Raw genomic sequence first — 70022 nt, 5'->3', positions numbered from 1 at the left:
CCTTATTAAGCACCTGATACCTACCGAATTTGCATATGATGATGAAATGAAGCATGGTGGATATTATTTGAACTGTCGTTGCGCTGAGCGCTTGGGTTTCTTGCATGCTTTGAGAAAGTAATCTTGACATATACTCTCTATTTTTTGTCACATGACATTATATATTCTCAACCGTGAGAGATAAGTATGGTGAAACCAAGTTGTGTGGCGGATAAATTATGTCACGCAATTGGTGTTACGAACCGTCAAATCCATCTTTACAATTAAAAAAAATCTAAGACAACCAAGATGTTTATTATGAGCATTTTTATACTTGTGAGATGTCATCTTTTAGTTCTATATATGTACACGTGAACATAATTAGCGAGACTTTAGAATAATAGTCTTTTAGTCCAAAAAAATATGTTGCATTGGGCATACTGAGGTATAATAACAAAATAAAGTCTAGCAATTCTGGCGATTATATAGAGAAAGTGATTTCTTATTTGCAAATATATGTGTATTTTATTTAAACGATTGACTTGTTACTAAGGCTATAATAATAATCTCTAATTTAACAAGGACTCCACTTCAGCTGGTTAATTAGTTCATTTAGAGTTGGAGCAAATAGAAGAACCGATAGTATGCAAGCTAATTTGCTGCAATATTCGTTCTGCCAGGCACATGCATGTACAATTTTGACATAATTTCACTAAATATTAATCAAATTGCATGTTAGGGTTTCTCACACGATCAACATATGAGGACGAGGCGACGAGCTGTCCAGCTCTGCCACTGCCAACATGTCTGTTGCGGCGCATTCCAGGATATAGTATGAGTTTGGCAACTTCCATTGACCATTTATGAGGGTTTTTTTTTAATCGGAGACACCCACGTGTCAGTTCCTCCTTGATCCCAACCACTTGGTTTCTTGGTTTGGGGCAGCAAAAACTTCCAAAAGCCAACACACCACATTGGGATCAGATCACGGGTTGATAGTGCCCACATGCAAAAAGCTTCTTTTCTTTACACATCCCCAAGAAGGCCAGAACACAACAGCGCAAGTGCAGAAGGCCAGCAGGCAGTGGCTGCATGCGCCTGTGCACCCACGCAGCCCACAGGTCACAGGGGAGCTGCGGGGACCCCGGCCGCTCACCGTTTCATGGCCCCAGGACGAATTAGTTTTATTATTAGATAATATTTAATATTTAATATTCCTAATTAGTGTGCAAGCATACGATGTGGCAGGGACTAAAGTTCAGTGCAGGGTATCCAAACATCCCCTTATAGTCTTTCTCATCAGCAAACTGCAGTCGGAGTGCCTGCATAGTTTAAGCATTTATGGTATCTTGTGCCAATTTTAATAATTTAAAATATACCCCCTCCATCGTAACTTGTAGGTCGTTTTGACATATTTAGATTCGTAATTTTTACTATGTGTTTAGATGTAGTATATATAGATATCAAAATCTATGAATCTAGAAATGTTAAAATGACCTACAATTTAGAACAGACGCTGTCGGATGAAGTAAATAAATATACGCTATGTATAGATACAATAGATGTAAATGATGGATTGATGGAAGTCTTGGACCCACATGTAAGATAGGCAGACAACTCGAGGATACCCATAGCGTTACCACAAAGTGCAGTGGGCATGGCAGATGATCTAAACCATTGGGGTGAAAAATGATGGCAACACATTTTTAGGTAAAAAGTTGAGGGACTGTATACAAAGTGCAAAATGATTGGAAAGACACGTTCAGGCGGCTACCCTACACACCGGGGAGGGGGGAGATTATGGGCCCGTTTGGTTCCTTTACTTATTTTTAAGCAAGTGTCACATCAATGTTTAGATACTAATTAGGAGTATTAAACGTAAACTATTTACAAAACTCATTACATAAGTGGAGGCTAAACAGCGAGACGAATCTATTAAGTCTAATTAATCCATCATTAGCAAATGTTTACTGTAGCAACACATTGTCAAATCATGAACTAATTAGGCTTAATAGATTCGTCTCGCCGTTTAGCCTCCACTTATGTAATCGGTTTTGTAAATAGTCTACGTTTAATACTCCTAATTGGTATCTAAACATTCGATGTGACGGATGCTTAAATTTAAGCAAGTGAACCAAACCAGGCCTATATCCAAATTCTGCTCTCCTTAAAGCAAATTCTTTTTCTTGCAGCATTTGCTCCAACTCATGACTTTTGTTCTCCATGACTTCAACCTCTTTTTCTTCTTCATCAAGTGCTTCCATCAAACCTTCAATTTCTGCAGAATACACACACAAAAGGAAGTATTAACAACCATAGGAACAAGTGTTTTCGACTTATTTAATTATGCGAAAAGCCGAAAACATGTAGCAGTGAACAAAACATAAGTAATCAAACCAAACTGAATCAAAATGTTCTGACAGCTCACCTTGGTCTTTTCTGCTTAGTTCATCAGTCAATTCCTTAATTCTTCCGTGCTGCTCACTTGCCACTGACAGGGGCGGATCCAAAATGGAGCTGCACCCCGGGCTAAGTTGCTGAATCAGCACCAAAACAGTCTAATCTTGCCTCATAAACCTCCTTTTGTTAGGCTAAATACCACATATGTTAAAGGGACTACATGGGCTCGCCCCGGGCTGCAGCCCGGGCAGCCCGGGCCCTAGATCCGCCCCTGGCCACTGACTCCATATTTTTAAGCTCATTGACTTGAGTCTCTAAAGCCTTGTTCTCATTATGCAACATATCAACTTGTTTCGCCAAATTGTGGACTTCCATTTTTGCACCTTCAAGCTCAACTGAGAGCTGCTTTGCAGAAGATTCAGCCGCCCTTAACTGATATGAAAGCTCTGAACTGATTGTGCTAATTTGAATATCTTTAGCTTGAAGCTCCTGCTGCAACTCAAGAACAGTAGCCTTCAGTTCCTTTGTGCTGCCTTCATTACTGTTCCGAGAAGTTTTTACAGCTAAAACTAACTGTTCAACTATTGATTTTATACGTTCATCTGCAGAATGATCAACAGAATAGCTCTTGTTACCAGGGTACGTATATATCAGTCATCCCTTCAATCTCAGCAACTGAACTAGTACCTGCTTCATATAGCAAGCTCATATTCCTGCGTTCAGATACAATCTCCTCGTCTCTTTCTTTATCTCTGACTATAGTTCAACAAATTTTGCTCTCAAAGATTCCAACTCATTATGCTGAGAAGTGAGTCTGTTAATTCCGCAAGTTGGACATTACATCAAACAGCTCTGTTGCTTTCTGTTCAACTGAAAAGCCATGCTCATCAATGCTTCTTTTGAGATCATTACAGTCTTTTACACACTCAGATAAAGCACGGCATGCTATAGCAAGATGATGCAAAATCTGCCTCTCATCGGTATCATCCAACTTAATTTCCTAAGGAGCATTTGGAATGAGCTTTCTGTAAAGAGCTCATATGTGTACTGCTTATTATTTCATATAGCAACAACATAAGTGCACTGCTTCAGCGCAGGAAAAAAATTAAAGGTGGTCTTCCAGTTAACTACTTCCTCCGTTCCAAATTGTAGGTCATTTTAGCTTTTCTAGATTCATAGATATTATTATGCACCTAAATATTTACCACAATCATGCTTTCATATAGATCCAGCAGCAAATCAGCACCCAAGTGGCAAGCATCAGTTCCAAAGTTTTCATTCAAACCGATTTAACATAGTACATCATAGTCCCATAATAAGTTTCCACCACCTTTCTACTAAGGCAACATCATAACACAGTGTACCATGCACATATTGTCTGAGTGTGTACTCTCAGAAACCATACCATAAATAGAGTGCTTTAACAGACCACTACGATTTACATGGATGGTACGGAAGCTTTCATCATCTTCAAGGTAAGCAACAGCACCTGCTACAGTTAACTCCAAAATGAAAGAACAAAATATCTCTAAAAACTATCGCTAAAATATCTCTAAAAATGACTCTAAAATATCTCTAAAAATATCTCTTAAATACAGCTTTATATATGAACTACTCCCTCCGTCCCAAATTACTATTCATTTTGACTTTTCTAGGAATATAACTTTTTATATGCACATAGGAGTAGATATATACTACGTCTAGATCAAAACAAATTGTAATTTGGGACGGAGGGAATAATTGATAAGCACATTCCCAGACTTGTTTTGCTAAGCACAAGAACACCCACCCAACAGTGGCAAAAGAGGAGAACATAGTGTCTCCACTCCAATATGACCTGTGGATCAAGCGCAACCAGTACGTGTAAATCCCAACGCACACTGCGCAAACATAACCCAACAACACCGGTTGAACTTGAACCCTACACCCTCAAGGTGGCCGGTCAAATACTCAAATCATAGCTCAAGCAATACATCTAGTTCAAAGGAAGAGACGATAATGAAATAAAGTCGTTAATAGATAATAAAGTATCTAAAATCATCAAATAAGTTCAAGGGGCACACCTATAAATAACCACCCTCAATGGCCTGATGGCAACCTCAATGTGCTGAAATGTTGTAACGAGCGACTATAAAAGATGCCAAATAAAATAAGAGGATGGAAGGAAATATTGTGAGCAGGCATATAATAAAGTATCTAAAATCATCAAACAAGTTGCTTTGAGTTCAAGAATTTTCCCTCACATCTCTCCAATTTTCAGTATTCGAAGATTATACAGAATCCAACATATACGGAACTTCAGATGGCTGCCAACCAAGGCCGCAGGTGCAATCAGAGCAAACTGTGCCATTCAACTTGCATTAGATGAATCGATATAGCAGTTTTAAACCACAAACGGAGGCTAAAAAGAAGCATTGAAAGGACAGCGGATTCCCAGGGACAATTTAACTATGTTCGACTCAAAACACCAACGAAGGTACCATCATGGAACCGCATCAGTCGAGAGAATTATTCAGAATCTCTCTCTCAAGAAATCTGAAGGTTCAGGGGACTCAACGCAGGAACAAAACAAGAAAGAGATGGTAACAACAGCAGTCTTTACCCATAGCAGGTTCAAGAAAGAGGTGGTAACAACAGCACTCTTACCCGATAGCAGGTTCAATCTTCATCTTCTTCATCGACCTTCTTCTTCCCTAGCCTCCTCCAAAAAGCTAGTGTATCCCAAGCGGTAGAAGCTCCATTGCCAATCTCCCCAACAATCCAAACAGTGCCGTTGCCGATCTTGCCGATTACCCATGCAGTCCCACTCTTCATCTTCTTGAGAATTTCACCAACCAGACTAATCTCTTCCAAGTAATTTCTCACCATATCCAGAAGGTTGTTGACAATTTCTCTGGTCTTCTCATCCTTGGATAGAACTACCAGCTTGTCATGAGCTTCCTCCACCGCGTACGATACACCACAGATTACAGCAACCATTGCCACAATTCCAATATGGACAATGTTGATGAAGCAGAAGGTAATCGTAAGAGTCGTGCGGCTGCTCTTTTCGCTCACCTTCTGCTGCTTGAGCTGCTTCTCGCTGCACGATGCGTGTTCAGGTTACAAACGCTAATGCATATATAGAAATAAAAAGAAGGCATGGAATCACCAAACGCTACCTGTGCTCTTCCCACACCTTCTTGATTTTACTCACTGTAACCTCTCTGTTGTGATCAGAGTAGGCTTTGAACGCACTGAGACAGTCACAGCATTTGCCCTCGCCGGCGCCGTCCTTCTCCCTGGCGTCGGAGATCTCGGGGGCGGTCTTGGTGGCGCGGGTAACAGCGACGTCCTCGGCGGCGGGCACTTCATCCTCGACGTGGATCCCGCCGGCACCCTCGACGTCGCTGGAGGAGCCGTGAGGGCGGACGTCCTCGACGGCGGGCACCTCGTCCTCCACGTGGATCCCGCCGGCACCCTCGACGTCGCTGGAGGTGGAGGAGCCGTCGTCGCCGTTGCAGGGGAGCTCGGCGGCGGCGCGCGTGGAGACATCCTTTGGCTTGGCGCGGCACACACTAGTAGAGAATTGGCTTTCCATACGCCCCCTTTTGTCCCGGTTTAAAGTTGGCCCGGGACAAAAGGTTCACCAACCGGGACTAAAACTCGGTCACTGGTGGGGGGCTCACCAACCGGAACCTTTTATCCCGGTTCCAAAGGCTAATGGGAAAAAAAGACTCTGAGAGGCCTTTTATCCCGGTTGGAAACACCAACCGGGATAAAAGACGGGATAAAAGGGTCCCCACGAGTTAATACAAAAGGATAGTATCCCCTACATAGTTAGATGTGGTGTGTAGGTGAGATGGCAAGGAAGCTACGCGCGAGGCTGGAGGTTGTGGGTTCGAATCCCACGAACCGCGCACGCGCATATTTCGCGTGAAAAATCGCGTGACTTGTGACTTGTGACTTGTGTGGGGGGCCTCCTGGGAGCTCGGGAATTTTTTTTTTTTGCAGCGTCAGCGCTCTCGACCCTTTTATCCCGGTTGGTATTACCAACCGGGATAAAAGGGGGTCTTTTGTCCCGGTTGAATGACCCGGGATAAAAGACCCCCCTTTTGTCCCGGTTGGTTTATCCCGGATGTATTTTCGGGATATTTGCACCCTACCAACCGGGATTAAAGCCCAATTCTCTACTAGTGACACGACGGCGGCGGGGTGGATCTCGGGGTCGCTCTTGGTGGCGGCGTGCCTGGACTTGTCGTCGTCGACGTGGCCGGCCTTGTCAGGCTCGACGCCTACCCCGTGGAGACCCCGGCACACGACGGTGGCGGGGAGGCGGAGGAGGCAAGGCACGCGCGCCCCAGCCCCGAGCCACAGCGGCCGCGCGCGCGGGCCGAGGAGAGCCGCCGCGCGAGGCGACCCGCCGCCCAGCGGAGGCGCGCGCGGGCCGAGGAGCGCCGGTGCGAGAGCGGGCCGGACGGTGCGTGTCGGAGGCGCGCGCGGGGCCTGGAGCGCCGCCGCGAGAGAGGGCGGGTCGGCGCCTAGCGGGGGCGCGCGGAGCACCGCCGCGACGTGCGGCCGGGACGCGGCGCCGGCACGGGTTTTGCCGGCGAGGGCCCGCGCGGCGGCCATTTTTGATTGGACGGGTGTGTGGATTGGGGACGGGCGGGGGCTTGTTGCTAGGGTTTTTGGCCAGAAGCTGGGAGAGGGAGCTGGGAGTGGGTGGGGTTGTTGCTAGGGTAGTAGGATTTTCTTTTTGAGGACGGAGCGGACAGGAGGGAGAGAGAGCCGGAGAGACAAGGAGCGACCGAGGGCCATCTGGCAGTCTCATCGAGAAGCAGCTGATAGGCCCTACCGCCCTACCAACTCCAGCTGATAGGCCCGGTGAAAGGCTGCTGCCTTGCTGTGGCCTCTCCGCTTTCTCCTCCTCATCTCCTGTTCAAACAGAAGCCATATTTTCCGGAAAACAACAGAAGCCAAACCAGCCGGTTTACCGCATTCTTGTTGGTGGTGGTGCACAATGCAGGCTGCAAATCTTTGAGGATGCTCTGTTCCGGTGCGGCCAACATGGCTGTTTTTTTTTCTTTTTTGATAAGGACTTAAGATGAAAACGAGATACAAAGATTTGGGAACCGATATCCTAAATTACAAGTGGTAGCTCCCTAGGTATAAAGAAAGAATCAACACAATGATTCATAACAAGATACTCATCAACATTGATACTCGTACATCTGCTGCTGCAATCATAGGTGATGTCCTAACGAGGGTGCCGGGCTGTAAGAGAGAAGTAGCCACGAGGAAATATTAGGGATCCTGTTCTCTGGTAGAACAGTCACATGTGTTTTTGAGAATTCGAAATTTTAAGGACCAGTTTGGTGGAGCTCCTGCCGACTCATGCTCCTCCTAACGATGCACTGTTTCGGTCCTGTAGCAACATTGTTCACGGATCCATTTTTCTCCCTCCTCTCCCTCCCTCTCATAGGCTAAGGAGGAGCTAACTCCGGCTCCGGCTCCTCTGACGCTACAGTAGCGTGTCAGTAGGAGGAGCCGGAGTAAGCTCCACCAAATTGGCTCTAAGTCACATATGTAAGGTGAGTTTCACCGGATTTAAGATATTAACGCCACTTCCATTAGTGTAAAAATGTGATATCAGTTTTAATTGTTGGAGTTATGGCAACATGTCTGTTGTTACTCTTTACGTACTCCAGGACATGTTATGAATTTGGCAGCTTCTAATATCGACCAAGCTTAGGACCATTCATGGAGGGGTCTTTTTTTTTTTGTTGGAGCCACCCACGTGTCAGCTCGAGCTCGAATGCTCGATCCGAACCACTCAGCTCTTGATTTGGGGGCAGCAAAAAGCCAAAAACTTGGAACTTATACCAATAGTAAAAGCAAATACCACCTTGGGATCGGATCATGGGTTCATCCTGCCCACATGCAAAAGGCCGGCCCCTTTTCTTTTTCCATCCCCAGAAGGCCAGAACAGAACGGCGCAAGTGCTGCTGCATGCGACTGTGCATGGCCACAGCCCACAGGTTGCCGAGGGGACCGACCCAACCTGCAAACCGCTTCTATATCGCCAACAACCCAAGGATTAGAGGAAATTAAGCATAATGTCCCAAAAAAGTGGAAATTAAGCTCATCACAGCTTGCACGGTTGCACCTTGGAACAGCTACCCCTTGTTCTCGCGATATGTTTGTCGTGGAGTGGTGTCACTACTAGTACCGGTTGAAATAATCGGTACTAAAGGATCCCCTCTGGTACCGAATTCCCAGTACCGGTTGCAGAACCGGTACTAGAGGGGGGTTCCCAACCGGTACTAGACATGGATTTCCTAGTAGTGCGTGCAGGGATGAGGAATGGGTGCATAGGGTGAAGGGTAGAATGTGTGTGAAGGGTGAAAATTACTCAGGCCTCGTACGAGTGGTATACATGCTCACTTGATTAATCCTTGTTGTTGGAAAAATGGCCCATGGAGAGGCCCATTTAATGGAATCCCAAAGCAAGAGTGCAATGACATTCAATAATCACATACTGCTAGTTTGGGTTGGTGGAAGCCAACTTAAATATGAGAGTTCTCTCACTTCTCTAAATACATAACTGAAGGAGAGAATGGGGCTTGGGTTACACAACACGCGCGGGTTACACAACACGCGCGCGCATATGCACGCTCCTTTTCGTGTAACCAATCGCATGACTTGTGATTTGGGACACAGCATGCAGCCAAGCCAAGTTGGTGTAACCTTTTGCTGTTGGCGTGTAATCTTTTGACAACAGTCATTAGAGGTGATAAACATGCAATCAATGCCTTAATCCTGAATTAACAGGGCGATTACTACTGCCAATTAGTGGGGCAATTTTATAGCAGAAACGGTCAGCAAAGGGTTGTCGTCTTCTCTACAAGAAGTCTTGGAGACGTCCAGGAACACACACGCGAAAACTCCCACAAACTCCTCTTCTGTCTCTTTTTCAATCTGGTGATTTGTGCTGTTTTTCCATCTGGTGATTTGTGCTGTGGTACTGAGCTGCCAGATCTCGCCGGCTCTTCTCCTTGGCGTGCACCGAGGAGGAGGGTGAGTGGTATCTCCAAGCCGCTGTCGTCGGGAAGCCTGCATGAGGGGCGACAATAAGGTTTCTGGGCAGCGCAACTGCACGACTGCTCGAATCAATCGACTACATTCTACACTGCCTCATCAACAATCTGCACTGCATCGAGTAACCCTGCATCCGTGTCTACATGAGGACGGAGCACTTAATCTGTAAGTCCATAGATTTGATCTGTTACAATATGGGTTACATCATGTGCAGGAAGGTTACGTGCTTAGAAGTTTTCGTTACATCTGCTTTGCTTAAGCTGCCTTTATATACCGTTTATATGAGTATGTTGCGGATTACGCCTATTTGTTTGAATCTAGAATTTGATTACATAGCAGTAGCAATGAGTTACGTAATATGCCTCATGTTTAAATCTGGTAGAATTAAACGCATATTTCCAACACTCGCTACACTCTCCAAGCAAACATCTTAGGTCTTAGCCCTTCCCACTCTTTTTCTTCAGCAAAATGCACAACACACCACCTACTGAAGCCACATCATCACGTTGCAGAGTTTAAGCAAAAATAAAATTGGCGAATGACAATTTGAGCAATTTACCCACATTTAAGCCACACAGACAACTTGAGGGTACCACAACCACACACGTTACGTCAAAGTGAAATGGTCAAATGGACATGGTAGAGGATCTAGACCATTGGTCTAAAAATAACAGCAAAAGACACTTTTTGAGGTTAAAGGTTGAGGTTAAAGCTGATTTGCCTTTGACAGATCAGCTGCAGCCACAGTTTCCAACTGTGCTGGGGAGTGAGGGTTCCATTGCCAGTAAATCCACTGAACTGTCTTGTCTAGGAACTAACCTGATTTGTGAGTTTTTTTAAAGATCCTGATTTTTCAGACCAATTTCCTCACCAAATGATGGTATGGTCCGGGCAAACAGTTTTATGCATTACAGCATTCTCGTCATCTGCTGTCATTCCTAGGTTAGCGAGGGATAGATGAAGAATGGAGCGACGACATGACATACACGCCAGAGGAAAGCCCTGTTCCCTTGTTGCCGCCTCATCCCACGAAACATGCATACACAGGACAGATGCTTCATCCATAATCATCAGAAAAGAAGTGACATTCAAGATGTTTCATGCAAATGATACGCAGTTGATATTGCTTCGAGCCATTAGGAGCTGGGCGCACAAAACCGCATGAAATTCATAGCATGATACACCAAGTGGAACAGATCCAACAAAATAATGGATCTATCAATATATATAATCAACATGTCATTATACTCAATTTGGCATGTGAGCATGTAAACATGCAACAGTCAATTATAAATAGGAGCAATCGAGGTCATTTTACCTCTTATTAATATGTCGTAAAATTCCTAGAATGATATGTTTTATGGGATGGAGGGAGTAGATCCTCTACCATGCCCGTTGCACTTTGTGGCAACAAACAGATCCAGCAACATTATTAGTCTGGATTCTCTGCCATGACATCACAAATATCACAACAAACTGCACACTCCTAATCTAACTTGCCCATTTGGATGAACAGACAAATATGCCTTCAAACATGTTACACGCTGCTTCTACGGAAAGAAAACAAGTCGACATTAACCACAACCATGCTTTCATAGTTCCATATAGATCCAGGGATAAATTTTACAAGAGCACCAAGCAGCGAGTCTCACAACTGATTCAGCATGGCACATCATTAGTCTTATAGTTTCCACCTTCATAACACAGCATGCAGTGAACAAATTGTCTGAGAGCATACTCTCCTAGAGTGCTTTAACACAATACTACAGGGTACTTAAATAGGCTGAGGTAGTCAAAACTCATTTCCTTCTGCGAACCTTTGGTAGTTGACCAGTTTCAAGTAAATAAAGAGTGTATTTCCCACTTATTCCCAGAATGCTAAAAGCAGCAACACCAGATCCGATTCTAATCATGTACTCCTTCCTTTGGAACCTCTTAAATTCCTCGCTGTCAAGCATTCAGAAAAAAGAAAGGGTCAAAGAGAAGGCATGGATGCATGCTAATTTTATGTTGACTTCGAAGAACAAGGATATAAGAACCATGGGGCTTGTACCTCCAATCATCTTTGGCTCCAATCCTTGAAGATGTTTTGCCGCAGTGCTCACACTACAAAGCCATAGGTAAAGAGAAGATCAGTTGCATTCATTCTCATTGTGTACTTGAACCTACCCTATAATGAATCCATGCTAGCCTGTATTGCAGCCCAACTAAACTTGCATGCGCAATTTAAGCCATTATATGCATCAGGTGCTAGCTATTTCACAAGTAAACACTGGCAAAAGAAATGAAAGACAGCACTGTTGATTCACACTCTGCAGTACCTTGTGTGGTCAGCAAAAATGTAAGGCATTCACATGGGAAAGTTTCACAAGTAGCTGAGTCATGACATACATGTGCATGTAGAAATAGGATTGATAATAGCATCTTTAGTTTGTTCTGCCCTTTCACCTTTGATGAATAAATAGTAGAAAGCGGCATAGCGCTGTGCATGCGTATCTGCAGCATAGTTTCATCTCCTATTCTACCGAACTTGACAGATTCTTTTCTATTTGACCAAAAGATCTCATCGCTAGACTAAGTGTGCATTTATATTTTCTAATTTTCTACTGAGGACAAAACCCAAACTTTGAGGTACCGAACTCATGGAGAAGTGCTGGAAAATAGCTTGATGCACTAGAATGCTCCATTATCAAAGAATTAACGATAGCACATAACATCTGGGATTTTGCAAAAAAAAACACACAAATTCTGCCACAATACACTTGAAATGCGTGGTTCTTGCTGAAAGAGTAAAAAAAACCACAATCTTTGCTCCTACACACTAAAAAGGTGTATATAGGCCAGGACACATTTAGTATCAGGAACACATTTTTTAAAAAAAAATAATGCTGCAGGGCATTAAATCAAATCTAGCTATGAATATACACCAATATCTGCATTAATGTGTTGAAGAAATGCCTCTTCTTCTAAACTAAGAATCCAGTTTGAAATATTAACAATAATACAAGTACAAATGCAACAAAGTATCACCAAAGCAGTATGCGAAAGTATCAGACGATCATGCGCTTGAAGGAGGATTACGCATACACCATAATCTTTAGTAGGTTTGTCCTAGGGTTCGACTGATTCAAGTGTAAATTTGTAACAGTATGGCGAATTAAATTACTGGAATAGGAGATTTCGAATATGACATCCCCAGCCGAGAGGAATTGAGGCGAATCCCCACCCAGCCAGACAAGCCGTAAGGAATAGAGAAAATTGGTACCAGGCAAACCAAAAAAATAGATCTTTGGCCTGATTCCACAGGACGGTGATTCAAACATGAGATTGATGAATTAATGATTGACTCACGCAGAACAGCAGACACGTCGTGCGAGACGATGATTACAACCGAGAGGGGGAGACTGCGGACGAACCTTGTGGGAGAAGGCGCGAGAGGCCGCCACCAAAGCAGGGGGGATCCTCAGCTTGCCGACGAGAGAACGCAGCGCCATGGTGCCGACGGATCGGCCGGATCTGAGGGAGGACGGCGTGGGGGGCGAGACGTGCGCCGGCGGCTAGGGTTTAATTTGCGTTCGTCTGGCTTCTTTCTTGGCGAGGGGGATGGTCAGGTGCTTTGCCTCTGCTATTCCCTTTGTTTTATCCCAGCACAAAAGCAACCGCGGGCCGTGGCTCGAGTAACCTGGGTCCTGAGCCGGCGCGCCCACACAGGCATGGCGCATGGCTGAGCTCGGTCCAGCACACCGCTGCTAGTCTGGTATCCTGTCAGGTAATTTATTAAACGCCAAGGAATGAAAATTGTTGGATTTTTTTATCCAATCATCTTGGTGCATAAGAGCAGCTTCAAGAGTTTACCAAAAAATATCTCCTAAAATTATCTATTGAGGGCTCTACTAAAAATTTATTCTCCCAAAATTATGTCATCCCACAGTAGATTCCTAATAATAAACTCCTCAATACTTCAAAACTGACCACATCAGCACGTAGACCCCTCTGTTGGGCTCCAGCAGCTTTGACTGATTGCAACGTTGCACTGTAGAATCCGGAGAAAATTCGAGTTGATATGGTGAGTTTCGTAGCCAAAATACTGAACTCAGTTCAGTTCCACCCATCACCCTGACCGCTTCATAGCAACGTCGCCGACGATGTCAGCTGCAACTGCAAGCAAGGAAGCGAAAGCGTCGGGGTTCGGGGAACCACGCGAGGGGTTACCTCTCCGACGTTGCTACTAGCGGCCGCGTGAGCTGGCGTGGTCGAGGCGCGCCCAGAGCACCTGCATCTCCACCTCCATACGCTCCATGCGCGCGCACCACTCCTAGCGCAGGTGCTCGTCCCTCCTCCTCACGTACTCCTCGTACCTCCGGCCCCTCCCGGCCACCGCATCGTCCCCGCCACGGCACTCCTCCTCAGCGTCCTCGGCGCGGCCACCGGCAACCTCGGCGGCGGCCTGCGCCCTCCTCTCGACGAGCCGAGGCTTGTACCCAGCGAAGTTCGGCTCCAACTCGGCCGCCTTCGCCCACAGGTGGTCGGCGCTCTTCGTCGTGCCTGTGTCTCTAGACCTCCCAAGCTCCGCCACTGACCCACCTCCGACGAGTTCCGGCGACTGGACCGCCAGGAATCGCGGAAGTTTTTTTATTTTTTCTAAAATAAGATTTTGAGGCAATTTTAAGTTTTGGAGTTACTCTAAGTCTCCACCCTACCATGATCGTCAGGTACACCTACTTTATACCCGGTTCCGATCCCACGGTACTACATATGAGTTTGAGGGATACCCTGTTCAACCAATCTAATCTCATCATTAGTCTAAAACACTACTCAATTTAGACACTGAATGGATTGGAAGAGAAGTTCAGAGATGCCCTTTTGGTAGAGGTGAAGCTTTTGTTAGAATGGGTAGGCCATCGGACAGAGATGCTCTCATTGCTAGAAGCCCCCTTTTCCACAATGGTCTTAGCTTCACTTTTGTACAACACAATCGTGCATCCAATGCCCGTAGGGTCAACTTTAACAGAGAATGTTGGCTTATGCTTATTGGGTTTCCTATTGACAGCCGCTCCTCTCATGAAATCGAGGATTCCATCAGATCTTTTGGCAGGATGATTCTTTGGCAGAAAGATGATGTTCTGGCTAGAGTTATTATAAAGGCACGGGTCACGGATCTTGTGGATATCCCACATTATCTCATTCTGTCAGAAGGAGATGACTTTGAGGGTGTTTCATATACTGTTCAGTGTGAAATTTTACAACAGAACATGCTGGGGGCCCAATTGCAGGATGAGGACATACCACCAGGAGGACCAGATGGGGAATTCGTCTTCCCAGGTTTTCAGTTAAATGATCAGCAGCAACAAAACCAACCACATAACCACAATATAGATCTGGATGGTCCTGGGGGTCAGCTCCCGGATTTGAATGGCAACCCAGCTCAGGACAACATGGCTAATGAACAAGAGGAAGAAGAGGAAGGAATGAATGAGGAAGACTTCCTGGACATACTTATTGAGGAGGCCCAGGCACTCCATGAGGAAGAAGAGGAACCCTAGGTCATTTTGGACCTGGATCTTAACTTATCACCACCACCACCTTCCTCGAGCTCTTCTGATCTGAGCAATGACCCACTCCCAATAGTTATTTACACGGGAGGGATCCCTCAGGCAATTGCTTTCAATCAAGTTGATCAACTTCATGAGCAGGTGCCGATCCCCCCAATGGGTCAGTATATGGATATTCATGCACAGCAGGCTGCCATGCAGGATGGACCCTTGATCCATCCGGAGATTGTTCTTGGGCTGCCTGCCAACAACCAGCAGGTTCAGATCATAGCTGCCAACCAGATAGCAAATGACCAGCCCATGGGGAACATCAATGTTAATCTCGCGCTGTTACCAGACTCCTAGTGGCATAGGGACCCAGTGCTGGCACAAAAGACCAACAAATGTGTGGTTCTTCCAGAGACGCTCTCCCCCACTTCGGAGTCAAACCCAAAGACATCTGGTGCTATTCAGAACCCCAACATCTTTAGACTTTGGGCCCAGCACTTTTTTCCAGCAGGCTGCCCTGAACAAGTCACATACATTCCAGCTGATTGGGCCTCCTTCTTCATCAATATGCTGCTCTCACCTCAGCACTTTGATTGGGCCAAAAAATTTCTTGCCTCCTCTGCTTGGAACTTCATGCTCAACTGTGTGGACAACCCGTCGATGATGGCCTTCAACATTCCCCTAGTTTGTCCCAGAACCAGCCCCTTGCCTTGCATCAGTCAAGAGGAAGAGGGTGGTATCTCTTCAACTTCCTCCGTTGAGAAGGTTGCTAAGACACCCACACTGAAGAAAGCAAGGGCAAGACTTGGGAGTTCGGTGGCTCCGGAGTGTGAATCTTCTGTTAGGAGGAGTAGCAGAATCAAGGCAAGAAATGAAGGCTTTCGTGTTGCTACCTGTCAAGACAGCTGTTGCTTGGCCTGCCACTCGAAAGCCCCCACCCTATCCTCAGTGCACATCCAGGGGTTGGGAGAAAAGGTATGCAACATTGATTCCTCAAAAATCTCCTCTGCTAGTTTGTCAGCCAAGACCAACCCCATGAAGGTGGTAGGAATCAAAGGAAATTCATCTTCCCAGGAGACGCTGAAGAAGGCCAAGAAGACCAAGCCTCAAGGACCGAACTCCGGAAGCTGAATGATTTCTGGATGTTATTTCTAGTTCCTGTCTGTCGGCAAACATGTATTATTGCAAGTTTTTTCTTATGGCAGTCACAAACTATAATCTGTCATTGACTAGGGGGATCTTTTGCTGGAACGTTGGTTTCGTTTCTATGGTATTCTTGCTTGTTGCTTCAATTCTTGGGATTAGCTTATCGGTTGTCTTGGATCGTTCTTTCTGGATTCTGAAGGTTTTTTCGGTCTGGTTCTCTATCCCCTTTGGATTAAGGGGCCCTTGGAAACGATGTTCTCTCTTTATTGATTATGAGTCGTAAATGTATTTGGAATATCCTATCTTGGAACGTGAGAGGAATTAATTCATCGGTCATATGGAATGCGGTTAGAAGTAAAATAGTGGAATCTAATGCAGACATCGTATGTTTGCAAGAAACCAAAAGGGAAGTTTTCACAGACACGTATCTCAGAAATTTCTGTCCCCCTGCTTTCACCCTTTTTGATTTCATACCGTCTATCGGCAATTCAGGAGGAGCTATTATGATATGGAATGCTAATAAGTTTCAGGGACAGCCAATTTTCCAAAATAGTTTTGCTCACTCCGTGAAGTTACAGTGTAAGATGTCAGGGGAAACATGGATCCTAACCAACATCTACGCCCCCATGCACCCCAGAAGGTAAAATAGAATTTCTGGATTGGTTCAAGCGAATTAGGATGCTGGATGATGAAAAATGGCTAGTCGTAGAGGATTTTAACCTGATAAGACGACCTTCAGACAGAAATAAACCTGGAGGTCATCCCCAAGAAATGATGCTGTTCAATGAAGCAATCAGCAGGTTAGGACTAACAGAGATTCAACTCAAATGAGGAAAATACACTTGTACAAATAAACAGAATAACCCGTTACTAGAGAGGTTGGATTGGTTCTTCTCATCTTCTGCCTGGATTTCAGTCTATCCAAACACATGGGCAACAACTCTGTCAAGAGACTCCTCTGATCACAATCCATGTGTCATTTCCATATCAAATCTAATGCCTTCTTCTCAAGTTTTTAGATTTGAAAACTATTGGATGCATCATGAACAATTCAATGACATTCTGCATAACGTCTGGACTTCTCCGGTTTCCTCCTCTGACAGAGCTAAAATCATTGGTGCAAAATTCAAAAATTTGAGAAGAGAACTCAGAATATGGAAAGCAGGGTTACCAAGTCTAGCAAAAACTATCCAAAACACAAAGGAGGTCATTCTTTTCCTAGATATTCTGGAAGAATATAAAGATCTATCTCTGCAAGAATGGAATTTAAGAGATATTATCATGAATCATCTCAAAAATCTTTTACAGCAACAGAAAACCTACGGGCAGCAAAGATGTTCTGTCAACTGGGCCAAAATGGGTGATGAGAGTACAAGGTTCTTTCATGCAAAGGCTTCCATAAGAAACAAGATTAACCACATTTCGACGCTGCAAGATCAGAATGGATAGAATGTCAAAGACCATGAAGATAAGGCAAACCTCATTTGGACGGAATACAAAAATAGAATGGGCAGGTCGGACTACCATCACATGTATATAGATCTAAGTGCTACTCTATTTCCATCAGAGGGTCTACAGGATTTAGAGGAGCCTTTCTCCAAAGAAGAAATTGATGGTATCATCAAGGATCTACCCACAAATAAATCTCCAGGTCCTGATGGTTTTAATGGAGAATTCCTCAAACGATGCTGGCATGAGTTTGCTGAAGATTTTTATGCTTTCTGTGAAGGTTTCCATAATGGGGAAGTTTGTGTGCGCAGCATCAACTCCTCTTTCATTACTCTTATCCCAAAAAAATCTGGCCCTTTGCATGTGAATGATTACAGGCCAATATCCCTGCTAAACTCATCAATAAAGCTCATTACAAAAATTTTAGCGTTGAGGCTACAAAAGGTCATCCCTAATCTCATTCATCAGAATCAATATGGATTTATCAAATCTAGGACCATTCAGGACTGCTTGGCTTGGGCTCTAGAATTTTTGCACTGTTGCAAATCTTCAAAGAAGGACATCATCATACTCAAATTGGACTTTGAAAAGTCTTTTGATCGTATTGAGCATAAGGTAATCTTAGAGATCCTGAAACATAAAGGCTTTGGGGAGAAATGGATAGGATGGATTAAGACCATTCTCAGATCAGGCACATCGTCAGTGCTTCTGAATGGTGTCCCAGGTAAAACATTTCACTGCAAAAGAGGGGTACGGCAGGGGGACCCACTATCACCTCTTCTTTTTGTGCTTGCTGCTGACTTGCTCCAATCCATAATTAACAAGTCTAAGGAGGAAGGACACATTTCCCTTCCAATTCCCTTGAGAGCCAGTAATGACTTCCCAATTGTTCAGTATGCAGATGACACTTTACTCTTCATGGAGGCTGACCAGAGTCAGTTAATACACTTAAAGAGCCTTCTGGATACTTTTGCAGAGTCTACTGGGTTAAAAGTAAATTACAACAAATCCATGATGGTCCCCATAAACACTCAGCAGGACAAGCTTGACCTTTTGGCTGGTATTCTAAACTGTCAAACAGGTACATTCCCTTTCACCTATCTGGGATTACCTCTGGGGTTACGTAAACCTAATATGCAAGACTTCCTCCCTTTGATCAAGAGAATAGAAGGGAAATTAGGCGGAATATCATCTATGCTTTCACAAGGAGGAAAGTTACAGTTGGTGAACTCTGTGTTAACATCATCAGCTATGTTTCAGATGGCCACTTTGAAACTACCTAAAGGGGTTATCCATCAGATTGATAAATTCCGAAAACATTGCCTCTGGAGAGGCTCAGATCTAACATCTACCAAACCATCCAAAGCAGCTTGGCCTTTAGTATGCTTGCCCAAAAGTCAAGGGGGATTAGGGGTGCTCAACATAATTACACAGAATGAGGCTCTTTTATTAAAGTTCTTACACAAATTTTTCTCCAAGGTTGATCTGCCTTGGGTACACTTGATATGGGATAAATTGTACAGCAATGGTACCCTCCCGGGTGTCCAGAAGAAGGGCTCCTTCTAGTGGAAGGATATCGTCAACTTGTTACATAAATACAAGGGATTTGCATCTGCTCGGGTTGCGGATGGAAGCACTGTTCTGCTTTGGCAAGACTCATGGAATGATCACTTCCTGCAATCTGAGCTTCCCCACCTCTTTTCTTTTGCCCGGAACAAAAACATCTCGTATCACAAAGCGATAAGCACGACAGATCTCAGTTTGTTGTTTCACTTGCCTTTATCCACAGAATCTCATTCGGAATTTCTTATGCTTCAGGAATTTATGCATAATATAGTCTCTCAGAATGATACTGATATTTGGTCTTATATCTGGGGATCCTCAACCTTCTCGGTCAGTAAAGCATACAAGGCCTTAACAGGACAAAGGGAAACACACCCAATCCATCGCTGGCTATGGAAATCGAAATGTCAGAAAAAGCACAAAGTATTCTTCTGGCTTCTGATTATAGACAGGCTAAACACAAAAGATGTTCTACAGAGAAGGGGGATGCATTGGGATTCCAACGTCTGCGAAATGTGTATCCGCCAAAAAAGGGAGACGGTGGCACATCTATTTCTAAGATGCAATTTTGCAAAAGCTTGTTGGAATTCGATTGGGATTTCCTTTGTATCCACAAGATCGTCAGTTCATATCTTCAATCAGATTAGAAGACATTTGAACACCTCCTTCTTCATGGAAATCATCATCCTCATGTCTTGGAGTATTTGGACTACAAGGAACGACTGGACATTTAACAATGTGGATCCGTTGATTTCAGGAACTCGATCTAAATTTCTATCTGAGCTCTCGTTGATAGCCTCGCACAGGATGAACTCTGTTTTAAGTCAGGAATGCTTAGATTGGATCCACTCCCTCTGATTTTCCTTCTTGTACTTTGTTTATTCTTTTTCACTTGTTTCTGTTTTGGTGTTGTTTGCTTTGTAACCTTTTCAGACCTTCTTTTTAATATATTTCAGTAGGGCTAGCCCCTCCTGTTTCTTTCAAAAAAAAGATTCATCTACTACCTTCATATGTTGTTCACCAGATCAAGAACAGAACACCTCTTCTTGAGAGGGTGAATTGCATCTACGTAAGTTCTCCATCAACTAGGAGTAAAAGGCTCCCGATCCGGTGAAGGTTAAGTTCTACTTCATCTACAACCTTGCTACTACCACAATAGAAGCATCCATGGCGATTAAAAGTTTTCCTTTTTCTAAGTCTCCGTACTAATTTGATTAGTGGTCATGATTAGGCATGTCAGTAAGTTAATGACATGTTTATGCCTGGATTAAGTTAAATCTAACAAAAATCACGCACCCCTGCTGTCACGCCCAGTAGACTGCACTCTCGTAGCTATTGTAGTTGTGACCAGTTTGGCATTTTGCATGAGACAATGCTTTCCATTGAAAAAAATGGACACATTACATTGCAAGAAGGATGGTAATGGCAACACATTTGTCACAGGGCTAGTTTGGCAGGGCTCCTCGCGAGGGGCTCCTCGTGCGGAGCCGGAGCCGCGGAGCCACTTTTTTGGGCTCCTCCATGCAGGCCTAAAACGGCTCTGGCTCCTCCCAAATGTGCCAAAAAATGACTCCGCGGTCAATGCCGTTTGGTACGGCTCCGGCTCCTCCGTGCTTCGGTAAGCGCACGGAGCCGGAGCCGGAGCCCTGCCAAACTGGCCCTAAACATTACGTGCCCCGTGTAAAATGTTGCATGTGATTAAATGTTTGACAGAAAAAGAGAGTGTTTTGGTGACAAAATTAGATACCGTGTGAAAATATTGCTGTCCCAGACTGTCGGCTCAATCTTTCGAACACAGCTCGTAGGGATAGGAACGCATGCACCTCTGGTGTGTTACTGTTACGCCAACCAGGCCACGCTGGAACTCCTCCTCCTTTGCGGGCCACGACAAAAAGATATAGCACGCTCGCGATTACTGGGCTTGTTGGTCGTCACATGGCCCAATGGGCCACTTCATCAAGAAAATGTCCATTAGGCACTCGGCCGGTGGTGCGTAGTTGCAATATCTGTGTTTCAAAATCGGAAGAGAAAAAAAACCTTATCTGGATTTTGAGCTGGTAATTTAGACTGGATCGGCGTCTAGTATGAACGTCCAGTGCGTGGCTTAAGGAGTCGATCCCACACCATGTTTTGAGCTGCAATTCTTGCAGTGGGTCACTAGTAGAGAATTGGGCTTTAGTCCCAGTTGGTAGGGTGCAAAGATCCCGAAAATGCATCCGGGATAAATCAACCGGGACAAAAGGGGAGGTCTTTTATCCCGGGTCACTCAACCGGGATAAAAGGGGTCACCCACGGCCGGCGCTGCAAAAAAAAAAATTCAGCCTCGCGCGTAACTTCCTTGCCATCCCACCTACACACCACATCTGACTATGTAGGGGATACTATCCTTTTGTATTAACTCGTGGGGGACCCTTTTATCCCGGTTGGTGTTACCAACCGGGATAAAAGGGGGGGTCTTTTATCCCGGTTGGTGTTTTAAACCGGGATAAAATGCCTCTCAGAGTCTTTTTTTCCCACTAGCCTTTGCAACCGGGATAAAAGGTCCCGGTTGGTGAGCCCCCCACCAGTGACCGAGTTTTAGTCCCGGTTGGTGAACCTTTTGTCCCGGGCCAACTTTAAACCGGGACAAAAGGGGACGTATGGAAAGTCAATTCTCTACTAGTGGGTGTTTCCTTCTTTTATCCGTGTGCGTACATACTTGATCAGTTATCGTTCTTTACCTCTTTGACCTTGCACACAGCGCACATACTTGTGCACTGCTAAGTGTGAGCATGTAAAGGAAGAACGAATTATTTACAAGCAAAGAATGGCAAAGGCAGATAAAGATCAAACAAAATTATTGTCCCTTCCCTCGTAGAGGTGTGGGGCCAGGCCTACACACATTAATTTCCAACGATTTTTTTTGTGCAATGAGTGGCCCTCAAATCAAGAGGCATTACTCGTCTATTAGACAGTGTCGTCTTTATTCATCATACATCCCCTAACTAACTTGCTAGCATGTGCCTTATTTGTATTTTGTATTTGAGATTCCACAGGAATGCATTGTTATGTCTGAGCCACTTGAAACAACAACATTATACTGCTTTTCTGTTTTTTTTAAAGAAAAAATGGCTGAAGAAAACGACATGGTGTCACGTTATAGTAAGTGTACAATATAGAAGAAAAAGGAATGGTTGGTTTATGTAGCAAAGCACAATAATCTTGAGATGTGATAGGCACGCCGTCCCTACATATGAAAGCTAGCAGGACACGATTAATTATTGTCATCTGCTGCCTTATTAGCTTGCTTTATTCTCCATAAAATCTTCTCCCGATGCAACTGGCCAACTTGCATGAAAGGAGAGTTGAGGATCATTAGCACTGCTTAACTGCTTTGCTTTGTTGATAAGGACGAAGCAAGGAAAATATCTCTCAGGAGGCATAGCTAAGCTAGCTCAAACACCAAACAACAAATAATTTTGGTATATCTGTTCCTTGTGTATGGCCAACTGAATTCAACACATGCATGTTCAAATATTCCCATGCTAACGGGTATGAATTCTAACCAATTTTGTGTAGCTGACTGTTGCTGATCAATGAACCCAAGTGCCTACACTGCAGGTTGCACAGACATTCACATACAAATATACAATGCAGAATGTGTTGGAGCGGTTTTCACATTTGTCGATATCATGACCAAATCGAAGGTACCATCAGCACTAAACCGTCCACGTTATTTACGATTCATGCGGATTTGTCTTTCGGGAAAAAAAAATCGATTCATCCGGATTCTGCAAACATTCTCTAGCTGCAAGGAGACTGTTTTGTTTAGTACTACTTGCTGTTCACTCATCTGTTTGCCCATCAGCAACGTGCTCGAGTGCTTGTGATCCTGCGGTTGCGTTGAAGAAGCAGCTATCATATCCTACTGGGCAAACAAAAGGCTGATGCCGCTCGTACCCATCGAATTGCTGGTGATCGATCAACCCTCTTTTAGGCCATGTTTAGTTCACTCTAAAATCCCAACTTTGACACTGTGCAAAAAGAAGATTCTCCATCACATCAAACTTGCGGTACATGTATGGAGTACTGAATGTAGACGAAATTAAAAACTAATTGCACAGTTTTGTTGTACTTTGCGAGATGAATCTTTTGAGTCTAATTAGTCAATATTTGGACAATAATTTACAAATACAAACGAAACACTACAGTGTTGCTACAGTAATTTGGACCCCCCAAAGTTGGACACTAAACCAGGCCTTAAATCCGGCCGGCTATTTTCACGGCCAGCCCCCAACTGGCAACTGCCACGGATGGGAACATCTCGGGGCGGGGTGCGCCACGTGGCGACCAGTGGGACGTGGAACGTGTCAGTGTACAAGCCACTGGCGAAGGGATTTATTTGGCAGGCAGTGTGGAATGGAAATAGCATTAGGTTTAATAAGATCGCATTTTAGTTTAATTTACCTTGACAGACAAGCCCATCATTTTTTTTATCTAAAAAATATCTTGACAAGCCCATGATGCGTTCTCTCTCCACTCTCTACTTTTCTTCTCTAGTAGATTATGAAGTGTTTATTCCTTTTCGTATATAAACCGTCTGGGGAGAGCACTGGCTTAGCTCCTCTGGTGATGCTGTCTCAGATGTAGTGGCACCAAACACCACGGCATATTCTGCTTGTACAAAAAAAACAAAAAACCTAGCACGTACAGCTCTGCAAGACGGTCTTAATTATGGTATAATTCACAAAAGTATGAAAAAGCCATTAAACTATTAAAGAGCATATGCACTATTTTTTTTTACCATTCATGGTGTTCTCTTGTGGAATATTTTCGTTCATTCACAATATCAAACAACAAAAAAACTTTTTTTCCCCTCGACCATTGATAAGTCAATACGATTTTACCCCTAGTCAACGGTTAAAACAGGGACAAATACACAAAGACCAAGGGTAAAATCACAATAACTTGTGAATAGTTGAGGCAAGGGTAAAATCACAAAGTTAAAAAAATAAAAATACAATTGTACTTCAAACTAGGAGCAAAATAAAAAACGTAACCTAAATCCTACTGGCATCTTGCTCGTGGACAAATCAGCACGTAGATCTCTCAGACCTGTCTGTTTTTTTTCCACGAAGAACACAGTGGTGATGACACGAAAACGATAGCAGCACAAGTTGACAAAAGGATCCGAAGCATGTCACGTTTGCCTCGGCTCCACGACGCCATCCCCATCGACGGCGACGGCCGACGGCGGCGCGCGCGTCCGCTGCGCGGTCACCGGTCACACACACCTGGCAAGCATCCGGCGTGGGCTCGGCCGCGGCCACAGCGCTGCTCCGCAGCGTGGAAACCGCTTCGCCCTCGTCGTCGTCGGCCGTGGTAACCGGAGGGAGAGACGGCCAGGCGGCCAGCGCAGAGACGCGTGGGGTGTCGGCAAGCGGGGCGCGTCCGCCCCCTCCACGTGGCCGTCTGGCGAAAGCGAAAGCGACCCTGGCCCACACGGCAGCGCCTTATCCACTCCCCTAGGCGTGGCCGATCTTTCTGCCCGGAAGGAAGATCGGTGGACGGAAATGCCCCCGCGGGGTCCTCGGGTGTCGGCCGGCGGGGCCCACCGGCGGCAGGCTGCCCCTGCACTCCTGCGCGGCGCGTGCCGCCCGGCGCGGCGCCACGTGGGCCGGTGCGTTGCGGCCTAGGAGTCTTCTGCCCCGCGGCTGCTGGTTCTCGCATTCTTTTCTGACGCCAAGCTTGGCCCCGAGCGAACGCGACAGCTTCTAGCTTTTTAAACAGAAGACATCTCATAATCTTTTTTGTTCACGACAAAGACAAGAGGGCACAGCAGTAGTGCAGGATTGCTGCATTGGTAAAGCCACGAGTCAACAGAATTGGGAGAAAAACTAGCTTAGCTTGATGATATTTGCAAGGAAAACATTTTCTTTTTGAAACGATAAGGAAAACGTTTATGACGGAAGTATTGAAATGGAGCCGAATTGTTTGAAAGAACCTTTTAATAATCACACAAAGGCTTGATAGGAGAAACGGCTGCAACACCAATGCTTTGTTGTGTTGTTTTTAGCGTTACGAATGTACGGAGTAGCAAATCTCGTAGGCCGGTTTAAGCGAGGAATTATAGGCCGACAAAAAACTTCCCATCATCATGTGTTCTACTAAAACAAAGATTTAAGCTTGGAAATAAAGGATTTCGTGTGATTCTTATTCCTACCCTTTTTCTCGTTAGAGTACAGGGTTTAAAACTGTTACTTCGCAAAATATGAAATAATTGTAACAAACTTTTCTTAATAATTGAAACATGGACCTTTTGGCTTCCCAAAGGAGGGATAAAATGGTCACTGGATTAATAAGAAGTCAAAAGGAGGATCCCAGCTCCTTTGTAAAGACAACAACAACTTTCTCTTTAAAAAAAAACTCAACGAAAAAAAAAACCGCCAGCAAGCTTTGAACTCGAGAAAAGAGGCCTTCACTCTCCAGGGGCAATCCGGACATTTCGCTCAACTCCCCCTTGCCCCTTCCTCTTCCTCTCTCCTTGCGCTTTGCCAGCTCCTCCACGGCTCACCACCACGGCACCACGGAGCATCCAATGCTTTCCCTCGCCGCCTCCCTCCCTCCTTAATTCCACCCTAATGCGCGTCAATAATCACGCCCGCCACCACTAAACCCCTTCCGGATCCCGCCGCTAAGCGCAATCTCCGGGGTTTAAATCCCGGGGAGCAGAGACGCTTCGAGAAACAGCAGAGCAGGAGCAGGGGGCGGCGGCGAGATGGACTTCGCGTCGTTCATTACGTCGGTGCTGACGTCGTTCGTCATCTTCGTGGTGCTGGTGCTGGTGTTCACGTGGCTGTCGCGCCGCCCCGGGAACGCGCCGGTGTACTACCCGAGCCTCCTGCTGCGGGGGCTCGACCCGTGGGAGGGCCGCCGCCGCGGGAGCCGCAGCCCCGTCGGGTGGATCCGCGAGGCCCTCTCCGCGTCGGAGACCGACGTCATCGCCGCCGGAGGGGTCGACGCCGCCGTATACCTCGTCTTCCTCTCCTCCGGTACGGCCAACCCGGCTGCTGCTCAGTTCTTTTTCTCTGTTTTTCTCCCCCTTTAAGAAACACTTTCTTCAGTGTGTGTGTGTGTGGGGGGGGGGGGGGGGGGGGGGGCGCTTTAATTTCGGTTAGTTGGCAGCTCCCCAGGTAGATGATTTGTAGGCTATGTGCAGTTGGCGTTTGTTTGGTGCTTCATTTGTTCAGAAGAAACTTTTTTTTGCAAGATTTTCTCGCGTTATTTCTTTTGTGTGGATTGTCTTATGACAGGTGCTCCAATAGCGTCGTCAAACTCCTTTTGTTTCAAAAATTCTGTTGCTTTTCACCAATTTTATAGTTGATTTTTTTTAAAAAAAATAGGAGCATATTTTTGTGGTTGTTTGCTGCCCTTGATGTATATAGGATTGCTGAACTGATGTTCTTTGCACGTTACAGGGTAGTTAAGTTTATTCTGCAGATTGTCCTTGAAAAGTCTATTTTGCATTAGTCGAGGGTGGTTAAAAATAAAGCTAGGATGCATTTTGGTGGGGTTGGGATTTGGTCAACATGTCAAGTACAGGCAATTAACAGTATTTGACCCTTGATGTTCCAGTATTGTCGATCTTGGTGTTCTCTGGGATTGTGCTGCTTCCGGTTCTCCTCCCCGTTGCCGGAACTGATCATGCCCTGGACCTTCATGCTGCTGCTGGCTTCAAGCCAAAAACTGATAACAAAGACGACTCAGCTCCAGACTTCCCACAGATGGAAAGACTAGCATTGGGCAATGTTCAAGTAAGCAATCAGTTTATGATTTGCCTTTGTTATCTCAAATATAAATCAATTGAAAAGGTTATATGATCATCTATAGCCAAAAACTATGTTTATGTAACATGAAAAAAAAATACTTTGATAACAGATAACCTTTTCTGTTAATAGTATATTTTTAAGATATCCTGGGTAAGGTTATCATTAGGTATCCTGAGCGTCATATATTCACACAGAGAACTGAAATCAGCATATTTTTACACTCTCTGCAGCCAAAAAGTATGAGGCTGTGGGCATTTCTGTTGTCAGTCTACTGGGTTTCATTTGTCACCTATTTTATCCTGTGGAAGTCATACAAGCATGTTTCAAATTTGAGAGCGACTGCAAGATCAACACCAGATGTTAAACCAGAGGAGTTTGCGGTGTTGGTGAGAGATGTCCCTAGACCCTCTCCAGACGAAACTATAAAGGACTCTGTAGATTCGTATTTCCGAGCACTTCACCCTAACACCTTCTACAGATCAATGGTTGTGACAGACCACGCAAAGGTACTTCTACACTTAAAAATGTTTAGAGAGGAATTATATCCCCTTCACCCACAAAAAAAAAAGGGAGAACTTACTTCTGTTATGATCACATTGCATTGCAGGCTGATAAAATGTACTTGGAGATTGAAGATCACAAGAAGAAAATTGCCCGCGCTGAAGTTGTCTATGCAAACTCGAAAACTGAAAGTAACCCTGAGGGCACTAAGCCTACTCATAGGACCGGATTCCTTGGTCTGATTGGTAAAAAGGTCGACACAATTGAATACTGTAGTGAGCAGATTAAGGAATTACTGCCCAAACTGGAGGTTGAACAGAAGGCTACCCTTCGTGACAAACAGCAGCGGGCTGCCATTGTCTTCTTCAATAGCAGATCTGCCGCAGCTTCTGCATCTCAAACTCTCCATGCTCAGGTGTTTGATAAATGGGCAGTTATGGAAGCTCCTGAACCACGTGAGATAATATGGCCCAATCTTTCGAGAAATATTTATGAGAGGCAAATCAGACAGGTTGTGGTCTATTTCATCGTCTTCCTCACGGTGGTTTTCTATACGGTTCCTATTACTGCTGTCTCTGCTGTTACAACTCTGGATAACCTGAGGAAGGTGCTGCCCTTTCTGAAGGTGGTAGTGGATCGTCCAGCGATCAAGACCATCTTGCAGGCTTACCTGCCACAGATTGCACTCATTGTGTTCCTAGCCCTGCTGCCTGCTTTTCTTATGTTTCTCTCAAAAGCAGAGGGGATCCCTTCTCAGAGCCATGTAGTCAGGGCATCAGCAGGAAAATATTTCTACTTTATTGTTTTCAATGTCTTCCTTATCTATACACTTGGGAAGTCATTAATCACCTCTTTGAAAACTATTTTAAATAACGCTAACATTACTGTGATCATAAATATGCTGGCCACCAGCCTGCCTGGAGGTGCAACATTCTTCCTCACATTCGTTGCCCTGAAGTAATTCCTTTATCTCACTTCTGCAATTACTTATTGTCCAGCTTTTGAAACCTAAACATGTTTAACTGCAGCTATCGAGTGTTAACTCTCTGATTGTTTATATTGTCAGATTCTTTGTTGGTTATGGTCTCGAGCTCTCTCGCGTGGTTCCTCTCGTCATTTTCCACCTGAAAAGGAAGTACCTATGCAAAACTGAGGATGACGTGAAAGCAGCATGGTATCCAGGAGACTTGGGATATAGCACCAGGGTTCCAAATGACATGCTCATCGCAACAGTAACGCTGTGCTACTCGGTCATGGCACCTTTGATTATTCCATTTGGTGTTGCATACTTTGCTCTTGGATGGCTTATAGCAAAAAACCAGGTGAGTTTGGTGTTCCATATATACAAAGATGAAAACTTAGTAGGCATTCTCATTTTTTTTCAAGATAATGTCATTGGTTACTGATTTATCCTACTTCTCTTCCAATGCAGGTTCTTAGAGTTTATGTTCCTAGCTACGAGAGTAATGGTCGAATGTGGCCACACATGCACACAAGGATCATCGCAGCTCTACTCCTTTACCAGGCCACCATGATTGGCGTCATTGGCCTGAAAAAGTTCTATTACTCACCTATCCTTGTGCCACTCCTCCCGATCAGCATCATCTTTGCCTACATCTGCCATATGCGCTTTTACCCAGCATTCGCCAACACCCCTCTGGAGGTGGCGCAGCACGAGCTGAAGGAAACGCCAAACATGGACGCCATCTACACTGCGTACATCCCTCAGTGCCTGAAGCCTGACAAGCTCGAGGATTTGGATGTCTTTGAAGACGCTCAGTCGCACACCACCTCCAGAGCCCCGTCCATTTAGTTTCGGATTCTCAATCCATCACAAGGGCGCTGAAGAAGAAGATCCAGACCCTTATTGTCAAATTTATGTAGGGTGCCTGATGAATTTCCACGCTTCCACTTGAACCCTCTGAACTTGTGTTTCGTGATATAGCAATCTGATGTGAAATGTACATACTTGGCTATAGTCTGCTGAACATGTGTGGGTTTATTGTAGGTAGCTCCTGTGGATATTTGGGGTTCTGAGTTTCTTCGTTTCTGTCCACGCGTGGTGTGTTGCTGTGTGATTACTGTAGAACATATGCAGTGTTGCCATGTAGCATGTCTGATTGTCTGTGAGTCGGCTTGCCTGATGCTCTAAGACTCCATTTAACAGAACTACTACTGTCTTATTGTTAATTGTTGATGAAATTTTATGCTGTCGAATGAACTGCCACTTGGTTTGGTACTTTGGCTGACTCCTTGATTCCAAATTTGCAGTACGGATGTCATGCTATTTAGTTTGCTGTTGGACTGTTGGTTGTATTGTATCATTCGAGCCAATGAGAAATTGAATTTGCATCACCAAAAAGCGGGCAATGTCAGCTAAAGTATTTGGTTGAATGCTGAAACATCGGCAAGCAAAATATTTCGCGCATCTCAACTGTTTTACTTGGCATTCTAGGTACTAGTATATTTTTCAAACCAAATTTGGTTATAATTTGATCAGCCAATATGGACTGCCTGCAGCAATTTGAAGTGCAAACTTCAAAACAAAACAACGCCTCGCGCCTTTCCCTGCGGAACTGCACCAGGCCGATCGGCGTGGCGCCACCCATCCCATGCTTGAGGCGGCCGGTGGCCGCACGCCGTCGACGCACCCGGCGCTGCGCCACTGCGTTGCGCTCCTCCGCCTCCACCTCGCCACCCCGTCCCTCGCCGCCGCCAAGCAGCTCCACGCGCGCGCCCTCCGCGCGGGCGTGCCGCCCTCCCACCCGCTCCTCGCCAAGCACCTCCTCTTCCACCTTGCCGCCCTCCGCGCACCTCCCCTGCGCTACGCCGTCGCCGTCCTCACCCGCATCCTCCCGGACCCGGACCCTTTCTCCCTCAACACCGTCCTCCGCATCGCCGCGTCCTCGCCGCGCCCGCGCCTGGCCCTCGCGCTCCACGCCCGCCGCCTCGCGCCGCCCGACACGCACACCTACCCGCCGCTGCTCCAGGCGTGCGCGCGCATCCTGTCCCTCCGCGACGGGGAGCGCATCCACGCCGAGGCCGCCAAGAACGGCCTCGACACGCTCGTCTTCGTCAAGAACTCGCTCGTCCATTTCTACGGCGCGTGCGGCCTGTTCGAGAGCGCGCACAGGGTGTTCGATGAAATACCCGTTCGCGAGCGTAACCTCGTCTCCTGGAACTCGATGCTCAACGGGTTCGCTGCCAATGGCCGCCCCAACGAGGTGCTCACCGTGTTCCGGGAGATGATGGACGTTGACTTCGCGCCGGATGGATTCACTATGGTGAGTGTACTGACGGCGTGTGCTGAGATTGGTGCGCTCGCTCTTGGGCGGAGGGTGCACGTGTATCTTGCAAAGGTTGGATTGGTGGGTAACTCGCATGTTGGCAACGCCCTGATTGATTTGTACGCCAAATGCGGAGGTGTTGATGATGCAAGGAGGGTGTTTGAGGAGATGGGGGCGGGGCGAACTGTTGTCTCGTGGACTTCATTGATTGTGGGCTTGGCAGTGAATGGTTTTGGGAAGGAAGCGCTGGAACTGTTCAGTGTGATGGAGAGGGAGAAGCTTGTGCCGACTGAAATAACGATGGTCGGAGTACTGTACGCTTGCAGCCACTGTGGGCTGGTTGATGATGGATTTATGTATTTTGATAGGATGAAAGAGGAATATGGCATCACACCAAGGATTGAGCATTTGGGATGTATGGTGGATCTGTTGGGAAGAGCTGGTAAGGTCGAGGAAGCTTATGATTATATAGTCACCATGCCATTGGAGCCCAATGCTGTCGTGTGGAGGACCTTGTTGGGTGCTTGTGCGATGCACAAGAAGTTGGAACTTGGGGAGGCTGCTTGGGCAAGGCTGATTGAGCTTGATCCAGGGCATAGTGGAGACTACGTTCTCCTCTCGAACCTTTATGCTGCTGTTGGGAGATGGGCAGATGTTCATGTGCTTAGGAAAACAATGGTCAAAGATGGAGTGAGGAAGAACCCTGGGCGCAGTCTTGTGGAGCTCCGCAACTCTGTGTATGAGTTTGTTATGGGTGATAGGTCTCATCCTGAGAGTGAACAGATATACAAAATGCTTTCTCAGATAGCCGAGAGACTCAGACGTGAAGGCCATGTCCCTCACACAAGCAATGTATTGGCAGATATAGAAGATGAAGAGAAAGAGACTGCCTTGAACTACCATAGTGAGAGGCTGGCCATTGCATTTGCCTTGCTGAAGTCTCTCCCTGGTACTCCCATCAGGATAGTGAAGAACTTAAGAGTGTGTGGTGATTGTCATATGGCAATTAAGCTAATATCAAAGATTTATGACCGGGAAATCATTGTTCGGGATCGCAGTAGGTTCCATCATTTCAAAGGGGGATCATGTTCATGTAAAGATTACTGGTAGTTGATTACTGAATTGACTGTCTTACTGGATTCTGATTGCACAAGCCAAGAAGTTCTATTTATATGGATTCAGACCCCGCATCAAGCTTTTGCTGCCCTGGAGCAGCAATTTTGAGGCAGCCTCATATATTATAGGTTGTATATCACATCCCTGCTCTTAAGTTTTCAAATGAAAGATGTTTCCAGACACAGTAAGAACTAGGTTGAGAACTGGATTTTTGCCATACCTTCCTACCTTGTAAAAATGGTAGACATTAAAGCAAATAATCTGTTTTATCCATTTCACTGAACAAATAAGTGTGGAATCTGGCTGTTCTAATCCTATCAAGTTTGATTCTGGTTATAAAGAGGTGTTTGCAAGCTTCCCTTATGTTCATGGGTAAATAAATAAAATGTTTGCTTTTCTGTCCACTGTCACGATACAGATCTGAATCCTGATAGTAGGTCTGCATGAAATGATCAGGCCATGCTTTCACGACTCTCTTTCCAACAACATCAATGCAAGACTGAAGACCCTTACAACCTTATAAAGCTTGTAGGGAGCAAGGTTAGAATATAACTGCTTTCTTCATGACATCATGCACCCAAGGCTAGCTTATGTTATACAGTCTCTTTAACCTTGTTTAATGGATGTTGCTTTATTTCAGTTGTTTCAGCTCATTAGGATTGCCACAGATGTTTTCTGCGCTGCTTTCATTTTTTCTCTTCTTCTTCAGTTTCTTCCTGGCATGTCATTATTCAGCATCCTTTGATTTTTAGAATTCCACTTTTGTTCTAGATGCATGCAGCTCAGTCAAAAGAAAATAAAAATGTAGCTTTTTCATTGTAATTCTGTTCACCGGACCACCTTTCTTGGGGTTCAGTCTTTGTAAAGTGAAGGCTCATCACTTACTGCAGCACTTTCCTATCTAGTATTATTTATGGAAGTTTCTCCCGCACCACCGACAGTTCATCATTTTTCATCCTCCAGTTTCAGAAATCCAGTTTAGTTCCCAGTGCTACAGAGGCAATTATTCTTAACTTTTCCCTTGTTCACGGAAGCCCCTTCGTTAGCTTCAGTTTTGGTAAAGTGAAGGTTCTTCCCTTAATACACAAGGAAAGCCCTTCCTCATTAAGCCCAACTTATTTACCATGAAACAACAAAGAAAAGGTATGAGAACATGCACTTGGCTCCTTCACATCTCCTGGAATCTAGTGGCCAAGTTTCCTTTTGTCCTGCTAGAAATCATGCCCATGCATGCATATCAACATAAGAATCCCATGGTTTCCTGGCCTTCAAGTCATTCCCCCTCAATATTCTATTGTTTTCATAAAGGTCCCTGTACTGGTTGTACAGTCTAAAAACTGAGCGAGATGATGATATAATCCTTTATAGCCTACTTTGCTTCAGGCATGTTGTAAGGACTGCAATACCACCTTAGCAAACAATCTGCATGCATGATTCTTAAGTAGTGATAAAGCTCAGTAATTTCTTTTATTCAATGGCATGAGCATCAATTCTTAGTAGTAAATTTTGTTAATTAGATCCAAGTTGGTCAAACTTAGACCAGCCTGAGGATCCAATAGACTGGGCCTCTGTTAGGTGCAAAATGCATCTCTCTCTGCACATTGGCCCTTTGTGCCTCTTTCCATGCCACCTCCCCTCCATAGCCATAAGCCCATAAATATACACCACGGCGAGCACCTGGGGGTGCTTTCCGTGTACACGCCTTGCTTAGTGATCCGAGTGAAACCTAGCCCTTTTCCCATGAATAGTGGCTGCTTTCCTGTCGACCCAGCTGCTCTTCACACATACTCTCGTTATATTCCCTAGACACACACACGGGGAGGAAGGCAGAGTGAAAAGCAGGAGCCGTTTCATAGTTCTGTAACTTCTGCTTCAGCCATGAAGAGGAAGGAGCTGATGATCATACACGGCCTTCTGGTTCTTGGATGGTTCATAGGTTGGTAAACATTGAGACTGCTTAATCACAGAGTCATCATTTCTCTGAATTCATATCATAATGAATCTGCCGTTTTCTGCGTGTTCAGCCTCTGCAGCCGGCCGCATCACGCCGCAGGAGAAGGCGGAGTCGGTGACGCCGATCCCGACACTGTCGCCGCCGGAAGGCAACATGACGTTCATCAACGGCGTGACGTGGTGCGTGGCGCGGCCGGGCGCTTCCCAGGAGGACCTCCAGAACGCGCTGGACTGGGCGTGCGGCCCCGGCGGCGCCGACTGCTCCCAGCTGCAGCCCGGCGGCCGGTGCTACCAGCCCAACACGCTCCTCACCCACGCCTCCTACGCCTTCAACATCTTCTACCAGCAGAACGGCAACTCCGACATCGCTTGCAACTTTGGCGGCGCCGGAGCACTCGTCAAGCGGGACCCAAGTAGGAAACGATCTGCACCTTGTGCTCCACCTTCGATCAGTGCTCGTTTTTGGTCACGGCATTGTTCAGTGATCTGATGTGATGTGTTCTTCTTCGCGTTCTTGGCAGGTTTCGGATCATGCAAGTTCCTGGCATCAGAGTAAGTGAAATCCACTGCAAATGTTTTCTTCGACCTCCGACTTGGGGTCATAATCCATGATTTGTGACCGGTGGTAAATTTTGTTGGGATTGTGCAGGACTTCTGCAGCTGCATCCTCGGCGATGTTGGGAAGGGCGTGGATGGCCATAGTCGCTGCATCTCTGATCGCGCTTCGGTTGATAATTTAGAAACTCGAGACCTCGTGATGTATGCTATGCATCGTCTGATCAAGCACTGGATGTGTAAAAAATGTGATGTGATGAAACATCAGTGGTTTCGTCATGTGGCTCTGTAAACAACGGTGCTACTTTTTCGTGTATAAATTTTGTTATTACGAATGTAATAGTCATGTTCTTTAGAAATAAACAATGGTGTTTTTTTCCTCGAACTATGCAGGAGAGCTGCTCGTCATTTTATTAAGGTAGAAGAAAAATAAAGAATGGTGTTCACAAGGGTTTGTCAGGATTTAATGAATAATAATAATAATAATACTTGTCTTATTTGTTTCAGGAAATTAAACTTTTACTTGTACAGTGTTAAAACAGCTAACGTTAGATCTAAAGACATCAAAAGGGGACCCAACAACACGGCTAGGTTAGGTAACTTAATACTAGAAGAAAGGTAATGAAATACGACGATGCAGAGGAGAAACAAAAATTAAGCTTTTGTTGTTCGGTTGAACTCAAGGCAAAATGTTAGGTCATAAGCTAAGCTCATCGAATGAAAAAGATTTGAAACACTTGCCATTAACATCATCCTTGACGGCTGAGCTAAGAGGGAATGTTAAATGTCAATGGTAGTCTTGACGGCTGGTGTTTGCCTATCACATCGGATGTTCGGATGCTAATTAGAAGGACTAAATATAGTTTAATTACAAAACTAATTGTACAGATGGAGTCTAATTCGTGAGACAAATCTATTAAGGCTAATCAATCCATCATTAGCAAATGGTTACTGTAGCACCACATTGTTAAATCATGGACTAATTAGGCTTAATAGATTCTTCTCACGAATTAGACTCCATCAGTGCAATTATTTTTATAATTAAACTATGTTTAATGCTCCTAATTAGTATCCAAACATCCGATATGACAGGTGATAAAGTTTAGCACGGGGTATCAAACACCCCCAACGCAAAGCCCAAACCACCCCAAAAACCTCTCCGCGAGCAGACGGGGTCGACGGAGTCCGGAGAGGCGGAGACTGCGCCGCCGATGGAGCTCCCCGGCGCTGCGGTCATCGGGAGCCCGACGCAACGCAAGGCTGGTGGTCCCGCCCGTTCGTCCCCATCTGGAGCCCTTGTTTGCGGAGACCGCGCCGCCGATGGGCCTCCACGGCGGCGCCGCCGTCGGGAGGCGGACTCTCGTAGGGAAGGCTGGTCTCGTACCCGTCCGTGCGTTCCGGTGTCGCTGCCGTTGCCTTCTCCGGCACCGCATTCACCGAGCGGCGGCCGGCGGCCGTGACGGCGCCGGCGTCGGAGGCCACCAGTGGCACCTCGGCCCCACCAGCCAGTGACGGTGCGCGGGGCCGTCCGTCCGATGCGCGCCACGTGTCCGCTCGCGCATCTCCAGGTACTCTCGTAATTTTGGCCCGTTTATTTCCCTCCCTCCCGCTGCTGCTCTTCTCTCGATAGCCTCTTCTCTTCTTTCTTCGTCCTCTTCCTCCCGGAATCCCCATCGACGATCAAGGCTGCGGAATACTCCCTGCATCCCCCCTTCTTCCTCTCCTCTCCCCAAGGCAAGAAAAGCTTCGCTTCTTACCAATGGACGACGCTTCTGTCCCTGGGGCGTCACAGGACGCCGGGGGAGATGGCCGCAACAAGGCCGGCGTGGACGGCTGCCGGGGTTCACCGGGGAGAAGCTCTCAAGGCGAGTACGGTGTTCCTGAAGAAAGGGGCTCGGGACTGAGGTTTCCAGGAGGGGGACCTGGAGCTGGACCTGCGGATGCCTCAGGTTGGCTCACTTCAATTCCTTGGGTTCAAGAATCCAAGAACCGGTCTTTATTGGAATCAAAATCAAGAACGTGTGTTAACAATCAAGAACTTGAATTCGGTATTGTATATGCTAAAGAACTGCGAATTTTACAGTCAAAATAATGCACCTCCTCCAATTTCTAGCTAGTTGGGGGGAGCCGGGGAGGATCCCATTCATATGGTTCAGAACAAGCACGATAGCTTATGAGATGGTAGAATAGCAGGATATGTAATTTTCAGTATCTGTTGTCGTGATCTTCAATGATATGAATATATAGAAGATGCTTGAAATCTAAAATTTATGTCACAAGGGTGTTGCTTATGTAGTACTGTGGATTGTCTGTATGTTATTTTATCTTTCTGTCATCTGCTACTGCTAGAACAATGAGTTTGTCAGGTTCTGTTGATATGATGTTGGAGCTCTGCTCTACAGTTCCAAATAATAAGTCAGAACCTAAATTCTATGGTTTTGACCCTCGTATTTCTCTAGGCACACTACCAGCAGAGCAAGGCAATGGTCACACTGATGGCCATCATGAACAGGGGGGAAGACATGAGGACCGTGTTTTCCAATTACAGAAGCCAAGAAAGATTGATACCAACACAGGCGTGAATGCCTCTACTAAAGGTAAAGACAATTCTTGTTTTGTGATAGGTTAAGATATTTGTCAGGTTCAAGAAACACGAACATAGCATGCACCGTAATTTTACCCTCCTAGTAATCTCTATGGCTTAAATCCAACAAGAAACTCAGCTCTTATTGTTTTATCATTGTTGCATTCCAAACATCAAAAAAAAACAATCTCTACTTTTGCTTTGTGGATTTTGATGAGTATATGTTAGATGAATGAAGTAGCCCAAGGCGCGTGCAGTACAAATATTGAATGTTTCCAATTCTGATGCTACACATTTGCCACACAAATTTTACTGCATGTTGTTCAGTGAGTATCTTTTCCGAGCAAGTGCTCAATGCATAGAGAGAAAGCAGGGGGAGACAGCTGGTCACAAAGATGTGTTGTACTGTAGAATGCATTATTTTATCTTTCTATCATCTGCTAGAACAATGTGTTGGTCAAGTTTTTGTTGATATGATACTGGAGCTCTGCCCTATACTTCCAATAAATAATTCTGGGCCTTACTTCTAGAGTTTTGGATCATATTTGTCTAGGTACACTGCCAGAAGAGGCGAACAATGGAAGTGCTGCTGTAGATATTGATGACCATAGTGAACAGCGGGATGATGTTTCCCGCACCTTGCAATTAAAGACGTCAAGAAAGGCTGACCCTGTTCTGAGGGATTTCGCTGGAGCAGATGAGAATATTGCGCTGATAAGTGGTAATGCTGGAGCTGCTGGTGGTCATGGGGGCACCAAGGCCTCTGCAGAAAGAGGTATTGTACCAGTCTTTTAGTTGGTTCTGAACTTCTGATATAAATGAAATGCGGTGATCGACCTACATTGGCAGATTGGCATCAATGTAAAGGCTTAAAGGGCTGTTTCTTGTTTAATGATATCTTCCCATACCCATATACAATTATATAATAGCTGACTTCTTAGAGCCTTATCATTTTCTTTTAAAAATCTGGTATTTGACACAGTATATGTGGAACTTATCATGCAGGACCCACCAACTCTGCCTACGAGTCAAATAGCACATCAATTTTTGTTTCTATTGGGAGTCATGAACTGCTTCCTTATGATGAGTCAATTGATTTGGCAAGAGAACAAACAGGTGTGGATCTTAATGCTTCATCATCAAATAGTATGCAGTCCTCTGAACCAAATACTAATGACCCTGTTCTGATGTCCTTTCAATCAGATACTAATGACAAAAGCTCTACTCCTTCAACAACTTCTGGAGAATCATCTGAGGGGTATTCAAGTAGTGATGATAGCACTGGAGATGACAAAAGTTCTGTGAATAGCAATGATGTGTCCAACACTGAGAAGCATAATCTGTCTATTCCTTGTGTTTCCCGAGAAATGGGTTGTGATTCTAAAAGTTCTGGAAGTGTGGAGACGGCATTGAGCCGGGTTGAAGGAAGTCAGTCCTTATCATCATCTTTGGTTCATGAGATCGAAGATCTCTTGGGTTTGCCAAATGAGCAGCCAGAAGTTAACTCAAAAGTTGCTATCCTTCATGCTGTCATCCCAAGTAAAGATGAAGATATAGTTGTGACTGGCTCACTTGATGGAACAACTGACAACTGCCACGGTCCTCTAGCTCAAGAAAACAAGGTCCTTGTCGGTTCACCTACTGAACCAGACGCCAATTCAGAATTTGGCCACCTTAATGATATTTGCCCATGTAATGATCAAGTGGTGCCTGAAGGTGCCCTGCTATATGATCCCCCTGCTTCAGATAGTGTTCCCAAAAGAATTACTTCTGCAAATGCGGACGACATACTCTGTCATGACATCGGGATTCTTCCTGCTGCAAAAACAGGCCCCGCAGAACTTGGCGATGCAGCTAATGATACTCCAAGATGCAAGAAACGTACTGGATCACCACATAGCTCAACTAATGGCCTTGCTTCTGATGCGATCAAGAAGTCTCGAGACATGTAGCTAGCTGAAGACTGGATGCCTGATTGCTGGCGTTTGCCTCTGTTTGGTGACTCTTGTAAACTGCTAATACACCGCTGAGGGCTGCTTGGAGCTAAATGTCTCGTTGTGAACTGGAACTTGGGGAAATGGAAGGCCTTCCCTTTGCCTTGTAAATGTTGTAAAGTGTTGATATTAGTTCTTATGGAAGGAACAGTTACTATTTCTTGTGCATTTATGTAGAATATATGCAGACTAAGAAGCACACATGACGTTGACATACTCTGTTTGGTAAACTGGCAAAGTGACAAGTGACATGTGTTGGGAGCAGTTGGTCTTGAGGTTGCTCAGGTAGCTGTGCAGTGTTGATTACTCATGCTCACCAATGTTGAATACTCAAAAAAACCAATGTTGAATACTCACTTTAACCATGTCTCTATGAGAAAAGATTGTATGATGTATTAGTTGAAGGTATGATGGTTGTATGTCTGTTATGCACTGATCAGAAGATACTATTGCGCTGTTTTTTTTTCTTGATATATGGATTATTGGTATAACCAGAATTTGATCCGGATGCCATTTAAAATGAAACAAAATGAATTCACTGCCAAAATGCCCACTTCCTCTGTTTTAAATATGTATGACATTTAGACTAAGCTAATTAGTTTATTTTAAACTATCAAATTGTCCTAAATTTCATATGTACCTTAAAACGGATGGAGATGGAGTATCTTTCGAGCTTCATTTATTGTATATTAAGTGCACAAAAAAAAATACCCATGCCGCTGTCGCCTGATGAGCACCTGTGACTCTGTGAGGAGGTATGATAATATTATGGTAGAAAAACGTTTTGTGACAATTTTTGCAGTCCAAAGTTTCAGACTCTAATTTTATAACACATCTCATTTGTAGTACAAATACTGACTCATATGATGGTAAACTTGACGGTAGAGGGGATCTTGGGCGCCAGATGCGTCCACAGAACGCCTCTTGCGTAGTAGCACCTCAAGGTGTCTTCCGTCTCCTCCCTCCTCCAGCACCTGACGCCATTGGATGGAACAGCATGCCGCCGGTGCGTGTCGATGGTCAGCCTCCTCATCGCCGGCGACCTCCACAGCAGGAAATCGACGAGCTCCATCAGCTCCGGCTCCCCGCTGAACCCGCCGATGACAATGCTCTTGAGCTTCTTCGGCAAGCAGCGGTTCGGCCATTGGATCCCCTGCTTGTTCGGCGGCGGCACCGGCAGGTGGCTGTAAGCCTCGACGCGCAGCTCCTTGACCAGCGGCGCGGCGGCGAGGAGGGACGCCACCGACGCCACGTGCTTCCTCCATGGTGTCTTGAAGAGCAGCACGATCTTGTTGAGGCCCTCGAATCTCCAGCCGTGTTGTAGGGCGTGTAGGGGCGAAGGGAACTGCAGGAAGAGCTGCCTGAGGTTTGGGAGGGCGGCGCCGCCGCCGCCAGTTGCCACGCAGTCGAGCGGGCACCCGTTGGTCACGTAGAGCACGAGCCTCACCATGGCTGGCGTGCGCCGGCAGACGATGTCGACCTTGTGGCCGGTGTACGCGAGCTCGAGCAGGGTGCTTGATGCGACGGCGACGCTCTTCAGGCCGCCGCAGCTCCGGACGCGTAGGACGAGGAGGCCGTCGTGCGATGCGGCCACGTGGACGAGCTGCCGGCACTTGCTGAGCTCGAGGACGGTGAGCGCGGCGCAGGCGGAGAGGACGCTCGCGACGCCGGCGTCGTCCACGGCGACGCGGGTGAGGCCGAGCCGCGTCAGACGCGCCAGGCCCTCGAAGCTCCGCTGCGCCGCCGGCGCCGCGGCGGCGAGGCTGACGTCGCACAGGAGGAGGCTCCGCAGCCGGCCGGCGGCGGCGAAGCGCCAGTGGGGAAAGTCGTAAGGCGGCGGGCCCCCCGAGGCGGGGTGCTCGCCGTTGTCGAGCGACAGGTGGAGCTCCTTAGTCCCGGCGGAGGCCGCGAACTCCATCGCCTGGTCCAGCACAGCGGCGTGGACGGACGGCGCGAGCGGGAGCGCGAGCACGAGCCTGTCGACTCCGGCGCCGTGGTGCTGGCGCAGGACGGAGCTCGCCGCGCCCGCGAGCCGCCGCGCGTCCCGTGATAAGGCCCCGGCGGCAGCGGCGGCGGCGGCGTCTCCTTCCCCTCCGGGAGGCAGGATGTGGCGCGGGCGGAGGCTGATCCTTGTGACCTGCTTCCACAGGTCCCGCCACCTCGCCGACACGGCGCCGGTGGCCACGGCGTCGCGGATCGTCAGCCGGGAGACTATTCCTATCAGGACGTCATCCGGCATCTTGCTGATGCAGTCGTGATCCTCCGCACGCGGTCTCTTCGCCGGCCGATCGCTGCTGCCGCCGCCGTCGATTAGGTCATCATCATCATGGCCACCGCCGTAGTGCAGCAGTGAGGGAGCACCTCCGTTGACGGAAGGCGGTGACGGTGGCGAAACGTTATTGCCGTAGTGCCTGCATCTTGCCATCGCAGGTCGCGACGAGCTTAGCTTACGTATGTAGGAGGAGCTCCGATCCTTGGCGCAATGTATAGACTAGTATGAGCCGGCACGGATCGGGATCGGGCAAAGAGAACGCGTAAACAGCGGCTAGCGAGCGCGAGGGGAACACGGATTCGGATTGCAAAGTTCCAGAGGCGCGTGAGCGTGGGAGAAGGTCGTCCCTGATCCTCGGGTACGGCGGTTGCGTGTTGATAATTGATGCGCAATTGCGCAAAAAATTTTACAATATATAGACACCTAATCTCTAAGGCCCCGTTTGGTATGAAGGAATTGGAAGTAGGCTAATTTATGTTGGAATGTGGCATTCCACAACTTTCCAAAGTTTATATATAAGCCTATCTTAAATTCATGGGGTGGGAGATGGAAATTGATTCTATAGATTATGGTTATTAGAATGGAATTCAATTCTTATAGCACGCTCTTAGACTCGCTTCTCTATAGTAGAAGTGCAGCATATAAGTATCTCTCCCATATCACCAACTATAATATACAACTATATTCCACATACAATTATATTAGCTTAATTAATTTGTGTCTAAATTATGATTATTATGATGGAATTCAATTCCAATGATCCAAACGGGGCCTTAAGCAAACAATGCAAATCTTGATTACAACAAACTCTACACCAGCCAAAGTATATCCCGTGGTCTACAAGAATCTGAATGCAAAACATGCCATATCTCTGACACGGATTGAATTCACGTAGTGATTGGTCTGTTCTATCGTGTCTGAACTCCCCATTCATGAATGAAATTGTTAAAGTTTTTCTACTTACAGTCTGTGTGCATCAAAGAAAGATTTCACGTACTTTATTTGCGCTTCGGAAAGCATGGTCGCGTAGTTGCAAAAAATCCCTCGCAGAAAAGAAAAAAGCCACGGAGAAGTACGGGCCATGGCCCAATACGAAGTACCGCGCAGCCCATGTCTATCGGTGGGGATGGGAGAACTGGCGGGCTCAACGACGCGGGGCAACAAGCCGAAGAATTAGTCCCACCTCGGCTGCTCACGAAGCGAAAGCACAGCTTATAAACCGAGGCGCTAGCACCGGGTTGTCTCTTCGGAGACATCCGATAAAATTGGAACGATACAGAGAAGATTAGCATGGCCCCTGCGCAAGGATGACACGCACAAATCGAGAAATGGTCCAAATTTTTTTGAGATTTTGCGCGCTGGTCCCTGGCGCTTGCTGCTTCTCTTGCAGATATGCCCTCGGGACTCTTTTTGGCCCTCCCGCTCTAGTTTCTCTTCACGATTCCATCCTCAAGCGAGCTCTGGCACTTTGGACCCAATTTTGTTCACGATCTCACGCTCAGATGCTTCCTAGGACTGCAATCATCTGCTGATACTTGCATCTGAGCCCTTGGGCACGAATTTTCCATCACAGTTATGCCCTCAAATGTTTGTTTTGACCCCTTGGCTAGCAATCATCATGTACCATTGGTATATCAGGTAAGGTGCTCATTGGACCTAGTTGAGTTCTGAAACGGCGCATCTGAGTTCTTGCCTGTGAGATGCCTACCGAAAATACTTTTTTTTGTTGTTTAGCCATTCCGTTACAGCAAAGTGGGTCGATTTTTTTTTCTGAAGTGCTGCCTACAAAACACACTCCAGGCTCTTTTCATTTTACCTTTTTTTTTCTAAAACAAAAAAGAATAGGGAATTATTTTCTCTAGCACGAATGAGCATGCGTCGCTTGGACGCTTCTCGCGGACACGCGTCAGCGGCGAAGGGCTGCCAGCTTTTCAGGGTTCGAGAGAGCACGACCACAGCCTGCCAGTAAAGACGGTGACTGCCAAACCACTCCAGCTACCAGAACGTGCGAAACGGACCCACCGGAAAAGCTTTGCCCGATGCTCATACATTGGAGGGTTCATCCTTTCATTCCTTCATCGAGAACTTCAGTGCAAGGGGAACGCAAGCTTGTGCTTTTTTCCGTTCAGTTTCAGTGTTCTTCTCTGCACGACGAGTAGTTCCTCCGTGATTTTTTCCCCTCTACCTCTCATGTGTTCGATTTCGTTGGTTCAATCTTGTGCCCTCTTTTTTTTGTTTTTTGTTTTTTTCCCCAAATGATGGCGATGATGATCTATCATGACCATATGACGCATGTACTAGTGCTGATTGACAGTGTCCAGATCTGATTGCTCCCTGTGACGCCATGCCCTGGACATGAATTTCTTTTCCCCCCATCTCCGTTCGTTGTTCTTCATCGACCAGCTGTTGTTCATGAGCAAGTTCATCCTGAGAGCTCGCAAAAATGACGCCGCCATTCCTTTTGTGCTCAGCGCAATCGTGCTGGTCGATCGCCTGGGGTTTGGTTTCGTGGCTATTATTGTTTGTCTTGCTAGTGATTGTTGTTGATGTTGAGATGCTTTAAAAAGAATTTTTTTTGACAAGGTTGAGATATTTTTGGGAGTGAAGAGAGGAGGGTGATGACAATCGCACTGACGCCCAGTCATACTGTCCGTGCCGATGGCGGATTGTTGTGGTGACTGTCAATCCAACTCTGACTCCTCGTCTGCTCCTTTCTGATTTTCATTGGAAAAAAATTAGCAGTGTTTGTTACATGTTTTGGTTGGTCTGCATCTTTTCTACACCCATTGGATTCTTTGATCCCTGTTTGGTGGCTGTTAAGTTGTTCTAATTAACTCGCAAAAAAAAAGGTTGTTCTAGCAAAATTTTCCGGCGGAAACTAGGGGATCAACAGAGGAAGGCTCTGTTTGGAAAATTGGAACTTGTGTATTTTCCCCGAATTATGTAGGTACTTTTAAGTCTTTCAAAAAAGATATGTAGAGATATTTTTGGGAGTGAAGAGAGGGGGATGATGACAATCGCACTGACGCCCAGTCATACTATCCGTGTCGATGGCGGATTGTTATGGTGACTGTCATTCCAATTCTGACTCCTATCGTTGCTCCTTTCGGATTTTCTTGATTTTTTTTTGCATTATTTGTTCTTTTGGTTCTTCAGCGTCTTTTCGACACTCTTTGGTTTCCTTTTTCTTCCCAGTGATGATCCCTTTTTGGTGGAAACAGAGAGACGGCTCTGTTTGGAACGTGCTTATTCTTCCCGAATTATGTAGGAACTTTAAGTCTTAAAAAAATACGTAGGAATTTGAACTCTCTTTGAAGTTTCTGAAGATTTGTTCCATGAAAAAAAGAAGTACGAACGACGTGGGTTACTGAAGCTGATAGGCTCTGGGGCCAAAAGCAGCAGCAAGCTATGTTCATTGGGACGAGACGATGCATGCGCGCACAACGAATGCACACGCACGCAGGTTACATAGGCGGCGGCGCGAGCGATAGGCAGCCAAACAAACACTTCAGCCGATGATCTGGTCGAGCGCGCCGGTGTTCTTGAGCCCGAGCACGATGCCGACGCCGATGATGTGGCCGACGGCGCCGCAGGCCAGCGTGTCGGCGAGCGTGAACCCGGCGGGGTCGCCGGTCTGCAGCCCGGAGTCGCGGGACTCCAGCTTCAGCCCCGCCGTCGCCTTCCGGTTCGCCGACGGCGCCAGCCCGAACCGCCCCGCGAACAGCATCAGTGTCGTCGACAGCACCATGATCTGCCACCATGCCCCATTGTTACCAACGAAATTTTATCTGTAGTTATAAATGAAAGCGAAGGCTCTGGGTCGGTTGCTTGGTACAGTACCTGGTTGGTGGCCGAGCCGATGTAGTCGCACCGGATGCCCTGCGCCCGCTTCCGGCCGCCGGCCCTCACCGGCGGCAGCGCCGCCACGGACCGGAGCGAGGCGTAGCCGTGGAACCGCGGCACGGCGGCGGACATGGACGCGGCGGCGGAGAGCTGGGAGGCCATGGCGACACCTGTTGTCTCTCGTCTGCGTGCTGCTGCTCTGTTCACCGAACTGAACGTGTGGGTATTTTCAGGGGGCGTGGCGGTTTATGGACGCTGCGTGTCTTAAAGCTTTGGACGTGGGAGAGGTGGGATGGGAGCCACAAGGGCGGCTTGTGGCCTGCAGCGGCCACTCGTGGATAGGTTCCGGATCCTCGGCGCTAACGTGGCGCGCCCTGGTTAGAGTAGGGGAGCTGCCACGTTGGATTGGATAAGATACTGCTCTCACAATTGCTTGCTGAATCCTGAGAGCTACTGCAGGTGCTGGTGAGTTGGTGGTTTACAAGCTTGGTGTAACAGGAAAAACACAAGGAAATTGATGGACCTGTAAAAAGTATACGGTCTCTTCTGACATTTCCATCCGCAGAAAATGAGCCTGGCTGTAGTAGAATGGATGAACGAATTCGCGTGATCGATGATTTTCTTCTCTTTTTTATCCTATATGATGAACAGATGAGTTCACATTACATTGGCAGCACATCACGCACGCGAGTACAGCTTCGTAGAGTACTACTCGCACAAGAAAAGTAGACATGCATTCGGAGTTCCGGACCAGCATTCGCCCAAGTAGCCGACGGCCAGTTGAAAAAAATAAGCAAAACTGCCTCATCAACATGCTTAATCTGAGAATGGCAGTTGACAAACACAGCCCCCAAGCAACACCACTCTATCTCACTCTGACACTCCTATTTACATTTCTATGACGAGTCAGAGGAACAACCAGCTGATGCTGCTCCTGATTTGAGAAATCAATTAGAAAAAGACCTGTAAAGCAACACGCATTGCCATCCCACGCCCATACACACAAGCTGCCACGCTACGAATCCTACTAAATTACACGCACACTAACCAGCAATTGCACTGTCAGGTGGAGCAGGTAGGTATGAGGTATCCCTATTCCTCATGCCTCGATCTTGAGAAGGGTATTGAGGGAGGTGCTGTTGAACTTCTGGGCAAGGCCTCTGATCGTGAGGATGACGACGTCTCGCATGTGCCGCGTCTGCACCATCAAGTCGACTTCGTTGTCACTGTCGACGACAATCTTGAAGCGGTGCTGATCGTTGCGATACAGCTCAACCTGAAAGGTTCGATTCATTGTTACCATCGTATCTGCATCTAATAGTCGAGCAAATATCTACATGTAATAGATGTAGTAACAGGATAACAGCAATTTCTATCTGCTGATTTCGCGGGAAGAACTCACATGGAAGGGTGGAGCATATGTTCCTCGTACTTCGGTAGATGGAAATGATGTCTTGGATCCAGGCTTTACTACTTTTATCCTCTTTCGATTCACTTCCAAAACTCTCCGTTCCAAATGTCCCATTACTTGTGCCTGTTGTATTTGCAAAAAGCAATTATCAGTTGTCATTGTATTATGCTGAGGAATTGTTAAACTCCAGGGTGAGCATGCCATACCTTTTTGGGTGTTCGATCCTTGTCACATAGAACCTGCTTAGGCAAAAACAAAGAATAAATTGCGTGGAAGATAATAAATACCATATAGCATTGTTGTTGAAATAACACAAATTGGGCAGTACTAGGCTTGAATATTGTTGCTTTTGAAAGAATTTGTCACTCTACTGTGGGATTTATCAGCACTTGGATTTGAAGGGAAAATAGCCTACTAAGAAACGCTCATTCTCAGCAACAGACAACAGCAGGGCAAGTAGCTCACTATGATTGGCTCTAAAATACCAGGAAATAAACCATTATAATTTAAATCAGTGTCACCTCAAATTTGACTGAACCATCATCCAGCTTCTGTTTCACTTCCTTGTAAATTTCAGGCTCTGCATAAGATGATAGAAGCAGTCGTGCTTAGTGCTTAAAACCAGATAAAATTGCAGGGATCAACGACAAATGAACATGAACAGGAAATGGGAAGGTAAGTGAATTGACTGTACCAACTGCAATCGGCTCTGTTGAAACTGAAATAGGTTGTCCCTCAACTCCATCCTCTCTCACAGGTGTATAAATTGCAACAAGTCTATACCCTACATCGTCAACATTAGCTTCATACATTCTTCCAATTTCGCCTGCACAAGAAGTTGGTTCAGTTATATTATAACTTCAAAGTACATGCATATTGCGTAGAAGCACCAAAAAATGAGCAAACATTCATGCACATTAAAAGTTAAACATTGCAATGTTGTTAAAGTGTATACACGTCACTAGTATTACAGATTTATAGCAAATCATACCAGGTATAGAGATAAGATCAGGGCTTCCAACCATCGATCTGAGCCACTGTATTTTACTCTTGCCTTCTTTGCCTCCGCTATAGGTACCCCGAACAGCATATAGGTTAGTGTGAAAACCTCTTCCTTCAATCTCCAGTTTTTCAATTTTAGGCCTTCCTGTTAAAACCAAATAGCAAACTGTTTAATGGTATTGCATATTCCATCATTCTTTGATAAAATGTATAGTGACACAGACACAACATTCGATTCAATTTGACTTTCAAGTCAGAGTTCAATATTGCATTAGACACTAAGCCAAGAGTGTTTTCTTTAGTGTGCAGTATGCACAAATTCATCCATAAAAATCCTGTCATCTTCACTGAACTTCTAGTTACTTGGGCTTTGTTTTGCACTTTGGTTTTTTGTTGGTTTAGCATATACATGCGATGACAGGATCAACAAATATTGTACTAACAAAAAGACGATGCACCCCAAACCCCAACAGGTAGTCAAAGGATGCAGTGGTATCAGCCTAAAGAACAGATCCGATTTTGCAGTCAGTAATACTTCTTTAGAATCCAAATCATACTGTCTAGAATAATGAAACTCTTTCTTTACAAAGGTAGAATGTTAGCTCATTACTGAAAATAACTTTCATGAATTGTAAAATGCTTTGCAAAGGTACAATGCTTGCTCGTTACAGAAAATAACTTTCAGGAATTGTAAAAATGCAAGCTCAATTGGCATTAAGAAAAGGAGGCATAGGTGGAAGTTGAAAGACCTGGCGCAATAGTAGTAGTCACAGCAGATACCAGCTCACTGGATCGTCCAAATACATCAGTGGCAAAGCATTCACATTTCAGGCAGCGACCAATATCCTCAAAGCGTACTTTGTATGAGCGAGAGCACTGGGTTGCCAATGGTTCAAAAGACTGATCCTCTCCTGATCCACTAGAGACAAACCTGCATCCAGAGATCCACATAAGTGCTATGTACAAATTGAACAAAGTTAAAGAGAGAGGAGAGATTCACTTTTCTTACCACTGATATTTCATCTCCTTCTTATAGTTATTCCATATATGTTGTTGGATCTCATTGCTTGGAATTTGTTCAACAACAGTTAGTGTCTCTCTCTCAACCTGGTTTCCCTTGAAAACAAGTGTCTCGATTTTGAGTGGTTCTGAAAGGAAAGTGATAAGGAATACATGTGGTTACACAAAAACTGCAAAGATGAGGGAGGACCTAGCGCCAGAGAAAGTTGGATTGGGGTATAGAGGTTAAGCATGATGGGGGTGACATAAAGCAAAATCTAATAGGTTCAGAGACTTGCCTGGCAAAATTACATCAGATGGTTCAGACAGCTTTTCTTCACCAGTTATCCCATCTGAACGAACAGGAGTATATCTGCCAATGACAAAATCTCTTATTAAGCCATCCAGTAAGAATGTTCTACTGTTTTTCGAACCAAATATTCATAATATAATAACTTCAAGTATATCTATAGTATACCATTGTAAAGTAATGCATATATTAATAGTTTTACCTTAATACTATGGAATAAAGCAATGCAACTGAGTCATATCACAAGTGTGTAAATACTATATCAACATAGACTAAAGTAGTTTACCCAAACAATAGATGGCAGCTGTAATCTGCATCTGTCACTTCATATGTGACTGAATTGGCACCATCTATACGAGTCCTGGTTCCATCACTAGATTCCCTGTACCACCTATACAAGCTTGATCCCTCGTATCCACCATAATAGATGCCCAGTCCACAATACACATCTGAACTTTTCTGCTCCAAGTGAACATCCAAAACAGATGGAAAAGCTGCAAGTATAATGAAAAGAGTAAGGATCTGGAGGCAATGAATGAACATACAAAAATGTCAAGCACGAATATCAAGGGGCAACCTGCCATGACTGGGTCATCAGTAATAGCCATCACCGGATCGCCAGTCTTTCCATCACATCGTGTAGGAACCCAATAAAGAACAAGGTAGGAACCAACATCATCCAATGAAAGCTTGTATTTTCTGTTAAAAAATCCATTTAAACAGATTAGTTCGTTATATGGATTACCCGACACTAAAAAATTTGATATAGCAAGCAAAAGAACGCACAAGGTTTCTCCAACAACTTCTGAAGATGCAGCAACAAGATCAAATTCCAAATTATCAGGTCTCTCTTTGCTTCGAAACCATTTATATTTCCCAGTGCCTTCCTTACCACCAAAGTAAGTTTTGATGGGAGAAATTTCATTGTCCTCAAAACACTCAGGTAGAATAAGATTGACACCCTTGGGCTCCCCTGCATGAAAGGACGGGTTAACATATAGTCAATACATAGACTGACACCCTTGTTTAATATCGTTTTTATTTTATATGCTTATATCATATAACCGCACAGCACAGAATTTGTATCTCTGCATCACATAAAATGGTTGCTTATGCCATAATCTTGTGGTGGTCCTACCGCAAGCAAAACAAGAAAAAGAAAAAGAAAGTACTAGTTGTAAAGCCTTTTGTAGCAAACAGTACAAAGTTACAAGCCATGTTTTAACTACAATAAGGCAATGTGTGAAGAAACACGAACCAGGTAAGATTGTATCTGAAATAACACTCCTGGGTGACCCCTGTAATCCGTCTTCTCGTACAGGTGTATGTATAAGTTCGATCCGGCAATCGACATCAGCTAGATCGAGATCTAGACAGTCTATTATGAGAAAACAATTAACAGTTAGTTCTGCAATGAGAAAAGGACAGCAAATATTGGAGTTGTGTGCGATAGCATATGTCCAAAAAAGACTATACGAACTGACCGCCGGCAGTCAACTTTTCCTTGCGACCATCGTCATGTAATCTGAACCATTCGTGGATGCAACTTCCCCTCAAACTAGAATGAGAAGGAAAGAGTTTAGCAAGTAACATTAATGATAACCTGGAACACCAGTAGTGTATATCTCACCCTCCAGTATACTCAGCATGGAAGGTCAAACGGCCACCTTCGACCATAGAGCCAGCTAGTTCAAGAGATCGGCATGTTGGTGGCCCTGTAAATAAGTAGATTACAAAGATATCGGTTCGTTTTGTAATTTCATCAACAAGTTGGAACAAATGCCCCCACACATGCAAGTGTGCACACACAAAGCAACACAGTAAAGAAAAATGTATATTTTCCAAAGAGGTAACAGTTGTCGATTTATCTACCTGGTATAATAGGACCAATCACTTCTGTCGACACCAAAGAACCCTGAACTCCATCATTTCTAACAGGCTTGCACAAGACAGATATGTAGAAGCCAATGTCATCGCATTTCAAGGTATACGATGAACTTGTTGCACCTTCAATTTCTTTCTCAGTTCCATCAGAACTTGCCTACAACAACAACAACAAAGCTTTCAGTCCAAAGTACCCTAAGAGTTGAAACCCAGCAAGAATTCATATGGGAGATGTAATTAGTTAAGGTATAATCTGGTTATTAGTACTTACGTACATTACCACGTAAAAAGGAAAAAAGTAGTACTTGATAACAGCAACCTACCAATATCCAGCGGAACATTGTGTCCCCTTCTTCTCCTCCCCAATATCTTTTGCTGGCAACCATAGTTGTTCCTTCAATGGCCTCACCAGTTACTTCAAGAGAAAGTAATGTTGGCATTCCTGTCAGCAATGCAAAGAAATTGAAACAAAGCTGTTATGTATGAAGAATTTTTCTTCAATCATAGTCATAGGTGTCTAGAACCTATCACAACAGCAACCAAGAAAGATAAATCGATTCATGTGTACAAAAAGAATAGCTAAAATTTCTTTTCTTGGACACAGAAAACAGAATGTAAGCAGAAAACTACAAAGAATTTAGCAGTGTGCAACAATTCTCATATTTCTTTTATTTTTCACATCTTTGAGTTCGTCATTTAATAGAGAATCCAGGTTCATTCACTAGTTAGTTTCTAAATATACATTTCCTGTCTAATTAGTTTATAAATATACATTTCCTGACATCCAGGCCAAGCAAGCAAATAAATAGATCTCTTTCATGACATAGAAATAATTTCTTCCATTTCAAAAAATTGTTCAAGGCAGAAATAGAAAAGAGAAGCACCTGGAGTAACTCTATCCTTTCCTATGAATACTCTTGCCTCGCCAACGATACCATCATCCCTGATAGGTGTGCACTTGAAAGAAACAAACTTTCCAATAGCTTCCTTTGAAACACGGTATTGTAGCAAACCAGATGCCTCCGACGCTGGAGTGCCTTCATCATCTTCAGTCTGTCAAATTTCATATAAGTGAAGTGGCCAAAGAACAAGCATTACTGCCCATAACTTAGTAGCAACCAAGAAAATACAATACATACCTCATGAAGATGCCAACTATATAAACTATTTCCTTCATGCCCCCCAATGTACCCGTATGATGCTGTTAATATCTGACCCTCAGAGAATTCACCAGTCACTGTTAAGAAGTTCAGGCTGGGTGGCAATGCTGCAACAAAGAAAGGTGATGCTGTTTAAATAGAAATGGCAGCACGACTGGCTAAATCACAAGTTTGTGCCTCCCCAAATGATGGTTTGACAGCTAAAAACAAAAGGACTACCCATCACTTCTACAGAAAGACGATTGCCAATTATTTGATCTATCTTCAAAGTTTCACTTATCCTATGTACTGCAAAACATGAATGTTAAAGTCTTGGTTTAATTTCAGTTCCAACGGTGCTACAGCCATATCCAAGGCAAATTTACTGGCACCTAAATTCATGGGAATACTCCACTAGAGGAATAAGCACTATCATTTCTCCCCTTCTAGGTCATTCGGATGAAATAATCCAGATAGTTGCCATTGAGTGTGGTCAGATGGTGAACCGGTGGGCAGAACTATGAATGGCTAAAATATTACACATAATTGCCAGAATGGACACTCAAAAGAAGCATTTTAGCACAAATAAGCCATTGAGTGTGGGCACATAATGGACAGGTGGGCTGAACTATGAATTGCCATGACATGTGAACATAATAATTAGAAATGCCAGAACGAACACTCAAAAGAAGCTTTTTAGCACAAATAATAAGGTCAACTAACATGTACTTACTTTCCACAACGCCATCTGATATAGCATACGCTGGTTCACCGATTTCACCGTCAGGTGCCACAGGTGTAAACTTTGCGACAATATAATATCCAACAGCACTGAGAGGAATGCGGAATGTCTAATGGAATCAAAAGAAGATTGAAATTCAGTTCTATCACATTAAACAAAATAAAACAAATAATAAAGCCTAAAGTATTGAGCAGTGCATCAATGACATTAGTAGAGAACACAACTGATCTTACTTTAGAAACTTTTGATGTACTAAGGGCTTCAAGCTCATGTTCATTCTTAAATTCGGAGGAAGATGCCTTGTACCATTGAACCCTACTGGACCCTTCAGTTCCACCTGTGACAGTAGCACTAGCAGATATCTTGCTTCCTTCCCTTGCTTCCCCAATAATCATTAAATTGAAGACTTTTGGAGGGGCTGACCAAACGAGGAGCGCAAAGCAAAGTAATCATACATATATTCAGTCTTATCCCGAAAGGAAAAATGTCACAATTGGCACAACTGCACAAATGTCAAACATTAGTACCTTTCTTAACTACATCTGTTAGTGCGCAAGCAGATTCACCTTCCTCGCCTGGAGAAATCATCAGTATATGTTAGTGTAAAATAACATTTGTGCCAACAAGCAGTAGACATGTTACAGCTAACGCCTGCCAGTTCAACAAACCTTCAAGGTTGACGGGGGTATATACAAATTTGAGGTGCCTGCCCACGTCCTCGTTAGTAAGTGTATACTCCATGCTGTCTGACAGCACAAGAAGAAATTCACTGCATACAAACAAATAATTTCCCATTAGCATAAAATATGTGTCCACAGCCATTCAACTTAGTTAAATGGAATTATGGATTACTTCTGGTTTTGCAATTGAGTTCATCCAGTTCTCTGGCAGTTTAGATTACATGACATGTTGTTTACTTGGTGTCCAGTCCACTTGTGCACATGGTGTTTTTTTCACTATTTAGTTTACAAGTATTCAGCAGATCCAAAGTTGACTTTTGTCAAAAGTTGCTCCTTAAAACCATATAGATAAAAAGGTTCAGTCGAGAGACTGCTTGATGTGTCTCCCAATCTATTTGAACAACTCCAACAATAGGTGCCACAGCAAGTAATCATTTCTAGTGAAATCATAAGAATGGCTCCTTTGTCCTTTCAATCATGAAGATGAAATGTTTTGGGCTTTTGGCAGCACAAAATTCTCAGGACATATCTCTATATTAAAAGTGTTAAGCGGCAATATTTTGTCCAAGTGTTCTTAGTTGTTATTTGTTAACATGTAATTATTCAACATTACAGACTTTCAAGAATTATGTAAAATATATAGGAAATACTTCAATGTGTAAGCAGAATCTATGCTTCAAGAAGCATGGAAACGTGTGCTATCAATGGCACACAACATGTTGTCCTAGTATATCATAATGCCAATGATTTTAAGAACTCTGATGCTAGCTAGATATGAAAAATCTATCTAACACCAGTTTTTCCTCAGTTCAAAACTTCGATATGGCAACTAGTGGCACATACCCATTTTCCTTCTCTCTAAACCACCGGATTTTGCTTAGTCCCTCTCGGCCACCAAAGTATTTTCCCTTTCCTATGATAACATTATCTTCAACAATATCTCCCAGAACATGTACATCGCTGACTGATGGTGTTGCTGAAACAATGTCATAGGCAAACAGCTATAAACATTAGAAAAGGAGATAAATGTTGGCACTGGTTCCCTAAGGCTTATGAACAGCTTCTTGAACTTTCAAATTGAGACTGACATGACTACTCAAATATAAAAAATACTTCAAATGTCAAAACAACCAAACAGTTCTATCAGGGTCTGTTTGGATAGAAGTCGACTGAAGTGGAATGGGAGGGATTGGAGGGAAAATTAGTTCATTTAAGACTCAATCCCCTTCATTCCACTCCAATACTCTTTTATCCAAACAAGCTCTCAAGAATTGAAAAATTAACAACTATAACCAGATGAACCATCATCAGTTACTTTTCAACTGCCAATACTGTATATACAGTTATACACAAATTCTTGAAAACATACTTTCTAGAGAATTTCCTAAGAAAAAGAAGATCCTAATTCTTCCATCAACAGGATTTCAAGCATATGTCACATGAAAAAATTTAAGAAACCCATTAATTTTGGGCTAATTTAAAATGCATTGCTACCCTTTTACAAACATGATGGAAGAGATGCTTTCAACCCAACCAAACATGTAGCGTGTATGTTTAGTTTAATAGAGGGGAAAATGGGAAATTCTAGAAAACTAAAAGAGTACGAGAGCATTAATAGGATAATTGCCGGGACAAAGTACTATACCAGCCTTTACAAAATCTGTCATTGTACATTGCGGCTCCCCCTTGACACCTGCATCTGTAGCAGGGGTGTACATAAAGACCAAACTTGAATTGATATCATTGACTGTCAGCTGATATTCCATCCCCTCCGCTCCATCGATTACTTCAGCATTGCCATTCCACCTTCGCCTTAACCAACTAGACTCGAAAGAGGATTAATAAAATCAGTGGCATTTCGTAGATAGGAAACTTTTAGAATTGAGCGCATTTAGAATGTTTTGAGCGCATTTAGAATTTTCATTTGGCCAAGATAGATACAGAATAAATAGGGTAAACAAACCTTGCAACACCTTTTCCTGGTGTTCCACCACACCAAGCAATTTCAGGAACTCCACTTAGTATGTTTCCTTCCACTAGTTCACCACTGACTGTCAAATTGATGACCTTTGGACATCCAGTACCTGGTGAACAAAAGCTGACTGAGTAGAGGAACATATAGCCCCACTTTACAGTTTTGATTTTAAGTAATTAGGTGCATCAATTACACTAAGTGATCTCGCTAGCAGCAGCCAGCAGGACAGTGAAACAATTACCACCCCATAAGAATGCCAAATCATCTCCCTAACAAGAACCCAAAATATTGTGGGACAGCAAATGAAGTGCCTGAGCACTTTTACTGAAAGGGTTTCATAATTTTACAACTGGAGTATTATACAACTATCTACAATGCAAACTTGGCCTCTATCAAACAGCTAGCTTGACAAATCTGGCTTAACAAATACTGCTGAACAAGATGAGCGTTTAAAGTACCTGGAGAAACAGGTAAAGATACAGCAAAGATGGGCGGAAATTCAGCACCATTCAGTATCGGAGTGCATTCAACTTTCAAACATCTTCCAACATCCTCGTGCTTCGGCCAGTACACCTTATGTTTACATATAGCAAGGGTTTAGAGCTTGCAAAAAGGTTGCATAACAGCAAAATGGTGCAACAATGATGGCAGGGACTTAAAATTTGCAGATAATATCAGTGCCATAAGAGGTACAAGTGTTTGTATTTGATATGACCAGGAAATGTCAATTAAACGAGATAAAATGTGTACTAGATCCTGAAGATTTTGTAAGATTAGTGTGGTCTCAATTTCATGTCATGAGAATTATGGTCTGAATCCTTTGTCCAAACAACATATAAACATATAATAGTAATAACCAATACAGTTAGGCACTTTTGGCAAACAAGAGATCAAACGACAGGTGTCACCTTACTGCTTGGGTCAATTGTCGTCCTTAACCATTTTAGAAAGTACTCACAATACCATTATACCAAGGTTATTTTGTCATTTCAACCTCATTCAAATGGTGCTGATCAAAATAGAGGAAGCAGACTGGAAGTGTGATGGGTACAACCATACATCAAATATAAACCACAAGTACTGCTTAGAGACTAGAGGAGGCATGGATCACTGTACAAAAGTCTAAAGCATGGTTTTGTCTGATGCAGATCACTTAAAGGAGTATCATACCTCGCTCAATGCTTCAGGAATAGGCTGAAAATCAGTTGGTGTTTTGCCACCCAGAAACCATTGGTATTTGAGGACCAGCTCACCCTCCCTACCAAGATTTGTGAAGCCAAAATGACAATGGCATGGATCCTCTTCAAATGGATGGTCAACATAAGCTTTATTCACCATGTAATCTTGAGGGAGCTTATCCTTCCATTGCTCGAGTAGGAAGGAAAATGTTGAATCTGTCCAGGCAACATAAATTCGCAATTAGAATTACCGAGGACACGTAGAAATAAGGTCGACATATATTTACAACTTTAATCCATGCAATGACCTTCAATATTTGACATGCAACAAATCTGTTTGATTTATGAAGGAAAAAAGTAAAGGAATACAACGATCAGTAACTTTAGAAAAAACAGCAAGCATGCCTGCTAATCTCTACATGAACATGAAGTTCTTATCTGCACAACACAATTGTTTTCATGCATTGAGATAAAAATTGGTTAAATACTGCCTGCCTCACATCATTTGTGTCAGAATGAAGATGGCTCGAACCAAAAACACAGTTTTGAAGTAATAAAATAGCAGGATCAATCTTGACATCTTGAAGATAAAAAGAAAATGTCAGCAAACAATCTTTCTTCTCCAGTAAAATCATACCAGCAGCAAGTTCAGGGGAGCAAAATTCCCAGCCATCACGAATGCAGATAGCTGTATGAGCAGGATATTGCTTTGCGACCTCAGCCTCGTTGGGGTTCAGATCTGCATCAGATGGCGATGCCCACTTCAGAATTATGAAATGTATCAAAGTATTTAGATATAACATTCGAGTTGCGCCAAACAACTTAGTGGGTGCCTCTATTAGAACATGTACCCATGTAGTATAATAGCAATTTTGATAGTTGGAGCTTTATAGTAGACATTTTATAGTAGACATTACTGATGCTCATGCTCATATATATGCAGATGAACCATTTAAATTGAGCTAACTCTTTTCTCAACTTTTTGAAAAATCACAATAATGATGTGCAACCTTTCTAACGCAAACATAAAGCTGGATTATCTGGATGTATAAAATAATGGAATATCTTAGTCATCATCTTTCATCCCCACTAGTTACCAATCTGAATGGATTGTATGCATAATAGCCCAGAGCTGTTTGGGCATCAAGATGAATATTTCTCACTACGAATTAAGGCAATACCTCGGTCATTGAACTTTTTCAAAGTAGGGCCTATAAGCAGAATAGAAGCAGCTTCCAAGTGTGGCATCTCAAGCAGTGGATTCTCCTCAACACGTAAATGCTGCAGTCAGTTCAACATCCTAGGTGAGTATACTGTTCCAGACGCATCCAGGTATATCAATAGTAATGATTCGATCACATAATTCTTGTACAGAAAATTAAGATTCAAAGTGTTTGAACCCCATAACAGACTGGTAACATGTGTTAATGGATAATTTGATTTGTTGCTTTCATGCATATAAGTTGTCCGTAGCATCATATTGCGCGAACAACCATTAACCATTTTAATTAGTGGACTGCCTAATATCCGTATTCAAAATTTCATGCATTGTTACACCACAATAGTAAGCTTTAGCCTTCATATGTCACCTTGCTACATAACAGTGGGATAAAGGGCCTGTAGTTAAAGGCCACCATCAAAGAGATTTCCATATTTGTGGAAGTAGTAGTTTGGTAACAGCACAAGGATGTAGATCGTTCATGACTACACAGACTAAAAGAGGAATTCAGACCTCCAGAAAAGGCAGATGTGGAAATCCCTTCAGAGTTGATATTTTGTTTCTGCTAGCCGCTAACACCTGTATAAAGAGAAACACCAGTTAAGGCCATCATGGACCATTCTAATATGTTCGAGGCAAAAGGGAGAAATTAAAAAACAATCAGCAAGCTCACTTGAAGTCGAGGTTGATGAGCCATACAGAGTGACTTTAGCCTGTTTTGAGCAACAGAAAGGAACTGGTGCAAAAAGAGAGATAAGTGGAAGGTGTTAATCTATGTCACAGTAAGTAAAGATTAACTGCTAAGATCAAGTCAGCAATAGTGGCATACCTCCAAGTTAGGAAGTTCGGGAAGGCTAGCAAGTGAAGTTATTTGATTTCCAGCAAGATAAAGTTGCTACATGGTATGGTATACATAAAAAAATAAGTGCATGTAAGCCATCTATAATCTCAATCAATATGATGGGGATAGCACAAACCTGGAGAACGATGCAATTCCTGAGAGGCTCGAACCCAGGGAGCTTAAAATCATTAAAGCTCAAATCAAGAACCTGCAAGTGTCATGACAGACATAAGCTAGTAGCCCAGAATCAAACGAGCGATTAGCCTATATATGGCACATCACATTGTGGAAAAACAATAAAAAGATGAAGTCAAGGCATACCTTGACCCCCTTGAGAATCTCAATGCCCTCCAAACTTGATAAAAGGTTGTCCCTCAGATACACAAACTAGAAACAAAAAAATAATAATAATGTTAGTCAGCAGATGTTCCTGCTATTTCGAATACATAGCTTATGCAGGTTGTCTACTTTGTGCATTCTTCATAGAATTTGCTACTTGGAATCTTGTATAAAATCAGCAGCCTCATGCTGTTCATTTATAACCAAGAACAGAAAGCTGAGAGAACTAGGAAACAGAAGAGAAGACATGAAGCTGGATAAGCTTACCTCAAGAGCAGGTGATAATCTCAACTGCTTCAGGCTACGAACCCTATGGCCTCTTGAATCCAGTCTCTACAGTAGGGGGAAGGTGATGAGCAGTCAAAATCGCCAAATCATGCTGTTATCTGGATTGTTCAGAAAAATGCAGAAGAACGGCACTAACCACTTCGTCACTAGCCTTCAAATCCACCTGTGGCAGCATCATGAACCTTGAGTCACGGCTATCTGCAGTTGAACTCTTCCTCCGACTAGGCACAGATGATGATGTCTGAGAACCTGATTTCTTTGTAGCGGTGCTTGTAACGGAACGTGGTGATTGCAGAGAAGCATTAGAGGCCACTCTCCTCGTGCTGCCACTGCTGCCATTGGAGCTCTCTGTCTTTGACTGGACCTTCTTCAGTGTTGAAGTTGGGGATGCCTTGACAGCAGGTCTCTTCACCAAATCTGCCTTTGCGCTCTCAGTCAAGGATGTTTTCTTTTCCACTGCGGGCTTTGAGCTCACAGTGGAGGCGGACACCGGCTTACTCTTCTTTGCTCCATCCAACAGCGTAGGACTAGCCTTCTTAGCAACAACTGAACTCCCATTGCCCTGTTGCTTCCCAACAGTTCCTGTGCTGCTTCTCCTCTGCACCGAACTGGCATTCACTGATGAAGTAGGCTTCATCATGGAAGACCGGGGCACGGCCACCTCCGCTGAAGCTGCACCATCAGCTCGCTTTTTAATTGACGAGGCAGTCCCCAACGCAAACCTGCCTGTGGGTGCCACTGGCCGTGGCTTCACCGGTTTACCATCCGCCACCTTCGAGGCCTCTGATGGAGCTTCCATTCCCCTCCAACAACAATGGAAACCTCAACAGATCCACCCAAATGCGTCCTAGTCAAGCCCGGAATCTCTCAATGATAGGAGCATAAGTGACCTGACTGCAAAAAAAAATTAAAAACAGATAGAACACCTGAGTTAGTGAGTTAGAGACGAATAATTGGCCATCCACGCAATAATTATGCAACAACCACAAGCTTGCAGCAATCAAACGCTTGTCTGTAACATGAAACTGCCCACGGAATCGTCAACGCCCCGATGGAAGTTATGGCCGATTGGACAGAACGATGGAGCCGTGCAGGCACGATGTCACGGGCCATAGCCCGTACAAAAACATGCGAAACATTAAAGTTTACCAGAAATAAGCACAAAAATCAATCTGTACACGGAGAAAAAAACAACAGTGCAGTGACCGTAACTTACGGTCGGAATTCAAAACGTAACCAAGCTAAACGAAACTTCGGCGTGGCCATTGATATCCCAAGCGAACTCGGGAGGCGTCGAATACAAGCTCAAATCATCCCCAAAAAAACCGAGACCGGCGCCTCCAAAACCCTAGACCTCCCACCAGCCGCATAAACCTCCGGCATTTCGCGGGAGCGGAACCGGAATCCCCGGCGGAGCCACCACGGCGAGAGCCCAAACCCGGAGAAATTCCGCGAAACCGACGCCGCAATCTCGCCGGGCACCAGCCGCTCAGCAAACGCGGCGCCAAAACCCAACCAGGAATAAAAACGCCGAAAATTCAGAACGGGAGAAGGGGGGGACACCCAACGAGACAGCACGACGACCACGGGGGATCTCTCGCAGGGACTCACCTCTCCGGAATCCGTTGGCGGCGGATCCCAGCTCCCGCCGGCTATCCCGCCTCCGCCTCCGCCTCCTCCGCAGGGAGCAGCAATGCAGGCGGCCACCGAGAGAGCGCGGGCAGCGTGAGGGAGGAGCAGCAGTCCAGAAGAGTGGGGAGCCAGCCGGGCAGACAGAAGAGAGCGGGGAGGAAAAGGGAAACGAAAACGCACGGGGAGAAGTACCCGAGGGGGCAAAGGGTGTGAACGTAAATATCTTGGTGTTCCAGGGGGGTGGGCGCATAAACGCGAAAAGACCGCCCATGAGGTCCCGCCCCCGCTTTCGCGGTTTGATTTGGGGCCCGCCGCCGCCCGCGCTTGGAGCGTGGTGTAAGTACGCCTTTGCCCCTAGCTCTCTCCAGGTGTCGTGTCGCTGGTAGGAATACCTTGTAAGGACTGTGCTGTATACGCTAATGTCTTAGAGTTCCAGTTTGTATCAGAATATCCTACATGAACTTGTACATTTTGTACTAACTATATAATGAAGGCAACGCAGTTGTGTTGGCTTGTGCCGTTCCATACCAACTCTTACACGGTATCAGCTAGCCTCCTTCTCCAATACATCTAGTTGTTGTCGAGAAAAACTTACAATCGGCAACATCGACACTGATGGCATCGTCAAGCTCCTCCGTGTCGGTTCTCTTCTCAATTCCCGTGTCTGAGAAACTCACACGGGATAATTTCCTGGTGTGGCGATGCAGACTCTCTGTCTCATTTGGATGTTGCCGCTGCTGCTAGGATTCGGAGTATCCTGAGGCAGATTTGGCTTCATCGCTACCGGCATGTCCAATTCCGACACCAGGTGATTTCCCGCCCGAATCGTCTATGCCTGCGCCTCAGCCGCTTGGATCTTCTACAGATATTATACGTGCTGCTTCTCCTGGTGCATCTAGGTCTGGACCCTCTACTGGACAACGACTTGCTCCCTAAGTCCGATGAGTTTAACTTGGCCAGTTCATGCTCCTATCCGTCCTCGCACTCGTCTGCAAGATAATATCCGCAAGCTAAAAACTTTTACTGATGGGATGGTTCGCTATGGTTTTCTAAATGAGATTCAGGAACCAAGATCTCTGCAAGAAAATCTCTCTTCTCAACAATGGAAGAGTGCTATGGATGCTGAATTTGATGCTCTCATGAAGAACAGAACATGGCATCTTGTTTCTCCTCAATCTGGTCAAAATATCATTGATTGCAAATGGGTTTACAAAGTTAAAAAGAAAGCATAAGGTACTATTGATCGCTAAAAAGCACACTTGGTCGCCAAAGGTTTTAAGCATGAACTATGAAGACACTTTCAATCCGGTTGTCAAAGCTACCACTATTCGCCTTGTTTTGTCTTTAGCAGTTTCTAACAATTGGAGTATCCGACAACTAGATGTTCATAATGCGTTTCTTCATAGTGTTCTGGAGGAGGATGTTTTCATGCGACAACCCCCTAGTTATGAAGATAAAAATTTACCTCAAGAAGTTTGCAAGCTTGATAAATCTTTTTATGGACTTAAACAAGCCCCTCAAGCTTGGTATTCTTGGTTGAGTGCTAAGTTACAGCAACTTGGATTTCATGCTTTGAAGGCTGATACATCTCTCCTTTTCTTTCGGCAAGGATATGTCATCATCTATTTTTTGGATCTATGTCGATGGCATCATCATTGTCAGCTCAAACCATGGTGCGGTTCAGCAGCTATTGGATAAACTTTGAGGGGATTTTGCTCTCAAAGATCTTGATCCTTTGCACTATTTGCACTATTTTTTGGGTATCGCGATCCCTCATTGTGATGATGGCCTACTGCTAACTCAAATGAAATATGCTCATGAATTGATTGCGAAGGCTGGATTAAAGGATCCCAAGCCAGTACCTACTCCTCTCTCTGTTTCAGAAAAGCTTACTGCTGGTGCTGGTGATTTGCTTGATAGCATAACTACTACACGATATAGGAGTCTTGTTGGAGGGTTGCAATATTTAGCTCCCACCTGTCATGATTTATCATTTGCTATCAATAAAGTATGTCAATATCTTCATGCTCCGACAACACTTCATTATACCGTCGTCAAAAGAATTCTTCGGTATGTTAGTGGCACTGCTAGTTATGGCTTGAAGCTTATGAAGTCGTCTTCTACTATTGTTAGCACCTTCTCTGATGCATATTGGGCTAGTTGTGCTGATGATTGACGGTCCACCGGTGGTTTTGCTATCTTTCTTGGCTCTAATCTTATATCCTGGAGTGCTCGCAAACAAGCTACGGTGTCTCAATCTAGTACAGAAGTGGAATATAAGGCTTTGGCTAATGCTACAGCCGAGGTTATTTGGGTACATACGTTACTTTCTGAGTTGGGAGTTTCGTAGCCACGTGCAGCTATTCTTTGGTGTGACAACATTAGTGCTACATATTTGTCTTCTAATCCAGTTTTTCATGCCCGGACGAAGCATATTGAGGTGGATTACCATTTTGTCCGTGAATGTGTTGCACGGAAACTTCTTGACATCAAGATAATTTCGATCAAGTGGCGGATGGTTTTACTAAAGCTCAACCAGTGCACAAGTTACATGAATTTTGTAACAATCTCAACTTGTGTAAGTTGTGATTGAGAGGATGTAGGAATACCTCTTGTACTAGGACTCTCCTGTTGTATATGCTCAGGCCTTGGAGTCCTACTCGGTTTGTACCAGGCTGTCCTACATGGACTTGTACACTTTGTACTGACTATATAATGAAGGCAAGGCAGCCGTATTGGCTTGTGCCGTTCCATACCAACTCTTACATCACTCTCGCTCCGGTGGAGCTCCAGCACCGGTGCACGGCCGAGGACGCCTTCGTCGTCACCCCCCCACGGGCGTCGACGACAAGACTGGACTGCCATCTGTGTCAACGACTTCTCGATTGCCACACTGCTTGGCGTCTCATCTAGTACCTTTTTCTCCTTATCCCTGCTAACTGACGTGCCAGTTGGGTACATGGCTTCATCATGGCCGTGATCAGTCTTTGTCCATTAAGAAAGATCTTTTTTTCTCGGTGAACTGTTCTAAAATTAGGGATGAAGAAAACTCAATGATATAGATATGTCACTAAGTTAAGGGTGTGCTTGATGACTATCTCAACTCTTCAGAGCTCGCCACACAAGTTTAGCCTCCTCTTTGGATCAGTTTCTAAACTTACCTTACATTCATCGTGCCACATGTTTCCGTTCATGTTTCCATGGCATTTGATGACAAAATGCCAAGCAAACAAATTGACCACCATAGTTTTGGCATGTCGTACCTACGGCATTGGCGAGTTGAGGAAGGCATTCAAACATCGCCTGGACCCCATTGAAGAACTAATGAGAGGCTTAGCTTATCGTAATGTAAGTTGGAGCGTCCTGTTGACTTGTTGCAAAGGCCTCTCCAACCGTTGCTAGTAGCATATATTTGCTATGTCACCGACAACTCATTCAATAGATAGTATAAAAGTAAAAAGATTTCAAGACTGCTCAACCAAAATAGTTGGTAAATAAAAAAAGGATGACAAGAGGAAATAAAACGCTGCCACCATTCACTGAAGATCATAAGGCATGCTACAAACAAGGTGACTCTTCGTGAAGAACTAGTTTTCCTACACTCTTTCTCCTTCCTCCGTATAGACTAAGTAGGGCTTCGAAGTACTCATTTCTAACACTACTAGGGATTTCGCTTTCAGTACCGATTCCAAACCTCCCTTTAGTACTAGTTGTACAACCGGTATTGCTACCGGGTCAAATAACCGGTACTAAAGGGATCAGTACCGGTTGGTGTTTTGCGCCAAAAAACAAAGCCTCGCATTGTGTGCGGTCCGTGGGATTCAAACCCACGACCTCAAACCTTGCGCGAACCTTCCTTGCCATCCCACCTACACATGTGATGGGCGTAGATATGCTTTTCTTTTGAAGTAACCCGTGGAGGATCTTTAGTATCGGGTCGTAACACCACTCAGTACTAAAAGTGCCCATTTAGTACCGGGTGGTGTTACGACCTGGTACTAAAAGGCCTCCGGGGAGGTCTCAAATTTGGACCCGGTACTAATGCTAATATTAGTACCGGGTCAAAATGTGACCGGTACTGAGGGAGTGAATGAAATGTCGTTTTTCTAGTATTGTAAATACTTTGACCAAAACACGTTTAAGTCAGAATGGAAAGATATATTTGGGGAACCGTGAAGTGCCAAGTATTTTGAAATAGATAAAGTGGTCGTACTGGTTATAAGTGACAAGTATTTGGAAACCGAGGTTGGTCGAAGTTGAAACAAAAATTGCACGAGATCGGTCACCAGTCGGTATGAGACCTACTTAAGTGGCTTTGTGGTTTAGGAACTGTTATCACGTATAAGCCTAGCAAACAAATTGATCGCTGCAATTTTGGCGTGGTGGTAACTACGGCTTTCGTGAGCCAAGGAAGGCATTCAAGCATCACCTAGATCCATTGAAGAATCAATGAGGCTTAGCTCATTATTTTGAGCGTCCTGTTGACTTGTTGCAAGGCTTCTCCAAAAGTTGCCAGTAGCTCTTATTTCCTATGCCACCGACAACTCATTTAATAGATAGTATAAAACTCTTTTTTTTCAAGGCTGCTCAACTAAAATGGGTGCTAAATAAAAGAAAGATGACCGAACGAGATGAAATTGTGCCACCATTCGCCAAAGATGACAAGGCATGCTACAAAGAAGTTGTCATCTCTTCATGAAGAGTTAGATGTTCTTTCTCTTCCTTTTTCTTTTTCCTTCGCATTATCGCATAGAGAAGGCTCGCAAGTAGAAGTTGAAATGGAAATTGCCGAGGGTGGATTGGTCCGGTCTGGATTAGGAACTCTTGTCACGTATATGTCCGTATATTTCCTGAAATTTTGCTGCCACATAAACGAAAACGTGACGTGGAGCTGCCGTAGCACCCTCCAATCGGCCGTTGCGTCTGCCCTTCCTAACCAACACATTTGCCTGCACTGTGCTTGTGCACTTGTGCTTGTGTTGTTGTTGCCATCGTGGAGGCCAGGCCAGCCGGCCGTCCCCTCCTTTTCAGGTCTGGCATGATGTCGGGGTTCCGTGTGAGCCGGAGGCTCTCGGTCCCGGGTTAAGCTTAACCCCCGGGCCACCACGGAAGGAAAAGTCCGAGCAGGACAAACGAGCAAGCCTGACGACGCGTGCGCTCGCACAGTCAGGGGCATCCACGAACCACGAAGGGCAAAGCCTCCTAGTTTCATGTGGGCCACGGCGGCCCACTCGGCAGTGAGATGAATGCTTGCACGCACGAGGGGCGAAGCCGATGGAGCAAGGAACCTTCTCTTTTGGCATTTTCTACCAGACTTGGTCAGTCTCTGAATCACTGCTGCACTGGCGCACTGCATCGGATGGCGTACGTTGTGTTAATGTTTTACTCACTCCATTTATCTCTTTTGATAATCCTATTTCATCTTGTCAAAATGACCAAGTGAAGATAATCCTGCTTATCATCCATTTAATCAAGTCATTAGTTATTCCTCGTAAACAAGCAATTCATTTAGGCTCAGACTTTTTGATATCCACGTAGCCAATTTCACGTGAAGGAATGAAGGGTCGCGCGTCAAGCTCAAGACATCTATTAAATGGATGGACAATTGGATTGAAATAAGACTATCAAAAGAGAATTTTTCAGATTTGGAAATAACCTTATCAAAAAAGAATGGAGGGAGTATTTTGCCATAGAGCAAATGTGTTAGTGTTTATTTTTTTTAAAAAAACATATGTCTAGGTGCAATCGTGTTAACTGTTAATGTCAACGGTTGGTTGCTGCGCGCTGTTTGCGCCTTTGCGGTTTCCATCGAATTCATCACTCATGTCGAGAGCAAGAAGAACCGGAGAGATAGACCCGACCCGACCCGACCCGACCGGCCGGCGGCGAACCCTCCTCCGCCCCGTACGGCGTACGTGCCAGCACGCCGCACGCTCCGAGCCCTTTGCAATCATGGACATCGTCGATGATCCGCAGCACGATGAGGGCACACTGATCGGCCCCGCTCGCGCGCCGTGTTCAATGACCACTGTCCATGCACGCATGGAGTGCATGGTACTTCCCGGGCATCTGCACGGCCTATGGCCATGGATTGTCTGCCGTTGGTTTACTGGCCGGCCGGCACCAAAAGATTGTTTGAGGCCCGCGAATTCAAGCTTTTCCGGAGGGTGCTTTGTGCAAGATGCCCAACGGCCGGAAATTATCCACGCTAATCGGTTGCTTAATCATGGGATTAATTAGAGGCACGGGGTGGTTGGTCGGTCGGTAAGACCAAGGGCCTTTCATTCAGCCAGCGACGTGCCGGCGGACGGGGCCCGCGCCAGCCACCCTTCCCTGCCCTCCCTCCGCCCGCATCAGCCAGCCGGTGGACGACACGTGGGCCCCGGGCCCGCGTGTCATCGGGGGCTGTGGCACGGCGAGCGGGTGGGAGTGGCCGAGTGGGAAAATCCGTGGGAAACGCCGCCGACGCGGCGCTGTGCTGCGCTGGATTTTCAGGATAAGGGTCTCCGTGGATCCATCAATCCAATCCTGTGCTGAATGACTACTATAATCAGATGTTGTTGCATGGGCTAATGTAATGGTCGGCCCTAATAATCATGCAGCGTCGCTGCTGGTAGTATTACTAGCAGAGCGACGATTTTCTCCGCTGTCTCGTGCCTCTAGCAAATCATGCTCTGGTACTTGCAGCTATGATTCGTCATCGTCCTCGTTTCGGCGGTTGGAGAGATATGGGAGGAGCTAGGACAATGATAGTGGCACGACGAAATGAAACGGTGGTTTTTGTCATCTGCAACCTCCCGTTGCGCTACCAACTATATACGTACACTCAGATTATTGATTAAGCGCTAGGGTACAAAAATCATCATATACTCCCATTTGAACTTCAGAACGAATATAAGAACGAATATAAGTAGCTAGGATTACTGCTTACTACTCCCTCCGTTTCAAATTATAAATCGTTTTGACTTTTTAGATTCATAGACTTTATTATATTTATATGTATAATAATAATTATGCATCTAGAAAAGTCAAAACGACCTATAATTTGGAACGGAGGGAGTAGTTGGAAGCTGCGTATCGCTCCAACTATCCAACTCATCTAGCCAAACTCGACAACTGGGGCGCGCATGTACTAGTCGTAGCAGGCATAGGGTGTCCAAATTATAATCATTGGTCGTTTTATATTTAACTAAAATTATAGAGATGATCACAAAATTAATGATACTTATTTGATATTATAAATATTAGTACTTTATTGTATAAATTTGGTTCTGTTTTGCCACTTAAGAAAGTCGGAATGACGCTACTGACCTACTGTACATAGAGAGAGCATCGCGTTCCCGCCGCGAGGCAGCTGGCTGCAAATCGATCTTCCGAGTACGGCCGAGGCAGCCGTCGGTGTCGTCACGACGTCGAGTGTCCAACGACAATCACAGGATGAGCTTGGAAATTAAACTCTCTGCTATCACTCCAGGCCTGCAGCTATGCTTGGAATCGAAACGACCGGCATGCCTTGTGACATGCAGAGACTGTGCCTGTGCAGTTTCAGGGCGGGGTCGAATTATTATCTTTGATAAATCGGACTAGGCAATGTCTCATGATGACAAAAAGGCTAAAGCTGCCCGTCAAGTGCAACTCTGAAAGAACCCACTGTCCACTGATCATCAGCCCAGAAAGGGCCCCTCCATCCACACAACACACACAAACAAATGCAGCAGCATCAAGAGGCATAAAAAAGGTAAAAAAAGGTAAAAAAAAAGGGGGGGGGGGGGGATCGGGGAGGGCCCAAAACAGAGGAGGAAAAGGAGTGAAGTCAAATAAATCTACTCACAAGATTTCCCTTTAAGAAAGATCGTGAGAGAGAGGGAATCCATCGAGAAGCAACAAGGAGGGAAGGAGGGAGAGAGAGAGAGAGAGAGAGAGAGAGAGAGAGAGAGAGCAAAAATAAAGTAGGCAAAGGTGATAGGGTGGTGCAAACTGCAAAGGCCGGCCGGTAGGACGCTGGTAACCATCAAGCGCAACACATCAATCAACTAGCTAGATAGTCGCTTCCTTCTCAGGGCCAGAAGATAAAGAGAGAGGTCAAATTCATTAGATATTTGTTTCTAGATGGGCCTCTTGATGAGTTGGACGTTGCAGCGACCGACCGTCCAACAATGTTCCAATCCATCCACCGTACGTGCACCAGCACAGTATTTTAGCTGCGAATTGAAATCTCTCTCCTTTTTCTTTTCATGTTTCTTTTGGTTTTTGTTTATATATAGGTGGCCAAACTCATGAGTTCATGCATGAACACCGTTCGTCATGCAAGTGGTGGTACACTGGTACCAGCATGTTGCAACTGACAAATCAAGGTGTGCTTCCTCTTTTTTTTTTTTGAAAAAAAAACTATATGAGTCGAGCCCCTCCTTTGTTCTCAAGTGGCTCGCCAACGAACAAGCGCCCCGGATCGGAAGAGGACCCTGCACCATTGCATTGCATGCATTGTTTTTTTTAAAAAAAAGTTAAAATACAAAAAAGAGAGAGAAAATACAAAGGCAACAGCACGTAACAACAGGAACAATAGCATCCAATTCGGCGAGTTGGGGCATCAGCAGGAGCCGAGCTAGGTGGAGGCCCAAAGTTGAAGCCTAAACACGAATCGCACAATGAAGAAGGCCCGTGGTGTCTGGATTCTCTCACTTTCAGAATCAGAAGCCCCCTCCACTTCACTTGACTGGCTGGTATCTTGAATTTCTCTAGAAAGTGATTTTTTTACAGCTTCACAAAGGAACTAAAGGATTAAGAAGGATATATACAATTCATTGGGTTTATGACATTGCATGTACATGTATAGTATATAGTTATACTTGAAGTACACCTAGGACAACAACATAGACAACCAAACGATTTTTTTTTTCAGATTTGACATAGGGCGTACAAACATCCATAGAGTTTAGAGTATCTTTTAGAAACACAAAGGCAGCACGCAAACCTATTTAATCAATATGTTGATAACAACAATGAATAGAACTACACACTAATCTCAGTTGCGACTTTGTCACCGAATTGTAATTAATATTTAAATTTGATATGCATTTGCGTAATATCAGTGAGACCCAGCTGGGAATGCGAGTGTGAACATTACTAACAACTCAGGCTTGTGCTTCTAGTCGCACACGGTATCATGGCATGGATTTTCGGACAACAACCAAAGGGACTTATATGTTGCCGGGCTTATTGTTCATACGCAATGACACAAGTGTGACCTGCAAGAGCCATGGAAGGCTAATACTTATCCTCTAAATGACTCATGCCAAATACGACGGATGAGATT

At 44.9% G+C, this 70022-nt stretch overlaps 6 protein-coding genes across 6 annotated transcripts; 4 read left to right on the top strand and 2 right to left on the bottom strand.

The window, feature by feature from the left end:
- Positions 1-25669: 25669 nt before the first annotated feature.
- On the top strand, positions 25670-29680 carry LOC101755882 (CSC1-like protein ERD4). Its single transcript, XM_004955395.4, has 6 exons — positions 25670-26185; positions 26769-26947; positions 27193-27468; positions 27570-28420; positions 28530-28785; positions 28896-29680. Exons 1-6 carry the CDS (start codon positions 25912-25914, stop codon positions 29274-29276), a joined length of 2217 nt encoding a protein of 738 aa, XP_004955452.1. The 5' UTR covers positions 25670-25911; the 3' UTR covers positions 29277-29680.
- A 127-nt stretch (positions 29681-29807) lies between these two features.
- Positions 29808-32464, top strand: LOC101786923 (pentatricopeptide repeat-containing protein At4g21065). The gene is made up of 2 exons (XM_004958887.3): positions 29808-31994; positions 32323-32464. Exon 1 carries the CDS (start codon positions 30076-30078, stop codon positions 31858-31860), a length of 1785 nt encoding a protein of 594 aa, XP_004958944.1. The 5' UTR covers positions 29808-30075; the 3' UTR covers positions 31861-31994; positions 32323-32464.
- A 1215-nt stretch (positions 32465-33679) lies between these two features.
- Positions 33680-34762, top strand: LOC101755468 (major pollen allergen Ole e 10). Its single transcript, XM_022824666.1, has 4 exons — positions 33680-33802; positions 33891-34232; positions 34341-34371; positions 34469-34762. The coding sequence occupies exons 1-4, from the start codon at positions 33745-33747 to the stop codon at positions 34557-34559; spliced, it is 522 nt and encodes a 173-aa protein (XP_022680401.1). The 5' UTR covers positions 33680-33744; the 3' UTR covers positions 34560-34762.
- A 1371-nt stretch (positions 34763-36133) lies between these two features.
- LOC111256269 lies at positions 36134-39222 on the top strand. The gene is made up of 5 exons (XM_022824021.1): positions 36134-36323; positions 36741-36971; positions 37512-37733; positions 37964-38074; positions 38162-39222. The coding sequence occupies exons 1-5, from the start codon at positions 36134-36136 to the stop codon at positions 38908-38910; spliced, it is 1503 nt and encodes a 500-aa protein (XP_022679756.1). The 3' UTR covers positions 38911-39222.
- A 5295-nt stretch (positions 39223-44517) lies between these two features.
- LOC101755060 (photosystem I reaction center subunit psaK, chloroplastic) lies at positions 44518-45357 on the bottom strand. The gene is made up of 2 exons (XM_004955393.2): positions 45065-45357; positions 44518-44975 (listed from the first exon to the last, which is right to left on the bottom strand). The coding sequence occupies exons 1-2, from the start codon at positions 45227-45229 to the stop codon at positions 44733-44735; spliced, it is 408 nt and encodes a 135-aa protein (XP_004955450.1). The 5' UTR covers positions 45230-45357; the 3' UTR covers positions 44518-44732.
- A 422-nt stretch (positions 45358-45779) lies between these two features.
- On the bottom strand, positions 45780-60860 carry LOC101754646 (187-kDa microtubule-associated protein AIR9). The gene is made up of 38 exons (XM_012843788.2): positions 60686-60860; positions 59211-59968; positions 59054-59119; positions 58769-58834; positions 58584-58655; positions 58436-58501; positions 58280-58342; positions 58120-58185; positions 57569-57668; positions 57025-57126; positions 56380-56603; positions 55668-55782; positions 55198-55318; positions 54880-55055; positions 54078-54210; positions 53223-53323; positions 53082-53129; positions 52788-52972; positions 52546-52663; positions 51813-51940; positions 51558-51726; positions 50997-51115; positions 50662-50830; positions 50420-50504; positions 50274-50347; positions 50048-50167; positions 49576-49762; positions 49367-49488; positions 49076-49283; positions 48779-48852; positions 48490-48628; positions 48230-48411; positions 47470-47625; positions 47173-47304; positions 47000-47058; positions 46685-46717; positions 46470-46601; positions 45780-46343 (listed from the first exon to the last, which is right to left on the bottom strand). The coding sequence occupies exons 2-38, from the start codon at positions 59871-59873 to the stop codon at positions 46167-46169; spliced, it is 4950 nt and encodes a 1649-aa protein (XP_012699242.1). The 5' UTR covers positions 59874-59968; positions 60686-60860; the 3' UTR covers positions 45780-46166.
- Positions 60861-70022: the final 9162 nt, after the last annotated feature.

This window comes from Setaria italica, chromosome II (assembly GCF_000263155.2).
Source record: "Setaria italica strain Yugu1 chromosome II, Setaria_italica_v2.0, whole genome shotgun sequence".
Classification (NCBI taxonomy): Eukaryota; Viridiplantae; Streptophyta; class Magnoliopsida; order Poales; family Poaceae; genus Setaria; species Setaria italica.
The sequence above is the reverse complement of the archived record's forward strand: the minus strand, read 5'-3'. Positions and strand labels throughout refer to the sequence as shown.

What these genes read in the sequence shown, in the direction of transcription:
- LOC101755882 (XM_004955395.4), top strand. Translation starts at nt 25,912, where the DNA reads ATGGACTTCGCGTCGTTCATTACGTCGGTGCTGACGTCGTTCGTCATC. An exon ending in TAGCATTGGGCAATGTTCAA is followed by an intron (nt 26,948 to 27,192) that starts GTAAGCAATCAG and finishes CACTCTCTGCAG; the next exon opens with CCAAAAAGTATGAGGCTGTG. An exon ending in CTCACATTCGTTGCCCTGAA is followed by an intron (nt 28,421 to 28,529) that starts GTAATTCCTTTA and finishes TTATATTGTCAG; the next exon opens with ATTCTTTGTTGGTTATGGTC.
- LOC101786923 (XM_004958887.3), top strand. Translation starts at nt 30,076, where the DNA reads ATGCTTGAGGCGGCCGGTGGCCGCACGCCGTCGACGCACCCGGCGCTG.
- LOC101755468 (XM_022824666.1), top strand. Translation starts at nt 33,745, where the DNA reads ATGAAGAGGAAGGAGCTGATGATCATACACGGCCTTCTGGTTCTTGGA. An exon ending in ACTCGTCAAGCGGGACCCAA is followed by an intron (nt 34,233 to 34,340) that starts GTAGGAAACGAT and finishes CGTTCTTGGCAG; the next exon opens with GTTTCGGATCATGCAAGTTC. An exon ending in TGCAAGTTCCTGGCATCAGA is followed by an intron (nt 34,372 to 34,468) that starts GTAAGTGAAATC and finishes GGGATTGTGCAG; the next exon opens with GACTTCTGCAGCTGCATCCT.
- LOC111256269 (XM_022824021.1), top strand. Translation starts at nt 36,134, where the DNA reads ATGGACGACGCTTCTGTCCCTGGGGCGTCACAGGACGCCGGGGGAGAT. An exon ending in CAAGGCCTCTGCAGAAAGAG is followed by an intron (nt 37,734 to 37,963) that starts GTATTGTACCAG and finishes CTTATCATGCAG; the next exon opens with GACCCACCAACTCTGCCTAC. An exon ending in TTTGGCAAGAGAACAAACAG is followed by an intron (nt 38,075 to 38,161) that starts GTGTGGATCTTA and finishes CCTTTCAATCAG; the next exon opens with ATACTAATGACAAAAGCTCT.
- LOC101755060 (XM_004955393.2), bottom strand. Translation starts at nt 45,229, where the DNA reads ATGGCCTCCCAGCTCTCCGCCGCCGCGTCCATGTCCGCCGCCGTGCCG. An exon ending in TCGGCTCGGCCACCAACCAG is followed by an intron (nt 44,976 to 45,064) that starts GTACTGTACCAA and finishes GCATGGTGGCAG; the next exon opens with ATCATGGTGCTGTCGACGAC.
- LOC101754646 (XM_012843788.2), bottom strand. Translation starts at nt 59,873, where the DNA reads ATGGAAGCTCCATCAGAGGCCTCGAAGGTGGCGGATGGTAAACCGGTG. An exon ending in ATCAGATGGCGTTGTGGAAA is followed by an intron (nt 51,941 to 52,545) that starts GTAAGTACATGT and finishes TCTTTGTTGCAG; the next exon opens with CATTGCCACCCAGCCTGAAC. An exon ending in TGATCTTATCTCTATACCTG is followed by an intron (nt 47,305 to 47,469) that starts GTATGATTTGCT and finishes CTTCTTGTGCAG; the next exon opens with GCGAAATTGGAAGAATGTAT.